Source organism: Squalius cephalus, assembly GCF_949319135.1.
Source record: "Squalius cephalus genome assembly, chromosome: 4".
Taxonomy (NCBI): domain Eukaryota; kingdom Metazoa; phylum Chordata; class Actinopteri; order Cypriniformes; family Leuciscidae; genus Squalius; species Squalius cephalus.
Window position 1 is genome coordinate 10875266 of NC_137125.1, and position 65261 is coordinate 10940526.

At 39.2% G+C, this 65261-nt stretch overlaps 3 protein-coding genes across 6 annotated transcripts; all 3 read left to right on the plus strand.

Annotated features, from left to right (window-relative positions):
- Nucleotides 1-11254: 11254 nt before the first annotated feature.
- On the plus strand, nt 11255-22080 carry LOC307157283 (uncharacterized protein). Of its 4 annotated transcripts, none has more exons than XR_013820912.1 (5): nt 11255-11334; nt 11586-11738; nt 11966-12108; nt 20444-21615; nt 21950-22080. XR_013820912.1 is itself a non-coding variant. In XM_079869161.1 (3 exons), exons 2-3 carry the CDS (start codon nt 12024-12026, stop codon nt 21487-21489), a joined length of 1131 nt encoding a protein of 376 aa, XP_079725287.1. In that variant the 5' UTR covers nt 11303-11738; nt 11966-12023; the 3' UTR covers nt 21490-21744. The 4 variants fall into 4 exon arrangements, 1 of the variants encoding a protein (XP_079725287.1); XR_013820914.1 differs by having other exon boundaries at nt 11268-11334; nt 11484-11738; XR_013820913.1 differs by lacking the exon at nt 11586-11738.
- A 6717-nt stretch (nt 22081-28797) lies between these two features.
- Nucleotides 28798-39183, plus strand: LOC307157285 (uncharacterized protein). The gene is made up of 3 exons (XM_079869165.1): nt 28798-28871; nt 29606-29755; nt 37860-39183. The coding sequence occupies exons 2-3, from the start codon at nt 29674-29676 to the stop codon at nt 38888-38890; spliced, it is 1113 nt and encodes a 370-aa protein (XP_079725291.1). The 5' UTR covers nt 28798-28871; nt 29606-29673; the 3' UTR covers nt 38891-39183.
- Nucleotides 39184-47018: 7835 nt separating this feature from the next.
- On the plus strand, nt 47019-60548 carry LOC307157269 (uncharacterized protein). The gene is made up of 3 exons (XM_079869140.1): nt 47019-47070; nt 47402-47607; nt 58905-60548. The coding sequence occupies exons 2-3, from the start codon at nt 47451-47453 to the stop codon at nt 60215-60217; spliced, it is 1470 nt and encodes a 489-aa protein (XP_079725266.1). The 5' UTR covers nt 47019-47070; nt 47402-47450; the 3' UTR covers nt 60218-60548.
- The last annotated feature ends 4713 nt before the right edge of the window (nt 60549-65261 follow it).

A 65261-nucleotide genomic window follows, 5' to 3' on the forward strand; every position in this document is an offset into this window, starting at 1 on the left:
GAGCCCTTACACAGATACAGACGATAGAAACCTGCTTGTGTTTTCAAATGCTCCCAGTCCTGTTTTTTTAAATGCTTTCAAACACTTCCGTGTGCTCTCAAACGCTCCCGTGCGTTGATCATTGTATCCAATCACAGACATATGCGATGAGCACATGAACACAATGGTCAATCAGAGGTGTGTCCGATTCTGCTCAACAGCACTCAAAGCATCACAATTTTTAAATTTCAGTACAAACTTGGTTCCAAAGTCCGTACTTTTTGACAACTCTACAAAACGATAAAATATCAATAAAAGTACAGGCTTATAAACATTTGCAAATCACTAAATCTTTCTCTAGTGCACACATAATTGTTTTAAAATTACTAAAAGACACGAAAAGATTTAGCCTCAATTTCTGCTTTTTGTTATATTAAGCCCTATTCGGATGGAATTAGTTTTACAAGGGTAGATGGAGTAATGTCATTTTACCACAGGACGTCTGTAATATTAATGGCCAATTCGCACGGGAAAAGAAATGTCAGTAAAGCTAACAGAAGTGGGAGGGGTAACTCGATTTATCCACTGCCGTCACCTCCCTGTCGTCATGTGCATATTAAGTTGCTTGCTGACACTGAACAAAATTATAAACGCAACACTTTTGTTTTTGCCCCCATTTTTCATGAGCTGAACTCAAAGATCTAAGACTTTTTCTAAGTACATAAAAGGCCCATTTTTCTCAAATATTGTTCACAAATCTGTCTAAATCTGTGTTAGTGAGCACTTCTCCTTTGCAGATATAATCCATCCACCTCACAGGTGTGGCATATCAAGATACTGATTAGACAGCATGATTATTGCACAGGTGTGCCTTAGGCTGGCCACAATAAAAGCCACTCAAGGAAAACCGCGTTCGTTTTTCAGATACCCAAAGTATTCCCAGATTTCCCACACTACAGATTTCTTTCCGGTCGTGATAGAATTCGCAGCCTCTGTCTCAGACATTTTCTCCGCTGCACATGTATGGGTGGAGTCTAAGCAGTCAAGTGGAAAGAAGTTGCATATGCGCAGATGAGATCTGGTTTAAATTTTTAAACCATACTGGTACACCATTACAACACTAGTTACAACTGTGACCCTTGTTTCCTGAGAAGGGAATGAGACACTGCACTGATGATGACACTTTGGGGAATGCCCCCAGCGTAACGCAGAAGTATGAATGAAACTAATCCAATCCTGATTGGTGCTGCGTCATGACGTAATGTGCGAAGGCATACACGGAAGCTATAAAGGGAAGCGGCACACAACAGAGTTAGCTTCTGTGATGAAGCAAGTCGCTCCCAGGCAGGGGGAGGCATGGCAAAGGGACTCAGTGTCTCGTTCCCTTCTCAGAGATCAAGGGTTAGTCTTAACCCGGAGACATTCCCTTTCGAGGGAACTCGCACTGCGTCGATGACGACACTTTGGGGAACGAATACCCTCTATGCCACAATGATCCCTGCCTGCCCTAATGTGAAACTATCTCAGGCACAACTTAGGAGGAGAGCACTCGTGCACCCGACATAGAAGGGGAGGTCCAGACTGTAAAATCTTGTGAATGTGTGCAGTGGCCTAGCCAGCTGCATCACAGACCTCTTGGATAGGTGTGGCAAAGGTGCCAAAGGTGAAGGCAGACTGCAAGAAACCTGAGAAATAGCTTGAACTATCCAATTGCTGATGCTATGCTTAGAAGCAGGGAACACCTTCCTAGGTGACCCGAAACACACCAACAACTGATCTGACTTCCTCCACTGAGATGACTTCTGAATGTAGATATTAAGTGCTCTGACAGGGCAGAGCTATCCTGGATGCCAGCCGAACTTAGCCCCGCCCACATAATTTTTAGGTCGGGAAGTTCGGTCTGGACTTGATCCGTTGAGGAGCTATTATGCCCGAACAAAAGCTGTTCGGACCAATCGAATTGTCAGGGTGGGCTTTATACGATGATGGACAGATGATCACCAGTAATGTAATCATCCACCTCACCAAAGAGTGCTTGGGTTGAATTTGTTTACAACAAAGGTGACTGCCGCTGGAGAACCCAAAGTAATCCCCCTGTATTCCTGGCTGTGGAAGAACAAGTCGAGAGTGAGTGGAGGGATGCTGAAAACTGTCAAGGAATGTTAGGTGAGTTGACAGAGTGAATAAATATATGCTTCCTCTCATGCTGATAGGGTAGACGGTAATTGTTTGATGACAAGTTGATTATTTGAACGTGCTCCTCCCCAACTTTGTTTATAAAACATTATGTGTAGATTCCACCATCGTATCTGTTATAGAAGATATTGATAGCGCATTAATTTAAAGAGGAAATTAAAAGAGGAACAGAGAACCTCAATCAAGGCATTTGTCGATCGGAAACATGAATGAAGAACATACGTCGCTTACTTTGTTGCTCTGGTTGTAGGTCTATCCAATTGAGTGCCATGGCATTTTCTTTCCTGGTTCGGTTGAAACGCGCCCCATAATCACAGCCCAATGGAGCAGTATCAGACTCATATTCTGACTAGAAGCTGAGTATGACGACGTCAGGCTAGGGCAGAGCAGCTGAAGTCTCTAATCTTTCACCGTCACATGAGGTGGAGGATGAAAAGCCTGCAGAACCATAGGCCGTGGCATGTTAGAAGGCACCTTAGGCACATAGTCCAGTCTGGGATGCAAGATAGCCTTAACTCTACCAGGAGCAAACTCCAAGCATTCAGGAGATATAGAGAGGAGCTGGAGATCTCCTACTCTTTTAAGCAAAGGGATGGCTAGGATAAATGCTAGCTTGAGTGTGAGGTTCTTGGCTGCAGCTGACTACAGAGGTTTGAAGGGGGCCAGAGCCAGCCCTTCGAGAACCACTGCCAGATCCCATGTGGGGACTCTGGTTGGAGTCGCAGACCTCATTCACCATGCACCATGGAAGAACCAATACAACCAGCTGGTGCATCCCCAAGGGTCTGTCACTTAAGAGTGTGGAAAGCCACAATGGCAGCCACGTACACCTTAAGAGTGGACGTGGTAAGACCAGCAGAGAAGTGATTCTGGGTCCACAGCACACTCTCTACACCAGTTGGTGAAAACCCTCCATTTCAGGCCATACAATTTCCTTGTGGATGGAGCTCTGGAGCTGAGTATGGTCTCAACCACTGCTGACAGACCAGCTTCTAGGTACTGGGCCCCCTCAGGGGCCAGACCCACAGCTCTGGAAAAGGGTGGAATATGAGCCCTCCGCCTGAGAAAGCAGGTCCCTCCTGATGGGCATCTCTCCCACCATCTCCCGCCCTCCAGGAGCAATACTATGTCTGTGAACCATACTCGGGCCAAATCTGGGCTACTAGAAGTAGACTGACCCCATCCTTTCAGACCCTTTTCAGGACTCCCGGGAGCAGAACAATCGGCAGAAATGCGTACAGGTGCCGCATCTGCTATGCCTGCACCAGTGGGGCTGGATGGGTTAAAGAGAACCACAGAGGACAGTGGGTCGTCTCTTGAGAAGCAAAAAGTTCCAGTTCCACTGGGCCGAACCTCTCGCATATTGACCTCACCACCTTGTGATGAAGTCTCCATTCCACGGGCCCCGATTCTGGTCCCCGGGGATGTACATTGCTCTTAGGCAATCGACGCGTTGTCTGTCCGTACAAGAACGTGATGGCCCCTGAGGCCTGGGATGAAGCTCTCCCTGAAAATAGCCAACATCTCTAGGCAATTTAATAATAATAATGCATTTTATTTAAAAGTGCCTTTCTGGACACTCAAGGTCGCTGTACAAAATAAAAACACAAGAATATATAAAAAAAACAAAAAAAACAAGCAAATAAAATAAAAATAAAACATGGCACAAATACAAGTAAACAGGACAATGTGTGTTTCACAATAAGTGAGATATTTTAAACAGGTGAGTTTTGAGTATGGATTTGAATTCTGTGAGCGAGTTAATGTTCCTGATGTGAGGCGGAAGAGAGTTCCAGAGTTTGGGTGCAGAGCAGCAGAAGGCTCTGCTCCCCATGGTACTGAGGCGGACAGAGGGAACAGAGAGATGGGTGGAGGAGGAGGATCTGAGAGAGCGGGATGGGGTGACAACATGGAGGAGATCTGACATGTAAGGAGGGGCGAGGTTATGGATGGCCTTGTAGGTGAGCAGGAGAATTTTAAACTCAATTCTGTATTGAACTGGTAGCCAGTGTAGTTGTTGAAGAATAGGCGAGATGTGGTGGGAAAAGGGAGTTTTGATTATAACACGTGCTGCTGAATTCTGAACCAACTGGAGCTTACGAGGGGTTTTGTGAGGGAGGCCAAAAAGGAGAGAATTACAGTAGTCAATGCGCGATGTAACCAGGCTGTGAACAAGGATGGAAGCAGAGTAAATGGTAAGGGAGGGGCGGAGACGGTTGATATTACGGAGATGGAAATAAGCTGACCGTGTGATGCTATTAATGTGAGATTGAAAAGATAGTGTACTGTCGAGGACGACACCCAGACACTTGACCTGAGGGGAGGGGGAATCTAAGGTATCATCAATGAGGAGAGAAAAACTGTCAAATTTAGGGAGGGTGTTTTTGGTGCCGATGACAAGAAGTTCTGTTTTATGTGTTTAATTTTAGGAAATTTGAACTGAACCAAGATTTTATTTCTTGTAGGCAGGTGGTGAGGGAGGAGGGGAGGAAGTGTGGAGTTTGGTTTGCTGGAAAGGTAAAGCTGGGTGTCATCCGCGAAACAGTGAAATTGAATGTTAAATTTGCGTAAAATATTGCCAAGGGGATGTATGTGATGAAGAGGAGGGGCCCCAGGACAGAGCCCTGGGGCACTCCAGAGGTGACTGGAGACGGCTGGGAGCGGAAGGATTTGATAGTGATGAACTGAGTGCGGCCTGATAGGTATGACTGAAACCAATGAAAAGGGGTGTTAATGCCGATGGAGGATAACCTATGGAGGAGGATGGAATGAGAAATTGTATCAAAGGCCGCATTTAGATCAAGGAGAACCAGGATGGATAATAAACCAGAATCAGCTGCAATGAGAAGATCGTTAGTTATTTTAAGGAGGGCAGTTTCTGTGCTATGGAGTGGACGGAAACCAGACTGGAAGGGTTCATAGAGGGAGTTGTGGGTGAGGTGAATGTGGAGCTGGGCAGCAACTATTTTTTCTAAAATTTTGGAGATGAAGGGTAGATTAGAAATGGGACGAAAATTATTAAAAATGTTTGGATCTGAACCAGGCTTTTTAAGTATTGGAGTGACTGCAGCAGTTTTGAAAAGGGAAGGAACAATACCGGTGGTAAGAGATGCATGTATGATGATGGAGATAAGGGGGAGCAGAGAGGGGAGGCAAGATTTAACCAGATTAGTGGGAAGGGGGTCTAACAGACAGGTAGAAGGCTTTGACTTACGGATTTAGTTTTCAGAGTCCGGAGTTGAGGGGTGAACCAGGGAGCAGACTGAGTGAAAGAGACAGAACGAGTTTTAACTGGAGCAAGGGAGTTTAGAATGAGAGCTAATTGATCATTATAGTGAACAACCAGGTCATCAGGTAGAGAGTTATTGTCCAGTAGGTGAATATTATCAATGCAGGAGGAGAGGGTATCAGGGTTAATGTCCTTAATATTCCTGAAGGAGATAGGCCTGGTTGGTTTGGTTGAGGAAAGCTGAAGTGTGACACTGAAAGAAATGAAGAAGTGATCGCTGATAAGGAGATCATCAACTGCACAATTAAGAGGGGTAAGTCCAGAGCAGCACAGTAAATCAAAGGCAGTGGCCTTTGGAATGAGTTGCACAGTTAATGTATTGATTAAATCCAAAGCTGTCCAGACAGGATGAGAAGTCTTTGGTGAGAAGAAGATTACTAATGTCCAAATGTATGTTAAAGTCCCCAAGCACTATTACATTTGATGAGAGTGTAGATAGGTGAGTGAGTAATGTTGAGAATTCAAGCAGAAAGTCCTTGTGTGGCTTAGGGGGACGGTAGACTGATGTGATGATCGCTGGGGGTGGTACGTGTAATTTAAAAACCAAATACTCAAATGAATTAAAATCAGGAACAGACACCGGCAAGACTTTCCACTTCTCGCGATGAATTATCGCGAGACCTCCTCCGCGAGAACCGCGTGGTTTGCAGAGGTAAACAAGCCCCGGAGGAGTAGCGTCATTAACTTGGGAGAAGTCATTTGGCTGTTGCCAAGTTTCAGATGAGCACATGAAGTCAAGGTCACGATCTTTGATAAGAGCGTGGATGAAATGACCCTTTCCAGTGAGAGAGCGGATATTGAGGAAGCCAAAGTTGACGGTAGTGTTGCCACATCCATTAGTGGTGTTAGCCGACCTGGCTAGGCTGGCCAACGAGGATTGATCAGCTGCCCGGCTGGAATTCCTGTGAGGACGACGGCGAGAGGTGGACCAAAAGGATTTAATTGCAGTGGAGTTTTCGTAGTGAAAGTTCCTACGTGACCGTGTATCTCCGGCGGAAAAGATGAGCGCTGTCCGGATCGAGGTGTAGTGAAGCCAGTCGAGATCCAGGTAGGTGGCGGATCCAGAGGAGCTCGGCGGCTGTGTACTGGTGCAGACCAGCAACAGGTTGGTGGAGGACTATTGATAGAGTCCAGATGAGTGCAGACCAAACGTGAATAGCGTTGGTCCACATAGTAAGCAGTTACAGAAGCAGAGCAGAGTAGAAGCCGGAGGTAAATACGTGTTCTCTCACGGTAGAGCAAAATAAACTAAGTATTAATGGTTGGATAAGTGAAAATCCACAGTCCAGTAATGCAAGTAGACAATCAAAACATTAAAACATTAAAACATTAAAAATTCACCGGTGAGTAGCGGCAACTAGGCGCGCCAGTGTGCACTCAAACCGGAAGCACGGAATCAATCAATCAATTTGTGTGCCAGGAACGATGATGGTCCTGCCAAAGGCCTCTCGCAAACATGCCTTCCGTTTTCGCACCACAGCCCGTGAGTGATGCATCTGTCAAAACGATTTTTTGGCAACATGGTGCTCCCAACACTGGGCCTTGGAACAGGAACCAAGGTATCTTCCATATAGGGCTTATTCGATCTACGTCATGAATGTTCGCGGCGGCCATTTTGTTGACACAGTAACCACGGCAACTATCAGTCTGTCAATTGAGAAGCAAAGCGTCGTCGGTATTATCGCTGTATTTATTTATTTTTTACCGGCGCGATGGTGTGTTGTGTAATACACGGCTGTTCTAACAGCAGTAATAAGAACCCAGGAGTGAGTTTTCATGCAATTCCAACTGTAAGAAAATTTGAAGGGAAGGAGACAGAGGAGTTAAGCCAGCGCAGGAGAGAATTGTGGCTAGCTAGAATAAATAGGCTAAACTTTCAGCCAACTGCCCACAGCAAAGTCTGTTCTCATCATTTTGCCACAGGTAATGTTAGGGATATATGCCTTACAGCAAAGTCTGTTGTTCCCATCAATTTATCACAGCTGTAAGTGTAAGCTGTGAGTGTAAACAGTGGCTGAAACTGCTCTTTCAAATAGAGGAAGCTGCCATAAATTGAGATGATTATTAAATTAGTACAAATACATTATATACAGATATATTAGTATTAATAAATTAATAAATTTGTATTAATATGATGTCCTTCGTGGGCTTAAGTTAGCTAGATCCCCAAAACAGTGGGTGTGAAGTGTATGCGGATACTGTATGCACGAGATAGTTATAAATATCCGGATAAGTTACGGATGGCAATAAGGACGGATCTTTACTTAAAGCTATTGGGTCTATTTGATATGGGTCCAGACCAATCAAGCTGATCTTATCTTTATATCGACGAGATGAAGCCATTAGGCTAGCTGCTACTGCTCTCCTCAACTCAAATCTGCGTGCGGCTAGCGGCAGGAGTCAGATGTCATGTCAACAATATGGCCGCGGCAAGCTACTTCCGGTGTTTGCGAATAAGCCCTATAGACAGGGAATTAAGGCATCTGCGCATAACTCTGATCATTGAAATGCAGCCTTCAAACAATATCTCCCTCGCCGCTCGAGATCTAAGAACGCTGACTCCAGTGGGCAGCCTCAGCCGTCAGCAAGCTCCTCATATCGGTAGGTACAAAAAGAGAGCGTCGCTTCTAGCACTCCCCCTATTAGAGCTTAGGGGCACAGGCAACTCTTTCACCCGAAGTCTTCTGAAAAGAAGGTCGATCTGAGGACCATCCTTCAAGCTAAGAGGGCTTCGGGAAAGGGACCTGTGGCCCTAAGCTCCTATAGGGGGAGCGCTAGAAGCGACGCTCTCTTTTTGTACCTGCTGATATGAGGAGCTTGCTGTCTCGAGACCGATTTCTGCTTTCTCGGACTCGACTCGGACTTGTTCTTACAAAGACTCGGTCTTGACTCGGACACGACCCTTCAAAGACTCGGTCTTGACTCGGACTCGGCATAGGCGGTCTCGTCCCATCACTAGTCCACTAGAATACATACCACTAGAAAATTTTAATTGACTGTTCGCAAAGACCCGCCCCCCTTAGTTACTGTCGCTATGTCCGACAAGCTACACCGTTCTCACGCCACACCATGTTCTCACGCAGTGAAAAAAACATCGCGGAGCAGAGAGGAGACTGACAACACGCTGACAGACAGGACAGACCAGGTTACTTTTCGGTTACTTTTGATATTAAACATATTAAACAAAGTCTCGCCTTTCAAATTTGGTCATTTTTTAAAAGAAATTTAAACAATAAATACCGTTTTGTGGCTCTTAAATGTGTAGTGACAGATCGCTGTAGAGCATCAGTTAAAGCTGCTCGTGAACCGATCATCTCTTCCTTCTAGTTAATTTATAGCCTCAAATAAACATGAACAAACATAAGAAGCCATGTTGTTTTAACCACGGCGTCAGTACACTCCGTGTTTCAAGTTCAAATCCTCCCATGTTAACCAACGGACTCGGTCTCGACTCGGACTCGACCCTTCAAAGACTCGGTCTTGACTCTGACTCGGCATAGGCGGTCTCGTCCCCATCACTAACAATCTGTATAGTGCTTTACATTGTCAGATTAATCTTACTATGTCTCAATTAAATTGAGTAAAAAATGCCCTCCCCCCCCCTCTTCTGCTTGAAATATTCACAGGAATCTATAGAAATTAAATATTCAATGTTTTATCCAATATTAGTTGTGCAGATGTATAGTCCATCTTATACACACCAATTGAACCAATAAAGAAAATGCAAAAATAGAGACTTTTGTGTAATTATTCCATATTTTGTGTAGTCATTCTATATCAGAACCCCTGACATACAATCCAAATAGTCTACAAGAAACTTCAGAGTGTTACCTCTCCTTTGAGACCAGGATTATGCTTCTACACCAAGAGGTTGCCACACAGTTAGCCTTTTATTGTCAGTATGCATTTTGGGTAACCAAAAGTCCTATGGGAGTTTCTATAGGGCATTTTACTAAACGCTTGAGCATACCTTGGCAAATAATGGTCTAAAGTACTCATACTTCATTCTATATTGATCTGCTTTTGCACACAGCTTCACAAGACCTGGTGCTAGGGCTCAGTTGTCTTTCTAAAGTCATATCAAGTGACCTAGAGGGCTGAAATGTGGTCAGTTCAGAGATGCTTGTTATCCGGGAGAAAGAAAAAACATTATTCTAGCCTCTATAACTCTGTACTTCACACAATTATGTGATTGTTTCCTAAGAAACTACAGGGTCTCAGCTTTCTAAAAAGGTCAGGCATTTGATGGTAGGCCAAAATAGGTGGGAACAGTGATCTCTGAAGTAGGCACAGTGCAATCTCGGGGGGAAAAGCCTAGAAATGGCCCAACCTTGAAGAAGTTAAAATAAACATGTAATAATTCAAATGATTTTATTATAATAGTAATATTCATATTTAGGGCTGTCAGTTAACGCGTTATTAACGGCGTTAACGCAAACCCATTTTAACGGCGTCAATTTTTTTATCGCGCGATTAACGCCTAGCAAACTTTGTAATTTTTTTTCACATACTTTTGCAACAACACCACCAGATCTAGCTAGACCGGAAACAAAACAACAGGGACGCCGCACACACTTGTTTGGGCTTGTGAGCCGGCCAAAGAGTGGACGAGAAGCCGTGTCTAGGACAACTTGTATCGCACATCGCCGCCGGTGTGTGTTCACTCATAGAGAATAATGATTTCGAATTTTAAATACGAGGCGCTGCGCTTCGCTTCTCATCCAGTGTGCGACCCCCTTTAACGTTACGTTTTGAGTGGATGAATGATGAGCGTGAGATGCCGAAATGGATGCCATTAAGATTCTGAATGGAAAGTTTAATTTTAAAAAAGTGGCCAAATGGTTCAATTGACAAGACCAAAGTGATCTGTGTGTTTTGTCGTTGTGAACTGAGCTAATCTAAAATATTAAAAATTTGGTCATTCTGTTGGCACTCAGGGCACTCAGCCCTCAGGGCACTCCAAATTCAACCCAAATAGGCTCGATCGTTTGTGCTTCGTCTGTGCTTCGTTTGTTATTGTTATACATTTATGTAGTCTTGATTTGGGTGTGTACAGTGGTTTTACATTTAAAAGGGTTGTAAATCTAGTTCAAGTAAATTTTAGCACGCCATAGTCAACTTTTATCAGGTTATTTCACAACAACAAAAATGTGGCTAGTAAAAATGCTGTGTGGCTAGTAACTTTGGAAAACCACTTGCCACATTGGCTAGTAAGCAAAAAAGTTAATGTCAAGCCCTGAATGTAACTAATAAAACCTTATTGTAAAGTGTTGCCAAAAAATAATATAAATGTTGTTCATGTGTGTAAAACAGTGAGAGATTTCCACCACACTCATCCACTATAAGGAAAATAAAGCAGACACACACAATCAATTTAATTAAAAATAAATTATTTTTGTTATGTAATTGTGCACAATTGCATTAATTTTGCACAATTGATAACGTTGATAACAATTGATAAAATGTTACCCAATGGTTGTTGCATTTTTTTTAGTCCGTGGCCCAGATTTTTTTTTTTTTAATTAGAGTTTTATCAAAAACAATAACGGTTTGTCAATCTTTAATTTACACACACACACAAAATGCATCAAGAAATAATTGGTTTGTTATTGAAAACAGTTGCCCACTCTTTGTAAATGTTTTCTGCTCTCAAACATTAGTGTTATTAGTGCCATTTACAGAATCTCACATAGTCGATGACTCGATGTAGTTTAGACTTTTTAAGTGGTAGTTATTAGTGATTAAGATTAATTTAAATGTGTATTTTACCAACGCCGCTTTTGTTTTCAGGACTTTTATTTTGGAGAGGAGATGTGACGTCATAAGGCCGCGCCGCGCCCCTGCATATGTTGTGATTCGGCTGAAGAAAGGTTTGTTTAAAGCATTTTAAAGTGTTAAAATGAATGCAAACTGGTGAATCAATTTAATATCTTTTACAGGTTATGTAAAATAGGTTAATTCATATTGAATGTAACATTAAAGTGAGTTATCTAACATTATTGAACGTTTTTTGTGCAAGTTAAGCAAATCCATACATGAGTAGCAGAAAAGGTGTGTCTCATTTCGCTCCCTACATCGTGAATTAATTTATCATAAACATGAATCCGCTACTTGCAAGTAGTGATGAGAGAAACGGAGCTTTTGAAACTCAAGGGTCAACTGAATCAATCAAAGCTACACAGAATGATTCACTGTGTCGACTCGCTCGAATCACCTCAAACACGGACGACTCCTGCTGGTCAAACAGTGTAAATACAACGAGAACAACAAACAAGTAATGACAAATTTTACTAACCAGCTGCAAATGTTTTAATCTATTAAATCTAATCTACAAAGATTTTTTTTATATATTATATTGTCTAAATATAAACCAACTGTGTAATTTGTGTTATTTAAAAAAAATGTAGTGCTAGTTTGGAGTGTTTTTTTTTTTCTTTCTTTTTTTTTCTAATCAGATCATATAAGTCCATTAACTCTCTGACTGACTGACTCTCTTACCAGAGAACTGAACTACTGAACAGAAAAACTCCTGGTGAAGCGACTGAGATCTATTATAAAGATGCCGTTTATTAAAGAGGAGAGTGAAGACTTCAAGATTGAAGAAACATTCAGTGTGAAACAAGAAGAAACTGAGGAACAAACAGGTCAGTTTCATTCTCAAAGCTGAACTCAGTCATTTGACCCTTATTAAAAAGTCCAGCTCTACAGAAATGAGTGATATCATTTTGAAGAGTGTCCTAATTAAAGTGGTTTTATTTGACACGGAGTGGGTCGCCTCATGTGGACAGACATGTTGAGATCACATGACCAGACAAATACTAATGCTATTTCATACTGAGAAGATCCGACTTCCATGTTGGACATTCGTTATTCCAACGCCAAACATTAAATTAGGCGAAATAATACATAAGTAGCCTAAAAACAATTATTTTGAGTAACATTCAACACAATATCTACCTATTTATCTCTGCGCCCAAGTAGCAGTGCTTCACCTGTGCTTCCCCCCCCAATATAGTCCCATGTCAATATCTGCCTAGGAAATCACCTAGTGTTAATCTGCATTGTTATTACTACTCGTTGTGAATACGCAGGCCACAAGAAGGAATTCATTTTTTTAATCACTTTTACTCAGGACATGCTAGCTGGCAACAAAGGATTCCATTCATTATGCTAAGCTAAGCTAGCGGTGGCACTTCCAAACTAAAACTATGTATACACTGAGACAAAAATGCGTTTGCCCCACTGATCTAGGCTATATAATGACTGGATAGCTCATGACGTTCTAAACTGCCACTAGGCAGTGAAGCCACCGGAAGTGTTCGAGCGGCCATCTTACGATTCCCTACCAGCAGAGGGCTCCAACGCCCGTTATACAGAGATTGGTCACTCCGACGGCACTTTTAAGATGACCCGCTGTGCAGTAAACAAGTGTAAAACGACGTTCACAAAAGGATGTAGAAAAACTGCCCACAGGTTGTAATTCAAGCCCTGTAAGTAGTAATTTATATGAAAAATTGTCGCTATGCCCGTGTTGTTTTCTCCGAGGCAAGAGTTGCTGCTTCTTCAAAAAACAACGATAAAACAGTCAACAGTAGCCTATAAGAAACCTCAGGGCAGCAATAATCACAATTAAGTGTCCAATAGCGACACCATTTGACAGCTTCAAAAGAGCTTCGTGCAGGCTCCGTTTACCGTTCCATTAACCCATACAATTTGTATTATGCATTTCCTGAACATGTACTTGCTAATCAAACACTTCATATGAACAAACTACTAATCTATAAAACACAATCGGTCTTCCGACCTTTTACTATTGTGTCAATTGATGTTGATATGCGCGAGGGAGAGAGAGAGAGCAAATATAGCGCTCGTGTTGTCTGAAGACGGTGAGAGTGCGCGCGCGGCCGGGTCTCTCTCTCTGCTTGTTCTTATGCGCCCTGTCCACTGATCTAAATAATTCGTTGTTACGACGACTTATTTGTTCCCTCGTTTTAATAAATCGTGGACACGTTGAACTAATTCCCTCCCTCATTTTGATTTAACGAATTACAACGTGGCCACAATATAGTAAAACGAGGGAACAAATGAACCTGCTGAGGTATTATTAATTCGTGGCCACGAAACAATATTCACCTGAATATTCACCAATTCACAAAAATATAGGTCTTTAGCATTCACTATTTAATTAATAGTATCAAACTGTTTTTCTTACCAGTGAAGATAGCTCTTCAGTGAAGGCCGACTAGTGTTCTCATACAGCTTTTTATTCCTTTTGCAAAGAAATTGCTGTTTTTTAATAAGCAGGAAAAATTTCCGACTTTAAACAAATACCCATTTAAATGCTTAGGATGTTTGCGTTGTGAGAATGTACAGGGAGATGTTAGATTTAAAAACTGTGTCTCGTTAGGCAATGTTTTTAAAGTCAAATCATAAAATTTCCTATTGATTCAATAGAACGCGTGAGCTCACTAGGGAATACCAATATGGCGGCGCGGTGGCTTCACTGTTAAAGACGTCATGAGCTATCCAGTCATTCTATATAGATCAGTGGTTTGCCCACCTATCTAAATGTAGGAAAGAAGGTGAATAAGCCCTATTTCAAAAAACGGTGGAGTGTTCCTTTAATCAAACAACAAAACTCAGAAATTGCTTGCTGCTTTTGACTGAACAACTTTAGTAACTTTAGTGTAGGCCTATATTTAATCCAAATAGTAAAGACAGTGCAGTACTGTTCAGTGATTTTTTGTCGACTAGAAAAATAAGCTGACCTTACAAGACAGAATAAGTTGCGCTGCATCTTAGTTTTGGAAATCAATTGAAATTAAATTGTTCAATCTGATGGTTTACTTTATATACAAGTCTTGACATTAACACACACCAACCTGCCAAATGCGGGTGGATTTCAGCAGTGACGTGTAACGCAGTCACTCCTATTTTACGGGTTGAATTTATATATAATATAGGCTATGCATTTTTTAATTGCAGTTGTTTGAAAGAAACTGTATTGCACTAATTACTACTACGATGCCAACCGTCTCAGAGGGTCGATTATAGGGGTTGGAATCTTTTGGTACCTCATGTAAGGCCCGATATATTGGTCCAACGTTTTTTTATTGAATGGTTGTTTTTTATTACCATTAATGAAACTTATGGCAACAGTTTATGAGGCAGCTGTCCCTTTAAGAATGAATGCACGGATTCGGTTACACAAGTCAAGTCAAGTATATATGTATATTGCTTTTCACAATACAGATTGTATCAAAGCAGCTTCACAGTATTAAATTAAAATAATACAACAAGGTTTGTTTCTTGATAAAATTAAATTAAATATTCCCAAAATATTGAGCAAGCCAAATGCAACAGTGGCAAGGAACCGAAAAACTCCATCAAGTGACCTAATGGTGACCTGAAACTCCATCAAGTGACCTAATGGAGAAAAAAAACCTTGGGAGAACCCAGGCTCAGTTGGGGGCCAGTTCTCCTCTGGCGTTTATGAACTAGAGGCCGGATTGTAGTTTGAACTGTAAGATTAAGAAAATTATATGAATGCCTGGCTGAAGAGATGCGTCTTTAATCTAGTTTTAAACTGGGAGAGCGAGTCCGAGCAACGAACAGTATCAGGAAGACTATTCCAGAGTTTTGGAGCTAAATGTGAAAATGCTCTCCCTCCTTTGGTGGATCTGGATATCCTAGGTATGACCAAAAGCCTCGAATTTAGTGATCTTAAAGAGCGCGATGGATTATAGGGCGATAGAAGATCCGTTAAATAAACTGGAGCTAAGCCGTTTAGGGCTTTATAAGTAAGTAGCAATACCTTGTAATTAATACGGAACTTTATAGGTAACCAATGTAGAGATGATAAAATCGGTGTTATATGATCATATTTTCTTGATCTAGTAAGAACTCTAGCGGCGGCATTTTGGACTAACTGTATCTTGTTTATTGAGGATGCAGGACAACCGGCTAATAAAGCATTACAGTAATCTAGTCTCGAGGTCATGAATGCATGAACTAACTTTTCTGCGTCAGAAACTGATAGCATGTTACGTAGCTTAGCAATGTTTCTAAGGTGGAAAAAGGCTGTTCTTGTATATGAAATATGATTTTCAAAAGACAGGTTGCAATCTAATATAACACCCAGGTCTTTTACTGATTGCCGAGTTCACGCGCGTGATCATAGGTAACTAAACCTATGCGTGTGAACTCGGCAATCGATTACTTTGGACTTCAACCGAAAAACAGGATGTAAACAGGTATTTGCGCTGGCTTAAATAACATCATTTTTATACATATCTTTCACATCTACTGCAGTCAGATCCACTCGTGTTCACTCAGAAGGAATCACTCACATTTTCTGTGCACTTGTAATGACACATCAAGGATGTTAAGAGGCTAAAAGCAGGTTTAGTACTTGCCCCATTGAAGTCAACAGGGTGCAAATTTTAAAAATAGAATAACTCGGTGTAGGCAACACCGATTTTTGTCGTTGTTCTCTGTATTGACAGCACTCCAAATGTACAAAAAAATGAGCTCAATGTTAAAATTGACCGGAGTTCTCCTTTAACAATGTAGATTGTTCCGAAGCAGCTTTACATTGATAATAGGAAATTAAAGTAAAGTGTTTTGGCTTTATAGTAGCTCTAGAATTGAGTTATTGTCCAGCTAAAGTTAGTTTGATTGATTCACTTCCGTCGAAACAATCATTAGTAATTAACTTAGCTAACACAACACCGTTTTAACAGAAAACTCTTAAGTTCTTTCTGCACAAACTTCAAAAACGTGAACCTGTGAGAACACCGATGGCGTGCACATGCGTATTACGAGTTCAGTCTACAGGCATGTGACCGTGAACACATGTGCGCAGGCGCACAGTTCCTCCCTACAAATCAACCCTCAACATACTACTTGTCTGGCCTTAAAATAAATAATACAGAATTTTTATCGCTTCCACGTAGCCACGCGAACCGGAATTATCCCGACAACGCTTTATCTGTAGAGAGGTGAGGGGAGGGAGACCTTCACAGGGAAGAGCCTAGTTGACATTTCAGGACTGCGCTGTTGTCGTGTCCAGGTGCAGGTCCTTCATCAGATCCGGATACAGCCTGGACCCTGCGGACTGCGGAGAGACTAATATTAGCGTAGATGCCATTCTTCTTATGATGTAACGAGTACATCAGGATTTATGGGAAGTATTCCCGGTTCCAGCTGACCTAATCTATGCAACCTAACATTGAATAATAAAAGTCTATAATGTGTTATGTGTATGCTAGGTCAAAGAGATGTGTTTTTAGTCTAGATTTGAACTGACAGAGTGTGTCTGCTTCCCGGACAATGGTAGGAAGACTGTTCCAAAGTTTTGGTGCTAAATAGGAAAAGGATCTACCGCCAGCAGGTCGATTTTGATATTCTAGGTATTATCAACTGGCCGGAATTTTGAGATCGCAATAGACGTGAAGGACTATAATGCGTTAAGAGCTCGCTCAAGTACTGCGGAGCTAAACCATTTAGTGCTTTGTTGAGTAATCAGCAATATTTTAAAGTTTATGCAATGTTTAATAGGGAGCCAATGCAGTGTTGACAGAACCGGGCTAATATGGTCATACTTCCTGGTTCTGGTAAGAACTCGAGCTGCTGCGTTTTGAACCAGCTGTAGTTTGTTTATTAAGCGTGCAGGGCAACCACCCAGTAGAGCATTACAATAATCTAGCCTTGAGGTCATGAACGCATGAACTAACTGTTCTGCATTTGTCAATGAGAGCATATGGCGTAATTTAGATATATTTTTAAGATGGAAAAATGTAATTTTACAGATACTAGACACGTGACTTTCAAATGAAAGATTGGTCTCAAAGAGCACACCCAGGTTCCTAACCGACGACGAAGACTTAACAGAGCAGCCATCAAGTGTTAGACAGTATTCTAGGTTATTACGTGAGGAAGTTTTTTGTCCAATAATTAGAATCTCTGTTTTTTCAGAATTGAGTAGTAGCAAATAGTCTAGTCATCATTACTAGTCATCCAATTTTTATATCACCTATACATTCCGTTAATTTTGTGAATTGGTAAGTTTCGTCAGGGCGTGAAGAAATATAGAGCTGAGTGTCATCAGCATAACAGTGAAAACTAATGCCATGCTTCCTAATGATATCTCCTAATGGTAGCATGTACAGGGTGAACAGCAGCGGTCCTAGTACTGAGCCTTGTGGTACGCCATACTGAACTTGTGATCGATGAGACATCTCTTCATTTACTGCTACAAACTGATAACGGTCAGATAAGTATGATTTAAACCATGCTAATGCAATTCCACTAATGCCAACATAATTTTCGAGTCTATTTAAAAGAATGTTGTGGTCAATGGTGTCAAATGCAGCACTAAGATCGAGTAACACTAATAGAGAGATACAACCACGATTGGATGATAAGAGCAAATCATTTGTGACTCTAATGAGAGCGGTCTCTGTACTATGGTATGGTCTAAATCCTGACTGAAAATCGTCGCAGATATCATTTCTTTCTAAAAAGGAACATAATTGTGAGGATACGGCCTTTTCTAGTATCTTTGACAGAAAAGGTAGATTCGAGATCACCCTGTAATTGACTAATTCTGTACGATCAAGTTGCGCTTTTTTAACAAGCGGTTTAATCATAGCCAGCTTAAAAGTTTTTGGTACGTATCCTAATGTAATGCTCCTGGTGAAATAGAATGAGAATCATACCTGCATTACTTTTATTTCGTGTAATTTACAACGTAACGGCGTTGCATGCTCGTAGTTTCTTTTGCACTTGATCAGTGAGGCGTGCAATTGAGTGTGCGCTACAAGAACAGGATAACGGCTGACAGGACAAGAAAGTCCGTTTTTCTGAGGTGAAAAACTTTATTTCAGCGTACACTTATGTCACTGCCTGGTAGTTCCTGTTGTGCTGGGTTTTCTGAAGTAGTCATGATTCGCCTCTCATAACATAACATGCTCTAAACATGCACGCAGAGTGGAATAGGAGGAGCGGGGGCGCGGGGAGCAAGGATCACAGCGCAAATTTGAACTATATCGATATATGCGATATGGTCTAATTCCATATCGCATTTCAAAAATATATCGATATATTTTTTATATCGATATATATCGCCCAGCCCTACCTGCATTATAAGTGTGTCACTGAAATATAGTTCTACCTCACCGCTCAGCTGTAGCCTGACATGCACTTTCCGTGAGCTGTAATTGAAAACCCGGAGTGGACCATGAGCGAAGTGATTACAGAGTGCTTAGAGTGGAGAGAGGAACGTGCTTTTGCTCCACTCCAGGCTTTGATCACATCCCCCTCAGCAGGGTGAATACACCTCGTCTTTCCTTAATTTAAGACCTATTCAAACTAAAATTAAGATATTTATTACACTATTTGAGAAATGAAAGCCTATTTACGGCCTTAAAGTCTTAAATTCACTTTTCATAATTTTAAGGACAGACTGGAACCCTGCAATTGATGGAAATCCGTCATAGACTTGCTGCAATTAAGAGAAATCCGTCGTAGCGACGGAGAACTTTAATCCCTGAGAGCAAATTAATGTGCCTGACATCGTACTTGCGAGTTCACACACCTCTTTAACATTCATTTTAGTGATCTCCGACTGGCTGAGTCGAACATCATTTGTGTCAACATGAATAATGATCTTAGAGAATTTACGATTAGCATTAGCCAGCCTTTTTAAATTTGCTTTGATGTCAGGTGCTCTGGCTCCCAGCAAACATGTGACTATGGTGGCTGGTGTCTCTATTTTCACATTCCGTGTAATAGAATGGCCAATAACTAGGGCACAATCAACAGGATTCACAGTGGGTGTTTCACTGAGAGGGGAGAATCTATTTGAAGTTGTAATCATAACGGAAGAGCGGTGTTTTGACCTGCGACTACAGCGTCTCACCGTCACCCAGTTGCCCTGCTGCACGGGCTCTATTTCAGCCGGAGTTCATGTGTAGAGCCCCTGGTGATACTTTGAGCAAAGTTTCATGTTGTATCAAGCCTCCTTAGTGTTTTAAAAATAGTGATTTTTGATGCTATCATAAAAGTGCCCAATTCACAAGGCATTTTATCCTCAAATAAAAATATGGTCAAACTTAAAAGTGGCGTTTCCATTCTAATTATTATTTTTAAATGAAAGTTTGCCTCGGGTAGATTAACAAAAAGACCCTAGGTTACATTTTGGCGAGAGTTACCCTTTAAATCTGCAGTTTTGATATTTACCCATTTATAAAGGCAATATTTTTAGGGATAATTGTTAAAGGGATAGATAAATTCTGTCAGTTATTACTCAACCTCATGTCGATCCAAACCTGTAAGATCTTCATCTTTGACACCATTTTTATTAACACTTTGAAGGTCTAGAAAGGCAGGAAATAAATCGTTAAAATAGTCCATTTGACTAGTGTTTCAACCTTAATTTTATGAAGCGACGAGAATAATTTTTGTGTGCCACAAAAAAATAAATAACGATTTTATTCAACAAGTTCTTCTCTTCCGTATCAGTCTCCGACGTGTGTTCAAGAGAGCACCATGTACAATACGTGTGTTGATGATGCGTTCTGATATATGACCTGGAAATGCAGGGCTGTGTTTTCAAGCAGAGGAAGATGCATGCGAGGTAACGCATGTGTCGTGGTGCTCTCGTGAATGCGCGTCGGAGACTGATATGGAAGAGAAGAAATTGTAGAATAAAGTCGTTATTTTGTTTTATTGACGCACAAACAGTATTCTCGTGAACACATAAAATCCAAACATGATGGAAAAAGATTTTGAAATTTGCCCTAAAGAAAGCAAAGAGTAACAAATATTGAGATTACAGGTAACACCTCTTTCAGTAGCCTAGTGGGTTTAGGATTTAGGATACATGTTTTTGGTTTTGATGCCTTAAATGTGTTAATGTCTTGATGTCTGTTGTTTTGTGGCATTAAACTCTGGTTAACTTGTATTTGTCTCTTTTAGATCTGACGGCATTTAAATTGGAGGGTCAAGAACTAAATGAAATGGAAGAGAAAGATCAGTATGGGAAACATCATGATTTCATAAATGGAGAAAACTCTTTTAGTTGCTCACAGACTGAAAAGATTTCCTCACAAAAAGTCCCTCAAAAGACTGGAAAGAGTTTCACTGAAAAACAACACAAAGTCCACATGAAAATTCATACTGGAGCAAAGCCATTCAAATGTAATCAGTGTGGAAAGAGTTTCACCAAAATAAACGGCCGTAACAGACATGTAAAAATTCACACTGGAGAGAAGCCTTACACCTGCCAACTGTGTGAAAAGAGCTTTACAGAAAAGGGACATCTTACAGTCCACATGAAAATTCACACTGGAGAGAAGCCTCACACCTGCCAACAGTGTGGAATGACCTTTGATGAAAAAGGACACCTTAGGACCCACATGAGTACTCACATTGGAGGGAAGCCTTTTGCCTGCAAATTGTGTGGAAAGGGCTTCACTGATAAAGGAAACATTAAAGTCCACATGAGAATTCACACTGGAGAAAAGGCGTTCATCTGCCAACAGTGTGGAAAGAGCTTCACTCAAAAAGAACATCTTAAAGGCCACATGAGAATTCACACTGGAGAGAAGCCTTTTAACTGCAAATTGTGTGGAAAGAGCTTCACTGATAAAGGAAACCTTAAAAAACACATGAGAATTCACACTGGAGAGAAGGCTTACACCTGCCAACAGTGTGGAAAGAGTTTCACTCAAAAAGGACATCTTAAAGGCCACATGAGAGTTCACACTGGAGGGAAGACTTTCTACTGTCAAGAGTGTGGAAAGAGTTTCACTCAAAAAGGAAACCTTAAAGTCCACATGAGAATTCACAACGGAGAGAGGCTTTTCACATGTGATCAGTGTGGAAAGAGCTTCACAACAGAAGTAAACCTTGAGTATCACATGAACATTCACACCGGAGAAAAGCCGTTCACATGTGATCAGTGTGGAAAGAGCTTCAAACATAAAGGAACCCTTAACTACCACTTGAGAATTCACTCATGAAATGTTGAAAAATTTTCAGTCTAAACTGACACCTAAAAGGACACTTGAATCCTTTGGGGTTGAATAACACGCCAGAGCATTCTGCTGGACTTTTTCACATAGCAGCAAAATCGACTTAAAGGAGAAGTTCACTTTTAAAATGAAAATTCTGTCATCATATACTCACCCTCATGTTGTTTCAAACCTGTATGAATTTCTTTCTTCTGCTGAACAGAAAAGAAGATATTTAGAAGATTATCAGTAACCAGACAGTTTTTGGGTCCCAATGACTTCCATAGTAGGAAAAAATATATACTATGGAAGTCAATGGGACCCAAAAACTGTCTGGTTACTGATACTCTTCTAAATATCTTCTTTTCTGTTCAGCAGAAGAAAGAAATTCATACAGGTTTGAAACAACATGAGGGGTGAGTATATGATGACAGAATTTTCATTTTAAAAGTGAACTTCTCCTTTAAAGTACTCTGGCATTTATGGTCATACAGATAAAAGCAATACTTCATGCGAAACTGTAAAGGGTCTTTTTTTATGTGTTCACCAACAATCAAAACAAAACATTGTGCTTTTGTAAAATAAACAAAACTGAGTGTGCTTTCTGCTGTCTCTGTGAACTTTTTTTCTGGTGCGTGTCACAAAAACTAAACAAAACTCAGCGAATACTTGTCACACAGACATGAACAATATATATATAGAAATATTCACGTCTACTTTAGAATTATCTAATTCAATTGAAAACAATTATTCTCTTTTTATGCAATCTGTATTAAAAAAGAGAGATTTCCAGTCATTCTTGTGTTAGCTCATTACTGCTAATGTGAACACCTTCGGACAGCGCACGCTATTCATATGGCAATGATGTGAGGTGATCCATAAAAATTGTCAACGCATATTTAATTTTATTTAGCCTTAATTTTATTAGAAGACCTCAATGAGATTAAAAATCTCTTTTACAGGTGTGTCCTGGCCTATGGATATGTGGCCCAGATATACAAATGCACATAGGCTATAAGAAATAAAACAAAAACACACTAGAGTTCTCAAAATGTATTGAATACTGTACTTTGGTTTCATGCAGAAACCACACTAGACCTTGCATGTTTCGACTGTTTTTACTGAACACTTCCTTGAACGTACATGCACATACATAATGACCAATGAGAAAACTTGTTACTAACTCAAATACTATTGTTTTTAACAAAAGCAAAATTAAAACACAAGTTCAGGCACACTGCTGTGAACATCATAAACTTAAAAAAAATTATGCAAACAATATTTTCCACATATAAAGTCTCTGTGATGCACTCATCAAACACTTTCTGTACTTTGATTCTGTATTATGACTGGTAATGCTAAGGCTTTCTTATCACACACCCACAGCGTGTCATCTAGGGCGACATAATGTGTTGTGGAGTACGGGGCATAGCAGCAGAAGGTTCTAAGGAAGGAACAGATGTTCCCTGATTTGCCTTGGATAATTGCTCACTTGGAACCACGGGCAGGTTACCTTCCTCAGCATCCGTTGTACAGTCGGTAGATCTTGTTCATGTTGAGTAGCTGTACTCCCTGGAATGGCTTGGAGATGTTTGCGATTCCTGCAAAGTTCTCCATGGTCAGTTGACACATAGTATGACCTCGGCTGTTCAGCTTGATGACTTACAATCCCTTTTGTTGTCCACTCCTTTTCACCATCCAACTTTAGGCGCACAGAGTCCCCAGGACGTAGTGGCGAAAAGGATCTAGCACCAAGTCATCGATTAAAGAAGTATCTGTAAGATTCCTTCACTCTGTGATCCTTAGCTTTCACTCTTTGCAAGTCAGGCCATTCTGGGGTCAAGCTACTTGCTGTCACTGGAACTGTAGTACTGAGGTGCCTACCCATGAGAAGTTACGATGGACTGCACCCTGTAGCTGCTATTGGAGTTGCCCTATATGCGAGAAGGGCCAAGAAAGGGTCATCCTGCTTCAGAATCTTCTTTGCTGTCTGAACAGCCCTCTCTCCAAGGTATCTTCATGGACCTGGGGGTAACTTTGTCACCAGCAATGACTCCTTTCGTTGAGTTGGCCTATTAATCTGACACAACTGACATTGACTCACATTGCATTTTAGATCAGTGCTAATGCCCAGCCACCATGCTGACAGACGAGCCCGCTCACAACACTTGCAAAGTCCTTAGTGGCCTTCATGAATGCGAGCGAGTACTTCATCTCTCATTTTTATTGGGATCATGATTCTTGACCCGTGCAAGAGAAGCCCTGTCGACTCGCTCAAAAAACCCTGTTGGCTAAGGTAGACTCGCAAATCGACAGGCACCACTTTTACATGTTTAGGCCACCCTTGCCGAACATATTTAAGCACACTTTGCAGCTCCTCATCTGCTTTCGTAGCATCAGCTATCTGCTGTAGCTTCTGAGAAGAAGCTGGCAAGTGCTTCTCAACTCCAGCTATGTAGGCCTCGACTTCCTCTTCGAGGTCTGAGGGTTCTGAGTTGGCCAGGGTTGTCTGGACAGCGTGTCTGCTAAAAGCAGAGACTTTCCCGGGGTATACACTGGCACTGGGTTGAAGCGCATCATCCTAATTAGGAGTCGCTGACAGCGAATGGGGACCTCGTCATGTTTTTTCTGGTTCATCAATGGAACTAGAGGTTTGTCATCAGTGAGTACTTTGAAGGAAGCCAAACCACAGAGATATCGTGACAGCTTTTCACATGTCCAAACCGAAGCCAAACACTCCTTTTTGATTTGGGCGTAGCGCTTCTCCACAGCTGTGAGAGTACGGGAGCAAAAGGCCACTGGAAGCATCTTCCCATCATGCTCTTGAAGCAGTGCGCCCCCTATTCCAGAACTGCTAGCATTGGCAGTCACAACTGTTGGCTTGTTCACGTTGTAATATGCCAGCACTGGGGCCACAACCAACATTTCTTTCACTTTTGCTAACGCCTCCTCTTGACTCTTATCCCATCTCCACACTGCATTGGCTCTTAGTAGGTCATTCAATGGCTGTAGCACAGTAGCGCTGTGTGGCAGGTAACAGCAAAGGTAATTAATCATACCCAGCATCCGCTTTAACTCTGTCAAATGTTGAGGTCCCGAATAGCCCAGTCCTTGTCCGGGTTGGGCCTGATGCCCTCTTGACAGAGACTATGTCCCACAAAACCCAGTTCCTTTTGACCAAAGATGCATTTTTCCTTCTTTAGCTTCAGCCCTGAGGCATGAATGGCCTTCAGTACTTCATCAAGTCTATAGTCATGTTCTTTATGCGCATGACCAATATACCAAGATGTCATCCATGTAGCAGCATACTCCCTTGACATTTCGAAGTAGCTCAATCATGTGATTCTGAATATCTCTGGAGCACTAGTTATGCCGAACGGCAAACGACAAAAGCAGTACCTCTTAAAGGGGGTAATGAAAGTAGTCAACCTCTTGCTGGCGTCATCTAGCAGAATCTGCCAGAAACCACTGGCCGCGTCCAGACTGGAAAAAAACTTTCCAGTTTAGAAGTGATGTCATCCAAGGTTGGCAGAACATACTTTTCGCGAATGACGGCTTCATTCAGTAGTTTGAGGTTGACGCATATCCTAATGTCTCCATTCCTTTTGGTGACTGGTACCATTGGGGCACACCATGGGGTGGGCTCGGAAACCTCTTCAATCAAGCCCAGCTGCTCCATTCTATCCAGTTGTTGTTTGATTTGGGGCATTGGGATTGGTACTCTACGAGCTACATGAACACTGTATGGCTCAGCTGAACTTTTGAGCATTATTTTAACTGGTTTGCAATGCATCAGTCCCAAAGACCTAAACAAACTCTCTCTTATTTCATCTATTCTTTTTATTAGCCCCATTTGAATTGCAGTATTGCGTCCCAGAAGATTTCCAACATTAGCTCCTCTCACCACAATAGCATTCATCAGATACATTTTTTTTTCACTCTTACTTTTGTTCTCAGTTGGCCCATACACTCCAGCTTGCCACCAGGACTGTGCAGTATGACGTTTGTTTTGCTCAGTGTCTGAGCAAACGCAGTGTCTCGTTCCCTTCTCAGAGATCAAGGGTTAGTCTTAATACGAGACCTTCCCTTTCGAGGGAACTCTGTCTCGATGACGACACTTTGGGAAACAAATACCCTCTATGCCACAATGATCCCTGCCTGCCCTAGTCTGAAACTGTCTCAGGCACAACTTAAGATGAGAGCACTTGTGCACCCGACGTAGAAGGGGAGGTCCAGACTGTAAAATCTTGTGAATGTGTGCAGTGGCCTAGCCAGCCACATCACAGACCTCTTGGATAGGTGTGGCAAAGGTGCCAAAGGTCAAGTCAAGTCACCTTTATTTATATAGCGCTTTTTACAATACAGATTGTATCAAAGCAGCTTCACATTGATGACATGAAAATAATACAACAAAGTTTGTTTCTAGAAGAAAATTGCATCATCGTCCACCCTAAATAAGTCAGATCAATAATATTGTTGAATATTAAATGTCCCCAACTAAGCAAGCCAAAAGCCAAGGCAACAGTGGCAAGGAACCAAAACTCCATCAGGTGACAGAATGGAGAAAAAAAACCTTGGGAGAAACCAGGCTCAGTCGCTCAGTTCTCCTTTGGCAACGAGCGAACAGTGTATGATTATGATCCAGGCAGCATTACAGGTCAGAAGTCACATTGGTCGTGTCGATGAGGCCTTCACAGGGCTGATGAGGCTGGCACTTAAGGATGCGTCATGGTTGGGTCCAGGTGCAGATCCAACATCTGATCTGGATACGGCCGGGGTCCACCTCACTTCAGTTCAGAGACTGGTTGACACTTCAGGACTGCGTTGTCGTCGCGTCCAGGCGCAGGTCCTTCATCGGATCTGGATACAGCCTGGATCCGGCGGACTGCGGTAAACCTCGGTATAAACAAAGACACTAATATTAGCGTAGACGCCATTCTTCTTATGATGTAACGAGTACATCAGGATTTATGGGAAGTGTTCCCGGTTCCAGCTGACCTAATCTATGCAGCCTAATATGGAATTATAGAAGTCTATAATGTGTTATGTGTATGCTAGGTCAAAGAGATGTGTTTTTAGTCTAGCTTTGAACTGACAGAGTGTGTCTGCTCCCCGGACAATGTTAGGAAGATTGTTCCAAAGTTTTGGTGCTAAATGCTAAATTTGGTGCTATCAACTGGCCGGAATTTTGAGATCGCAATAGACGTGAAGGACTATAATGCGTTATAGTGTGACAGCAGTCGTCCGTGAGGGGCTGCTGTCTTTTACTTTCGTTTTGTTGTTGATTTATTTTATGTCAAAGGTGAAGGCAGACTGCGCACCTGATAGGCCAGGGAGAAAAAAATATGATCCGATACCTATCCAACACAAACCATGGGGAAATCTAGCTTAAACCATCGCCTAAATGCTTGAATATTAGTGTGGCGAGCAGGACGAGCGTGATTACTGATGAGCGACACCTGCGCAATGCACCGGTCTCGTATCTCTCATGGAGGAGCAGAAGCATAAAGGAGTAGCGACGACAGTGAAGAGCGAGAGAGGACAGGCCTGGAGTTATGTTGTGTTTTTTTATGTTTTATTATGTGACAGCAGTTGTCCGTGAGGGGCTGCTGTCTTTTACTTTCGTTAAATGTTCGCCGGTTCCCGACTCCTTCTTTCCCGGGTTTCTGCACCAGTGTAATGCAGTTCGTTGTTATGGGAAGAAGGGGGCGGGAACCGGCGAACATTGAAAGACTTTAATAACATAAAATAAATGTGAGAGAGAGAGAGAGAGAGAGAGAGAGAGAGAAACCCTCATACCCCTGTATGGAATTTGGTGTGTGTGTGAGAGAGAGAGTACCTGTATTTTTTGTATTTTTGTATTTTTTTGTAGTGTTTGAATAAAGGGTGGCAGTCTTTCATAATCAACTGTTGTTGTGGACTATATACTGGAGAAGTATTTGTTCTCCATTTGAGTGAGATGTTTTTAGGTGGCTAATTGAGCAAAGTGCTTCCATATGTTTTATTATTATTATTATTAGTATTAGTTCAAGAATAAAATAAAAATATCGGATTGATATCGGTATCGGCAAATAGCCAAAGCTGCGCCATCGGTATCGGTATCGGAAGTGAAAAAGTGGTATCGGGACATCCCTAGCCCTAACAGCCTCTGAAACTGTTTTACAGTAATGGCACAGCCTAGCTTTATCCTGGTCACCATGGCCAGGGTGGACTCGATACGTGCAGGAGACATTTGTGCCCGCATCGTAATCGAGTCCCAAACCACCCCCAGGAATTGATGGGAGAGCGACAACACACTCTTCTTCGTTAGGCTGCAGAAACTATGTCAGCCATAACTGGGAATACTACCTTATATAACACAACAGCCATTGTATGCAGGCAAGCAGAATCAAACCAAAAGGACCAAACAAGCATACCGAGACCTCCTTGAAGAAGTGGTCGAACAGACCCAACGGCCTAAAGAACTGTGCATTTTTGGACTAAACCAGCTGCCATAGTAAGCTGCGCTGTGCATTATGGGATGTTTGTTGACAGTTTACACTTTAGCACCTGAGCCTCATGTCAGCTCGCAGACAAACTTGGAGTTGTGAGGAGGTGCAGAGCCTGTACAGTATTTATTAATCTTTGTTAATGTTGTTTATTAACAATACAGCTGTTCATTGTTTGTTCATGTTAGTTCACAGTGCATTAATGTTAAAAAATACAACATTTGATTCTAAGAATGTTGAAATTAATATTAACTAAGATTATTGTTCATTCTTAGTTCATGTTAACTAAAGTAGTTAACTAATGTAACAAATAAAACCTTATTGTAAAGTGTTATCAAAAAATAATATAATAATATTATAATAATATAAATGTTGTTCATGTGTTTAAAACAGTGAGAGATTTCCACCACACTCATCCAGGGCACACACAATCAATTTAATTAAAAATAAATAATTTTTATCAATTAATTTATCACATTTGCATTAATTTTGCACAATTGATAACATATTGCAAAATGTTACCCAATGGTTGTTAGTTGTCAATGTTGTTAGTCCGTGGCCCAGAAGTTTTTTTTATTTTTATTAGAGTTTTATCAAAAACAATAACGGTTTGTCAATCTTTCCACATAAACAAAAAAATGCATCAAGAAATAATTGGTTTGTTATTGAAAACAGTTGCCCACTTCTGCACACAAACATTAGTGTTACAGTGGCATTTACAGAATCTCACATATTCTATGTAGTTTAGACTTTTTAAGTGGTAGTTATTAGTGATTAAGATTAATTTAAATGTGTATTTTACCAACGCCGCTTTTGTTTTCAGGACTTTTATTTTGGAGAGGAGATGTGACGTCATAAGGCTGCGCCGCGCTCCTGCATATGCTGTGATTCGGCTGAAGAAAGGTTTGTTTAAAGCATTTTAGAGTGTTAAAATGAATGCAAACTGTTGAATCAATTTAATATCTTTTACAGGTTATGTAAAATAAGGTAATTCATATTGAATGTAACATTATAATGAGTTATCTAACATTATTGAACGTTTTTTTGTGCAATTAAAGCAAATCCATACATGAGTAGCAGAAAAGGTGTGTCTCATTTCGCTCCCTACATCGTGAATTAATTTATTATAAACATGAATCCCGCTACTTGCAAGTAGTGATGAGAGAAACGGAGCTTTTGAAACTCAAGGGTCAACTGAATCAATCAAAGCTACACAGAATGATTCACTGTGTCGACTCGCTCGAATCACCTCAAACACGGACGACTCCTGCTGGTCAAACAGTGTAAATACAACGAGAACAACAAACAAGTAATGACAAATTTTACTAACCAGCTGCAAATGTTTTAATCTATTAAATGTAATCTACAAAGAAATAAATATTTTAAAAATTATATTGTCTAAATATAAAACAACTATGTATTTTTTGTTATTATTTTTTTAGTGCTAGTTTGGAGTGTTTTTTCTTCTTCTTTTTCTTCTTCTTCTTCTAATCAGGTCATTTAAGTCCATTAACTCTCTCTCTGACTGACTCTCTTACCAGTGAACTGAACTACTGAACTAGATCTGATTGAGACGCACTCAGAGATTTAGTTTGCAATTATTTTTCTTTCTGTTAATTGTTTCTCATATTAAACAGGACAGACTGTCCAAACACACAGAAAAACTCCTGGTGAAGCGACTGAGATCCACCTAACTATTATAAAGATGCCGTTTATTAAAGAGGAGAGTGAAGACTTCAAGATTGAAGACACATTCTGTGTGAAACAAGAAACTGAGGAACAAACAGGTCAGTTTCATTCTCAAAGCTGAACTCAGTCATTTGATCCTTATTAAAAAGTCCAGTTCTACAGAAATGAGTGATATATTTTTGAAGAGTGTCCTAATTAAAGTGGTTTTATTTGACACTGAGTGGGTCACCACATATTGAGATCACATGACCAGACAAATACTAATGCTATTTCAACCTGAGAAGATCCGACTTCCATGTTGGACATTCGTTGTTGGACATTTCGACGTCACACATAAAATTAGGCAAAATAATACAGAGGTAGCCTAAACATATATTATTTTGAGTAACATTCAACACAATATCTACTTAATTTTTATGTTAAGATATATTTATTGGGAATATACATACAAGTGTGAAATATGTAAATGCACTAGGAGCGTCAGCACATTCCCTTTATATAAAATATTGAAACCAGAGCATTGCATTGTCTAGAGTGCAGGAAAAAGAGGTTAAAGTAAAACAATAACAAGAGGGTGGGATTAAGAATAATACACAAATTAATATGCCAGTATCGAGTAGTAATGCACCGATCATGATTTTTCATGGCCGATTCGTGTTTTTACAAGCATACTGGCCGATACCGATTTCTGTGTTGTTGTTTTTCAACAAACAAGAAAGAATATAAGTATACATAAACAAGATGTTAACTTGGTATTTAACAGGCCAAACTGGCTTTTGTCTGTTAAAACCATCTGAAATTAACGGCAACAACTGCACAGTTCACTACACAATCAACACACATTCATCAATCCAAACAAAGATGTTTGGCTATTTAATCAGCATTCGGCATTTGTTTTTGTTTTTAAATTCATTGTAAAGAAAAAAAGTATTTACCAGTGAAACTAAACAAAACCAAAAAATAATAATTATTCTAAAATGTTAAATCAAATAACAGGGTTTTTCCTAGCTCTAAGCGAGGCAGAGGTGGTCAATTCTTGATCATGTGTTTTAATAGTAAGATAATTAAATTAGTATTTTTCATAGACCATCGTATAGCCTACTATGTTTCCCACAGTATTTTTGTGGGTGGACCTTGATACCTCTCAAATGATCAGTGTTAAGCATGATAATATGGCAACATATCACTCTGAAATAGGCTGGTTTAAAATGAACATTTATTTTAAATAAAAGTTCTTCTTTTGGCAAAATTACATTTCCTTAATAGCCTCAACAGAGGCTTTACTCCCTTCAAACTTAAATTGTCAATGTTTCAGTACATCACTGTTGGAAAACACTCTTATCAGAATACATTTTTGTTACCTTTATAAAGGGCATTTTTTTCCCTAATTTTATTAAATGTATGCTCCATCTTTCATTTCAAATTCTTCAATTTGATCAATACATTCAATTAGAATAAGACACTAGGCTGTTAACAATCAAAACGTTGGGAAACACGGTAAGACATTTATATTATTATCAACTGTAGGCTATCAATCACCACTTACATTAAATTAAATAAAATCAGAGTCATCCTCGCGTTTTCTGTGATTCCCTTGTTATTTTTATTTTTTATTTTTTGATATTGGCATTTTAATCAGGGCATTTGTCCCGTTCGGCAAGTACAATTCTCTCTCACTTGTCCCTTAAAAAAAAAAAAAAACGTGTGTCCCGGACAAGCGTTAATGTCGAGCCCTGATATGTTTTCTTTGATTGGTTTCCCTGAAGTGAATTACGTTGTTGAAAACGAAAGTAAAAAAGTGACGCACGTTCATTGCGTTTTACCGTGATGAGAGTTCTGTGGTATTTATTAAACTCAACACATTATAATGATTTATCTGTCATCCACTCTTGATTCATTGGAATGTTATGTTTTTATTACTTGGTCACATGTTAGTCTGTTTCGTTTCTGATCAACACGTGAGAAGCTGAGCTGAACACACAAACGTTCACTGTCTACGCTAGTGCAGGGCGCGCACAGGTATTCTCGCGCAACTTCAGCGAGCGCAGGAAAGCGGCTACTGCACTAATGGCTGCACACCATAGACTGTATATGTACATGTACTCATAGACTGAGTCTGCGCAGTAGTGAGCAGGAAGTAAAGCCACGAAATCAACGCCCCGCCCTCACTCTCGCAGAATCAATCGCAAGCACATGCTCCTGCACTTTTTTAAATTAATTATAGAAATTTAGATATTAAATTTAAAGCTCCAATCTCCTCAGTCCTCCGAAGATCCTGAAAAGAAATCTGTTGGTGCTTCAGTGACTACTTCGCTCAGAGAATCTGTCAATCACAGCTGTCAATCAAGACGTCACACCACCGCATCAAATAACTAACTAAAAACAAAATTACATCAGTGTGATTTAAAAACTACAGTAAATGACAGAAATCTTTGAAAAATCGATCGATACTCTTTGGATTCACGTTTCAGGGCTTGTGCGGCAGATCGCGAAGGATTCCAAAGTAGTCTGTGCATGAGGCCGCACTTCCGGTATAAAAAAAAATATTAAAAAAACGATTGCGCGTTAGAAGCAAAAACCAACCGGTTTCCGATTTATGACCGCTCAATCGGTGCATCCCTTGTATCGAGTTCTCTTTCGAGTTTGAACAAACAATAACACACAGAATTATGCCAAAATGCCCTTTTGTCGAGTATCCTCTTGAAGAGCCGTCTTAAATGAGTTCAAAAAAATTCTTAAATGAACTTAGATGGGTGTGACAAAATGAGATGCGCCTCAGATCTGCGTCATGTACGGCAGCGGCAGCTCTTAAAGTAACAGCAGCCTAATATACCAGTTTTTGTGATGTCATTAATGTTAATCAAAGAACAAAGGTAACAGAGAAAATTTTAACTTTAATAAGGATTAATCTATATTTCATTTATAATTTATGCAGTGAAGACTGTAAAGTGTTTGATAACTTTATTCAATTTCTGTATAGTTCCTTCCTGTTAGACAGGTAGGAAGGCCACAGGTAAATGTGACATTTATTATAATGGGTTTATGTTTAGGTTGTTTTTAGTTAAAGAGGCTACATGCAATTTTCTGAAATTTAAACTCGCGACTGACACCTGTGGCCAGAAAACGGAACTGCTCTTCCTTTCTGCTCGCTCTCGCAGTGCGCGCTCGTACGTGCACACTTCACAAGTCATCCGCTGCAAAGAAGTCAACATTATGTTTACAGAGGTAAGAACAGTCAAATACATATATTGTTTGAGAAACTAAGTTTGTTTGCTGACTAGCGGTGGTGGCAGAGTGATCTGAAACCTTTAACATGAACGCGCTTGACGTCACATCCGGAGACAGCGCGCGAAAAATCCAACCCGACAGAAAATAGGAAAAATAGGATACAGGCTTATAGGTGCACCCACTGTGAGCTGACAAGGTGTCAGTATGCTCATCAGGAGATGTTTGAGTCATAAATGGTCAAATAAAAAGGCTATTGTTACGTTTATTTTGGGGAAAAAGTTGCATGTAGCCTCTTTAAATTAAATAAAAATTAGTTATTTTTTCAAAGCCTAATAAATGAAGTTGATAACTTTCAATTATACTGTAATGTTGAATGTCTGTCATTTAATGTTTAAAAAAAAAATCTATTACATAGAAACATCAGTATGAGTATTAGTATCAGAGATGCTGGCCTTCATTCATAAAAAGGTACCATTAAACAAATATTTAAAATATACTATTTTTAAGTTGTTTCTACATTAATTTGGAGAGTAACTGTGAAATTATTACAATATAAAAAAATAAACTATGTTTTTAATTGCGATTTAATCATAGTCTAAAGCGCGATTAATTAGAAAATATATCAAAAGCTGACATCACCCAGTATCCAAACTTTAGGATCAAAATCAATGTGATTTTTTTTTCATTTATTTCATACAATAGCTACTTCTGAATTGAAAACAGTGAAAACCATTCCTATCAATTATGCATCAGTATCTGACAAAAACTTTAATTTGCAAGCTGTGAAATGTGAGTGATCAATATTAGATGGGTTAGTGACAATATGGTTGTATTGTCTCATTCGTGTGTTTACTGTCATCTCTATTCAGTCAAAATGTTTCTATCTGCTTTTTATTCAGCTGCTGTGAAAGCTGGATGCCTTTGTCCATATAAGAGACTTCCTGAGATGTCACAAGTTGTATGACTTCTATGAGTCTCACTTGTGGACTTTCTGCACAAGGGCGCCCTCTAGCTTTGTTTATGAATGAAACCCATTACTTGTGTGTTCTGCGCTACATAATGCTCACAACACCCCAATTTGGGTAAAAATAGAAATAAAAAAAAAACTCCTTTCTAGAAAAATGTGATATTAACATGAGAATCCATACGTTTTTCTCCAAATGAGCACAGTTGTGGACTTAAAGCCCTGAGGTACAGAGTTTAGTAAGGGACTCTAATAAGTGAATTGTGAAGTGAAGTGTGCATGAGTTTTTTTTCTCAGTAGATTGTCACTCTCTCTCTCGCTCCCTCGCGCATATTAATCAAAATCAATTGAGAATTGACACGATGGTAAAAGATCGGAACACCGAAGTTTCATGTGGAGCATTTGGATATTTTTATCCTGAATTACCGCCGGGTGTGAATTGTGCTAAAAAAAAAAAAAAAACACTTTTTCACGTTGCCTTATCTTCTCTGAAAAGCGTTCCACCCATTCAGCTGACATAAAAAACACTTTCAATAAACAAAACAAAACCTATCCAATGATGAAATGTTTTCTGTGTTGACAAATCTTGTGCGATGTCCTAAAACTGCCGGGTTAATCGCATAACGCGTACAAGTCCGCTAATGACACGTCCGATTCGTGAACTAATGACTCCTTTGAACCGATTCCATTTAATGAATGGTTAAAACAACTGATCTGTCCAACACTGAATCGGTGTAACAAATCGGTAACACTTTACAATAAGGTTCCATTTAATAAACTCTAGTTAACTACATTAGTTAACATTAACTATTAATAAACTGCACTTCTACAGCATTTATTAATCTTAATTAATGTTAATTTCACCCTTTTCTAGGCTAGCCTACATTATGTAAATCAAAAGTTGTATTTGTTAACATTAGTTTGCTGCACTGTGTGAAGTAACAATAAAAATACAGCTGTTAACACCTCTTAAAATGAGTGTAAGTGTGCTTACCCCATTTTTTTTAGTAAGAATGGTTAGCAAGATTTAACCTTAATAAACTACTGTATTTTCAGGTTATCGAGGCTATATGACAATGTGTAGAACAATTACCAAAATAATCTTTTAGTTTAGACTGTTTGCGGTAAATGCAGTTGGGTTGTCGAGGTCAAAACTCTAAATAAGCTGTGAATCAAATAAACTTACTGTAAATAATGTTATGTCATTTTTTTAATCTTACACTGAATGTTTGGATTTTGTGAAGGTGTGAATCATTTTTGATTAATATTTTAATATAATAAAGTTCTGTGTAACGAATTATTAACGAAGGGATAATATATATAGTCACCTACGGGTGACATCACGGACACTACGTCCATATTTTTTTACAGTCTATGGTGTATATATATATAATATGTGTGTGTTATGTCAATTCTTGGAGACATTTGCATGGTAATGAATATGGCAATTTTAATGTATTTGGTCTTGGTGGAATAGATCTATGCTGCTGCTTCTGCAGAGCAGGTACAGAGACTTGGCTACTGCCAGTACATTCACAGACATGCTGCTGCACATTTAACATACATGAAAAACTTTGTATATATTAGGGCTGCCAACATTAATGCATGCGATTAATTCAAAATGCTTAAAAAATGTGATGCAAATAACATAAATATATTACTGAAGCATGTGAATTTCCACATTCCGTTCCTTTCATTTCAAGCAGTGCGCTTTAGGTCCCCCTTAAATCTTTTCCCGCCAGCGTCTTTGATGAGTTTCACAAAACCTTTATGGCCCTCAGAACATTTTGATGAATGAATATCTGAATATATGTCAAAATAATATACGGACCCTCTGCTTTTTTTTCTTTTTTTTTTTGACATTTTATTTGAGCTTCATGCATTCTTTTTATCGACACATGAATCTGGGTAAGTTTCATTTTAAAAAAAATCTACATTTTTTGTGGAAATTGTGTTTTTAACAAAGGCTATGTCTGGATCAGATTCAGAACAGTGATCAAAACACAGTTTGAGTAGTTTGTTTCTATCAACAATACCAAAGCGTGCACTGTCTTAACTCTTCTTGGTTTCGAGATCTCATTCAGTAATGTTAAAAAGCTTTGATTTATATGCTTATTAATGCTTGATTATCACGTAGGCTAAAATTATACTTGATCACTGCGTGACAGTACCCTACCTCCCGGAAAGGCGCGAGCTCGCGCCAACAGAGGAAATAGGAGGTTCTGGTGGAGGACGTAAAACCAGATGAGGTGACAACTGAAGAAACCTGGGTGGTGTAGAAGGTGGGAGGAGTCAGGGAGTGGGGGAAGCCAGGTGCAATCCCAGAGTCCTGCCAGGATGTAAACACAGTGGTGAAGAAGGAGGGAGAAGCCATGGCGGAGATTTCTTTGATGTGTTCATGGTGACGATTGATGGTGACAGTACTGATGGTGGTAGCGCCCCAGGTGCAGATGGAGAGCCAATGGAATCGGGCGACTCCGAAGGCTTCTGAGGTTGCGACAGAGTTGCAGTACCGACCCCCTAAGGTGGTACTGGAGGGCTGAGGTGTAGGCGTAATGGAGCCGTAGGGGTGGAGAGACGGTTCATAGGTCCGTGGCGCATGATGGGCGATGTCCGACTGAGGTGGAGCCGTAAGCCCAATGGTCCCTGGTGGAGTCGAGAGAGGGAGGGGCCAAGGCGAAGCAACAGGATCAGCGGCCGGAGGCGGAGCCATGAGATCCACATGCCCAGGAGTATCTGGCTCACGAAAGGCCAGGGGTGTATCCATGTCAGTATGAGGAGGAGGAGGAGGAACAACAGAGGGGCTGACGGGGGACAGCTGAGACTTGTTGATCAAAAAACTCCCATGGCGATGGACGATGTTGTCGGTGTGGTGAAGAGATGAGTCCCACCATAGATATAAATCCCACCTTAGGATCATCTAATCATTTTCTTGTTCATCACTGTACAGCTGTTTTAAAGCTATATGTATAAAGCGCAATTTAAATCAACGTGACTTGACTATCTGTTAATGTCTTGTTCTCTGTCAGGATAGAAATGCAAAAATTGCATTGAGACCGGTATTACTGGTGTTGACAAACAGCGATTAACCGGTGGGAACATTTCTTCATAGTCAAATCCTATTCTGTTATTATCCTAATGGAATGACTGGAGACTCAGAACGGGGAGTGTCTCTTGAAAGGGTACATTTATCCCCATCCGATGAGGAGGATTACAGTTTGGTGCTTTTCACTTCCAGTGCTGTGATTGGCTGTTGACAGCAAAGGTGGCACACACAGTTTGGTCCACCCTTCTTTCTCCTTGTAGAATTCATTTTCATAGTCTAAAGGACATGGTTAGAACAGTGACTTAAACATTTTACCAGTGCATTACTCACATTCCAAACCACTTCCAAAATACCTTTGGCAGTGGAAAAAGATTTTGGAATGTGTCCTAAAGGTAGCAAAGGGTTATAAATAATGAGAAAAAATTAATTCTGAGATTACTGGTAACAACTCCTTACAGTAGCTTAGTGGGTATAAAATCTAGCATACATGTTTTTGGTATTTATGCTTTATATGTGTCAATGTCTTTGTTTGTTGTTTGGTGCCATTAAACTGGGGTTAACTTGTATTTGTCTCTTGAGAGTCAAGAATTAAATGAAATGGAAGACTGGATTTTCTCCTTGTAGAACTTCATAGTCTAAAGCACATGATTAGAATAATGACTTTAACGTTTTACCAGTGCATTACTCACATTCCAAACCACTTCCATAATACCTTTGGCAGTTTCCTGAACACATAGAATCCAAACATCATTGAAAAAAAAAAGAGTTTGGAATGTGTCCTAAAGTAAGAAAAGGGTTACGAATATTTAGAGAATTTTCTGAACCACCTCTTTCAGTAGCTTAGTGGGTATAGGATCTAGCATACATGCGTTTAGTTTTAATGCCTTAAATGTGTAAATGTATTGATGTATGTTGTTGTTGTTGTGCCATTAATCTGGGGTTAACTTGTATTTGTCTATTTTAGATCTGATGGCACTGAAAGTGGAGAGTCAAGAACTAAATAAAATGGAAGAGAAAGATCAGTATTGGAAACATCATGATTTCATAAATGGAGAAAACTCTTTTAGTTGCTCACAGACTGAAAAGATTTCCTCACAAAAAACGAGTTTCACCGAAAAACGACACCTTAAATTCCACATGAAAATTCATACTGGAGCAAAGCGATACAAATGTAATCAGTGTGGAAAGAGTTTCACCAAAAAAAATGGCCTTAACAGGCATGTAAACATTCACACTGGAGAGAAGCCTTACAGCTGCCAACTGTGTGGAAAGAGCTTCAATGATAGATATCACCTTAAAGGCCACATGAGAATTCACACTGGAGAGAAGCCTCACACCTGCCAACAGTGTGGAAAGAGCTTTACTGAAAAGGGACACCTTAAAACCCACATGAATATTCACACTGGAGAGAAGCCTCACACCTGCCAACAGTGTGGAAAGAGCTTTGCTGAAAAAGGACACCTTAAAACCCACATGAATATTCACACCGGAGAGAAGCCTTTTACCTGCAAATTGTGTGGAAAGAGCTTCACTGATAAAGGAAATGTTACAAAACACATGAGAATTCACACTGGAGAGAAGGCGTTCACCTGCCAACAGTGTGGAAAGAGCTTCACTCAAAAAGAACATCTTAAAAGCCACATGAGAATTCACACTGGAGAGAAGCCTTTTCCCTGCAAATTGTGTGGAAAGAGCTTCACTGATAAAGGAAACCTTAAAAAACACATGAGAATTCACAATGGGGAGAAGGCGTTCACCTGCCAACAGTGTGGAAAGAGTTTCACTCAAAAGGGACATCTTAAAGGCCACATGAGAATTCACACTGGAGAGAAGCCTTTTACCTGCATATTGTGTGGAAAGAGCTTCACTGATAAAGGAAACCTTAAAGTCCACATAAGAATTCACAATGGAGAGAAGCCTTTCACATGTGATCAGTGTGGAAAGAGTTTCAAACATAAAGTAACCCTTAATTGCCACTTGAGAATTCACTCATGATGTGTGGAAATTTTTTCTAAATGGACACCAAAAAGGCATTCTGCTGTTTTTCTTTTTCTTTTTCACGTAGTAGCAAAATCTACTTACAGTACTCTGGCATTTATGGTCTTTCAGATAAAAATGGTCTTCTTTTATTCTTTTAGTGTCCACTTACAGTCAAAACATAACATTGTGCTTTTGTAAAATAAAGAAAACAAACTGTCTCTGTGAACTTTTTTCTGTAGCGCTTCACAAAAACTTAACAAAACTCAGTGAATACTTGTCACACAGACATGAACAATAAATCTATAGAAACATTTAAGTGCCTGCTTTTAAATTTAATACAAAACAAAAACAATTATTCTGTTTATGTATTCTGTATGAAAAGAGAAAGATATCCAGTCGTTCTTGTGTTAGCTCATTACTGCTAATGTGAACACGCCTACGGACAGCGCATACTATTCTTATGGTTTTGATCTGAGGCAATCCATGCAAACAGAGTCAACGCTAGGGGTGGAACGGATCACAGTTGATCCGTGATCCGTACGGACCAGGCCCCACGGTTTGCCACGCATGTGATTTGCAGATTCACTTCTAAATTTAACCATCATAGAGTGAAAGTTCTTAATTTGGACTTGTTTTGACTTGCCAATTTACAGAAGAAGAGGCGAAAATCCGGACTGTGCGTGCAAACGTAGAGAGAGAGAGAGAGAGAAGAGAAATCGGCACGTTTCCTTGCCCTTGGACGGACACATAAACACAAAATTATGTCAAAATACCCATCTTGCTATTCTCTCGTTTATGTCATAAGTGAACAGTTGAGAAAGAAACTGGATGTTTGTCAGTTTTTTTCGGTCTGTGCAGTCAGCCTTAAATTGACAGCTGACACCTAATATTCCTACTGTTGTCTGTGTCATTAATGTTAATAAAACAACAAAATACAGCTTTAACAAAGATAAAACTATATTTAATTTTTACTGTGATCAAAGTCTTATTTACATTTAGGCTTAATTATAATTTTTTTTGCCTAAATACTACTGTTATACTTTGTAAATTTGATATTTAGTATTAATCTCTGCTTGTAATTTGTGTATTTGTTCTTATTTTATTAAGTGTGCTTGCTGAAAGCGCACACTTATTGTTCTTCTTAAGTTTTCTTCTTATTATTATTAAGTGTGCTTGCTGAAAGCGCACACTTATTGTTCTTCTTAAGTTTTCTTCTTATTATTATTAAGTGTGCTTGCTGAAAGCGCACACTTATTGTTCTTCTTAAGTTTTCTTCTTATTATTATTAAGTGTGCTTGCTGAAAGCGCACACTTATTGTTCTTCTTAAGTTTTCTTATTGTTATTATTATTATTATTATTATTCCCGGGAGAAAAATTTTGGCCAGCTCCTGCGCCTAGGTCCTTTGAGACAGAGACACCGTTCCAACTTTAAAACGTACGGTCAGTACCGGTGTAAGTTGCTCGCGAAGATGACATCACGAGTCCATGTCGTTTGTCCGCCACACTGGATTGAACAGAAAGCGAAACTAAATTTTCACAGGTCACAAATTTGGTCCAAACTTCACGAAACTGGACGTACATGATCCTTGGACCAAGCCTCACAAAAGTTACTAGAAGGATTTTTGATTTTCGGAAGCGTTTGCCCGTCACAGCCAAACGAAATCGGTGGCGTAGTCGCCAAAACAGGAAGTCGTCCATATCTCAGGAACTCTGACACGTATCGAAACCAAACTTTGTACATTAACTCAAGACTCCAATGTGAGGATGTACAAGATAAAAAAAAATAAAAAAAAATCCTAAATTTTACATCATTTGGCAACCCCCCCCCCCCCCCCCAGCTATTTGGTCAGCTCCTGCGCCTAGGCCCTTTGAGACAGAGACACCGTTCCAACTTTAAAACGTCCGGTCAGTACCGGTGTAAGTTGCTCGCGAAGATGACATCACGAGTCCATGTCGTTTGTCCGCCATAGTGGATTGAACAGAAAGCCAAACTAAAGTTTCACAGGTCACAAATTTGGTCCGAACTTCACGAAACTGGACGTGCATGATCCTTGGACCAAGCCTCACAAAAGTTACTAGAAGGATTTTTGATTTTCGGAAGCGTTTGCCCGTCACAGCCAAACGAAATCAGCGGCGTAGTCGCCAAACAGGAAGTCGTCCATATCTCAGGAACTCTGTCACGTATCGAAACCAAACTTTATACATGAACTCGGGACTCCAATGTGAGGAAGCACAAGATCTGAATTGTAAAAATTTTTTTTTTATTTCAGGCTAATTGACAAACCCATTTACCTATGTCTATGCAAGAGTTTCCTCACACTTTTAATGTTAATGCATTTAGACAGTAGGTGGCACTGTTGTATTACATTTCACAGAGCTGCCAAGTCAGTGTATAGACTGTATTCGTTTTTACTAGGTTTGTCTTAATAAATGCAGGCACGAATTTCGTTTTTTGCATTGGTCTAATTTAATCATCATCTGTATTTATTAATATATACAGATTTGTATGCATGAATTGTGCATTTCCAGTTCTCAAAGCAGTTAATAACAAAAAAACAAAACACTTTATACAAAATACATCATGCTCTTCTTCGCTAACAGAACAAACAATTCATTGTCTGTGGCTGTGTTTGTGCGCACGGGAAATATGCTGCGCATAACAATAGAAAACAAGGAGAAACGCGCAGTCACATGCTCAAACAATCAACAACGTCGCTCTAGAGGTGCGTTGTGGACTGCGAAGTGGACTTCACAGGGTTTTCCGCCATCTTAAGTGAGATTCTAATCCAAAGGGAGCGAACTAGATGTTCAGTTCGAAGGGCACTGCGCACGGCATAGGGAATAAGGGAACATCGATACATCACTTCACAGGAAGTGGAGAGCGATGATCACGCAACTGTCATTTCGCGCACCACGTCATCACCAGTCAGAACGGTCATAACAAACGATGGAGGAGTTTACGTGTGTGCAAGTATTCATACATTTCGCCATTGTTATACAAATGACAGTATTTTAAAGGTTATTGTTGTGAATATTACATATACTATTTTTGATGATTATAATTGACCTCAGTGAATGCAGCCAGCTTAGCTAGTTTGTGAAGTAAAGTGATTTTATTTTAGGTAGTTGTAAAATAGTGCAATATAATTGTAAATATATAATATAATAATAAAAATTTAAATATGAATGTAGTCCTATATATATTTGTTATTTCATAATCTGCGCGACTCCGTCGTTGACTTTCTTTGATGACATTTGCAGGGCGTTTCAAATGAGCGGGTATTGTCAGTGAAGTCCACTTCAACTGATATACCGTGCTCGGGGAGTAGGGGAGCAGTGAACATTGCGTATGGACCCTGTCAAATGGAACGCACATTAGATGTGTAAAAACAAGTGGAAAGCGCGAGCGCGCCGCTGTCTCCTTTCCACAAGCGCTTGTTCTCCTGTGGCGTCTGTCGTTGCTATGCAACCGTGAACTGCGCTCTCCATGATGACAAGAGCTGTGTCTGAAATCGCTCCCTATCCACTATATAGTGCACTATTTAGGGTGTCGGCCATTTTGTAGTGGTGTCCGAATTCTGAGTGAACGACATCATTCCCTACATTCTTCACTACTTTTACCCACAATCCTCTCTGAATTCGAGTGTACATGTACACTTGCTGAGACACTACTATTTCCCACAATCCAACACGATAAGGCGATAGAGCGCGAATGAAAAATAAACAAAAATGTCACCATGGCAACGGTGTACGCGAGTTAGAAAACAATCATTTATAAGACCAGATGCCTGGTTATTTATTTATATATACCGTTATATCTATATTTGAATAAAAAAAATGTGTTGTGTAGTGTTTTGTTCTCTTTTATTTTCACATATAAATGTAAAAAGTAAATAAATATGACAAGCAAGTGTTTTTATTATCTTTTTTAAAAATCAAATAACGCAATAAATGTGAAAAATACATACATACAATTTACATCTTTTTTCTCGCATACTCGCATTTTTTCTCGCATCTATCCACTACCTAACGTTAGTGCACTGCACCCGAGCAAGCACACTTTGCAGTTCCTCCGGAAATGCATTTTTCTAGTTACTGATTGTTCACTTGTTTTTAATGTTTGAACTTTATCAGTTAAGCTAGTAGTTTTTGCTGTAGTATCGAGGAACTTCAAGTGAGCTTTAAGTAATAAGGGAAAAGCTAAGTTGCACCCCCCCATCCATATATATTTGTTATTATTATTATTTATTAAAAAAAAAATTTGCCGATCCGAAAAAAATATGCGATCCGTGGCTCAAAAAATGTAAATGATCCGAAACGTGAATTTTGTGATCCGTTCCACCATTAGTCAACGCCCACATCAACTCAATAAGATGCATCAAGTTTCATCAAATTAATTCTCTGAAATATGTTGAAATCTAAAATGTATTTTGCTATATGCTTTATAACGTATGCAATATATTATAAAAGTAAATGAGTGTTTAGACAAGATTTCATTGGTCTGTTTTGGACAGTTTATTAACTGTTTATTAACTGGACAGTTTATTAACTGGAAAGCTAAATATAAAATGTACAAATTTGTTCATGTACTGTGTAATAAGGCATTCATCATCCAGCCTCACCTCGCACCCATCACCCGGCCAAGCCAAGCTAGCCTTCACCCCGCAGCACGGATTCGACCCCAGAGCCCACCGCAGACAGGGAGCTCAAATCTGCCCTTCAGCCCTTCGACTTCTATTACACCACTCTTTTGTGTGGATAAAGCTTTGGGTCTGCCGGTCTCCAGCTCCGTTCAGTCAAGAGGGTTGACTCCACCTCCAGCTTCTGTGTCCATCACTCCACCTCTGCCTTTCGGCTCTGTCTGGGCGCTTCCCTCCCTTTGCTCCACCAGAGACCATTGTCCTCACGGCTCCACCAGATTCCCTCGTCCCTTCGGCTCCTCCTTGGTCAGACGTCACCATGCCTATGCCACAGACTTACGGGCCTTCAGCTACGCTTCTTCCCTCCACCCCTTCGGCTCCGCCTTGGTCATCAGTCACACTAGCTCCACCTTAGTTCCCTGGCTCCACCTCGGATGCTCGTCGTGGTGGCTCCGCCTTGGTCATCAGTCACACTGGCTCCACCTCAGTCCCCTGGCTCCACCTCGGATGTTTGTCGCGGTGGCTCCGCCTTGGTCTCCAAAGCCATCTGTGTCGTTCGTTCCATCAGCTCTCCGTCTGCACCCTGGATACATCACTGGCAGTTGCCCCCCCCGGTGTCATCAGTCAAGACTCTACCATGCTCATCTCTCCATCGACTCCGTCATTGGCTATCGTCTTGGGTGGTGTCTGGGTCACCATCTTGCTACACCTGCTACCGCACCTCCTTGGCTCCTCACCATCTTTGCCACTTTGGTTTCACCCGCCACCAACGCCTCTAGTCTCCAGCCCTTCACTTGCCCCTCATCTTCCTTCAGAGCCCCTGCCATCTCTCCTCAGTTGGACTTTGTTTACGGCATATGGACGCACCTTCCGGGAGGGGGTGTAAAGTCACAGTTATGCTCAGTTTTGGATTAGTTTTCTCCAAGCGGCAACATTTCCTGTCTCTCTCTTGAAACCAACACTAAAGTGACTTAAACTGTAATTCATTGACTGGCCACAAAAGTGAGTCAATCCCATAATACCCCCCATGTTAAAATGCCCAACTTTACAGCAGAAAAACTATTTACTGCCTGGTGCAAAAAGTGGTTTTGGTCCATATAGCTGATTTTGCCCTTCATGACAATTGTGAGGGGGGTGAATTTTTTCTATATCTCATCCATTTAAATGATATTAATTCGTAAAGTTCTGCATAATTAAGGGCGTGGCCACTTGAGTGACAGGTGGATTGCCGCTGCTGTCACTACTAGCCGTTTGTCTGCTGTCTGTTAGCGTCACGTCACTTCAGCTAATCCCGCCTTTTTGCCCATTTTCGTTTATCCGGGAGGCACGCGCGGTGATGCGCTACCAAGATGGCTTAAAAATTGCTCTTCAGAAACCTACGGGTGACGTCACGGACACTAAGCAAACTGGGAGAAACCCATAGACTGGAAAAAAATATGGATGCAGTTACCCGTTTCCTATGTTCCTTTGTTGTAGTTTCCCGCCAGGCTTTAGTTGCCATGGACACTCATGCTATGAATACCCCTGTTTGTCATTTTAGTTATTATCATTGTATACTTAAGTTGCTCCTTGCAGCCTTTACCTGTGTTTGATTTATTTAATAAATACTACAGTTATTTGAGCCTTTTGGGATCTTCATTATCTTCATCGGACTACAACGTTACAGCTGACAGATGTTAGCTTTATTTTTTATTTTTTTTACAGACATGATGATGACAGTGACCAGAAACTGGCCTGCAAGTGAACCTGAACCACAAACTCTCCCCATGCTCTCCTCAAACTGTTTTGTTTCCTAGAGTATTGTCTCAGTTTTGTCAAATAGACAAACGTGAGCATCGGTGAGCTGCTACATTGGACATTTGACCGGAGTCCGGGGAGTGAATTTCGACGGGGGATGGACTTCCAGTTTTGGTTCGATTTTTTTAGGGAAATGAAAGGGATTTGAACTTCTTGCTTTTATTGTCTCAAAAGCCTAAGAAAGCGATACGATTACAGCACAAAAACATTGTGCAATAAAATTGCAGGATTGATCATTAAAAGATTGTGATCTTGTGATCACCCATCCAATCTTACTCATAAATTCGCGATTCGGCTCTGTCGATTAAACATTTGAAAATCACAGCTAACATTCAGATCTCCGTTCTGAGCCAGATAGAGCAGTTTATGTGTGAAACACACAGTCTTTTCAACCACACAGTATCATATTTTTGGCTTTGTGGTCAACCTTCTTTGGAAAAAAGTGGACGGGGCTGTGTAAGTCCTTACAGCTTCACAAAAGTCTTTTCAACAACATTGTTATTTGGGTTACAAATATTCATATTGTCACAGAGGTACTGGGATAAATGTTTATAGTTTGGATATAAACACTGAAGTGATCAAAATAGAGTAAATCACATTTTGAAAATAACATGATCCTTCATATTGTATCAATTACAACCTACACCACCAGGTGGTGACAAGTGACTGTTAAAAATGTGTTTAGACTAAAATAAACGGTAACACTTTATTTCGATAGTCCACTTTAGACATTCTACCAACTATAATAGCAGCAACTAACATTTTATAGAAATAGAATCAGCCATTCAAATTATTTCAGATAATTATTATATTAGAACTTTATGTTTAGGCAGCGACGTGTTTAAAAAAACGATGTCTATCGGTTTCATGTTTTTATATTGTCTAAAAAAATGTCTATGGTAACATCCTCAAAACAAAAAGTTTTATAAAATGATAAAACTTCACATTTTAACCGTTGTTATGAAAGGATGAATCAATATTATTATATATATTCTGAATACATTATTATCCAAATTATTTAGATTTTTAGAATGCACATTGCATTCCCTTTCCCTTAAAACTAGATTCACCTTTAAATGTGTTTAATAGTACTAGATTTTCAAAGCACTAAACTGAGATAGCTCTGCATGAACATGCGGATTTATAAATGATAACTCGTTTTAAAGCCGTCCTGGTAAACTGACATCTCTTATGACATCCGCTTCAAACATTGCAATGCTCATGTTGAAGAATAAGTGGAAATGAGGGTATGTCAGAAAACTAAGAGACAGAAACTTTCATTGAAAAAATAATATTCAGTTTTCCACCACACTTACCTATTATTATGTATGATTGCATGCTTTTTTTGTTGTTTTTTGAGTCATACAAAAGGTTTATTATATTGGCAAACATTTTTTGTTTTTGTTAAAGCTCTTTCTAGAAGAAAACTGAATTTGTTTTGTTATTGAAAAAAGTTCCTGACCCCTTGTATAAACGGTTTCTGCACACAAACATTAGTGTTTAGCCATTAACAGAATCACACATATTAGATGTGGTTCAAACTCTTTCTTGGCAGTTATTTTTAGCACCTCATTCACCAACATTTAAATATGTATTTCACCAAGAATTCATCGCCGAATAAAAGGTTTTATATTTGCATGTCAATTTCTATGCACTTCTGTGATTTCAGCGTGTGAACAGGACTTTTATTTTGGTCTGTGTGTATGACGTCATAAGGCTGCGCTTCATCTCTGTTGTGATTCGGCTGAAGAAGAAAGGTTTGTGTGCAAACTATTCACGCAATTTCATAGGTTTAACGGTTAAATGAATGTTTGATTGTTGAATGTAACAATTTAAAGCTTTATCTAACAATAATGATAACTTCTACTAATCTTCTAATGTTAGTTTTGAGTGTTTTTAGTCTAATCAGGTCATTTAAGTCCACTAACTCTCTCTCTCTGACTGACTCTCTTACCAGTGAACTGAACTACTGAACTAGGTCTGATTGAGACATACTCAGAGATTTAGTTTTGAATGTTTTTCTTTCTGTTAATTATTCTCATCTTAAATAGGACGAATTGTATTGTATTGTTTATTGTTCATAAACAGGAAAAACTTCTGGTGAAGCAACTGAGATCCATGTGACACTATTATAAAGATGGCTTTTATAAAAGAGGAGAGTGAAGATATAAAGATGGTGTATATTAAAGAGGAGAGTGAAGACATAAAGATGGTGTATATTAAAGAGGAGAGTGAAGACTTCAAGATTGAAGAAACATTCAGTGTGAAACAAGAAGAAACTGAGGAACAAACAGGTCAGTTTCATTCTCAAAGCTGAACTCAGTCATTTGATCCTCATTAAAATGTCCAGCTCTACAGAAATTAGTGATATATTTTTGAAATGAGTCATGACCAGACAAATTTATTTTTCCAGATTTTTTTTGTATAAAATTATAGTACTTTTATTATAATTTATTAATTTCCTTAACATGCTTGACATTTTTTTTGACAAGTTTTTAGTAATTAAAGTGTTCAGCAATGAAGTATTTGCATTTCTTTTGAACTTTTGTAAATGATCTCATTTTTTTGTTCTATAATTTCAGAGTTTCCTTCTTAAATCTAGTTAACAGATTTATTTTTTCCTGTAAATCACATAAAACTGATAAAAATGTTTTAAAAATATCATTCACTTAAGCATACTGTATTAGTGATTCATATTTCAGCCACAGAAATAAGATATTTTATTTTAAATTTAATACAGTGATTGCTTTTATTGGTCGCACCACATGAGTGGTCGCTCCAAATGACAACGAAGACCTTATATAGTTAAAAATCTATTTAAAGAGATCAATGAACAATACATTTTATACAAAAAATTGATTTAAGCCAAATTTTATAAATAAAAATCACATCGCAAACATAAGTGCACCATTTCATTTAACTCGACTTAGAATTTATTTCTAATAAATAATAATGTTATAGAAATACAAGTATTGTATAGGTAACATTTGGGGTCAATAGTTTTTTTTTTTTTTTAAATTAACACTTTTATTAATCAAGGACACATTAAATTGATAAAAAGTGACAGAAGATATTTAGGCTATAATGTTACAAAAGATTATATTTAAAATAAATGCTGTTTTTTTAAACTTTCTATTCATCAAATAATCCTGACATATAAAATGTATCACTGTTTCCACATAGTAACAAAAATAGTATAACTAAAATCGTTAGATCTAGATCAGCATCGATAATAATCATAAATGTTTCTTGAGCAGCAAATCATCATATTAGAATGATTTCTGAAGGATCATGTGACACTGAAGACTGGAGTAATGATGCTGAAAATTCAGCTTTGATCACAGGAATAAATTACACTTTACTATATATTCACATAGAAAACAGCTGCTTTAAACTGTATTAATATTTCACTCTTCTCCTAGCAAGGTACTCCGCTCTTGCTGTAGGGTCAGAATTTTTATTTTGCTTGGCAGTGGCATCTGGTAAAATAGATTAAAATAGTTTTAAATAAATAAAGAGGCAATAATAAATACATTACTAATAAATGCATAATTACTAAACTAAAATTACATGCTCTAATTTTTTTTTTTTTTTTTTTTTTTTGCATTTTTCTCATATTTTTTCTCATATTAAGAGTAAACATAAACCGTCTGAAATATAAATAAAAAAATCCCAAATTGCATAAAAATCTATTCCAAATGATACTAAATTAAAGTACTTTTTGTATTTAAGTCAATTGAATATAAAAGCACAAAACCTGCCACTCTAGGACACATATATCTATCATGGAAAACAGTCTGCAGTGGTCGCACCACATGATATTTTCAAATTCAGTAAAAATTTACAGGCACAGAATTGGCCACCTAAACAAAACAAGCTAGCTTCCCACAAAAGGTCACTATGAAATTTAAAATAAAAATATATATTTTTAGAAATAATTTTAATATTAATTATTTTTTGGGGGGTCATACTACATGACATCCAAATGTGGTAACTACATACCAACCATTACAAAGGTTTCTTTTTATTTTTCCAATTTGAGAGAATTACAAACCTGCTTGCTGCTTCCATGGGTCCTTGGTAAATTGGTATATGATGTAACTTCCTGTGTTTGAACATAAAAGTCCCAAAATGGTAGTTCCTTGATGAATCGGACAGAAAATGTAGGCGTCACGTCATTGACCCATTTATTTACAAGTGTCAAATGTGTGATTTTTATTTTTAATGATGTTTTATTAACAAAGTTCGGGAGGAGCACGTTCAAATAATCAAGCAATCAATCAATCAATCAACTCATCAAACAATTACCATGTCTACCCTATCAGCATGAGAGGAAGCATATATATATATTCACTCTGTCAACTCACCTAACTTCCTTGACAGTTTTCAGCATCCCTCCACCACCCCGACTCCTCACTCTTGGCTTGTTCTTTCACAGCCAGGAATACGGGGGGAGTACTCTGGGTTCGGGCCAAATACCGAGCCCGGAGCCCTCTCCTCGGACAGCACGCCAAATACGCATTTATTCTATCTGACTTATTTGTAAGTGTGAACTCGTGAAATGTTGGTTAATGCTGGATTTTTCTGCAGGTTTGTATTTATACAAAATAATTGTACACTGTAAAGGATTGTGCTAGGGCTGGGCGATAAAAAGATAACGCTAATTATCGCAATATTATTTTTCTCGATAAAACGATATCAAGAGTTCGATAAATGTTCGGACCATTTATCCGCTCGGCTCAAACTCAAGAGGCATTTACTCTGATCGGCCTCGGTCATGAGATCCAGTGAGAAGTGCTTGAATCCAGTGAAGAACACAATGTCTCCGTGACTTAAACCAGTTTAAAGGCAGATGAAACAGCGCTGACAAACAGGAGAAACACTGTGCCCAACGATACAGTCAGAAGGCTTTTCCGTCTACAAATTCCCATCATTTACCATGGATTTACTGTAACATTAGCCTAATAATATTAACTGCACCATGAAATGTGGGATACACATATTGATGTAGACAATGTATTAAAGGACTAATGGAATATAATTACAGTATTTAAAAATGTATTTAGGCTACTGTTTTTCATACAAATACCATAGAAGCCATAAAGTTACATTTTGCCATGGTAGTGAGGTGCTATGGGCTATGCCTGGTTTCATCTGTGGTTATCATGATCTAAATGCATGATACTGGATGACCAATGGTTAATTTTAATAAAACTCAAACAGTCAGAATATTACATTTTACAACAACAACAACAACAACAAAAAATTAGCACATGCAGAAACTAAGAAATTAATTTTTCTATTGAGATATTTATTTTGTTAAGGAAAAATGACAAATGTTTCTTGTTCTACCTCAGATTTGTGAAATGTTCACCAGTTTGGCAAGTGTTTGTCCTGATATGTTCTGACAATAAAGAGTAGTTTAAAACCACAATTAACACTCTGGTTTCTACTACTTTCACTTAGGAGCAAAAATCTGCCTTTAAACTTGAAAGAAATAAAGATTTGACATTTATCGCGATAATTATCGATATTGACTGATATAAAAAAATTATCGTGATTTGTCGATCGAAAAATTATCGATATTTGTCCATATCGCCCAGCCCCTAGATTGTGCTGTAAAATACCAGGAAATACTGGCAGCTGTGGTCCCCAGTAGTTTACAGCTCTCCTACAGTAATCTACTTCACAGGTTTTGATTTTTTATCTGTTGGTATTTGATAGTCCATGATGCCATGTATCTGAACAAGATGTCCAGGACCTCCAGCAGAAAAATAGGCCCACAACATTAAAGATCCAGTGGTATATTAAATTGTACACATGGGGTACTTTTTATCCTTGTGTGCACCAAATCCATCTAGCGTGTTTGCTGCCAAAAAGCTCTTTTTTTAGTTTGATCTGACCACAGATCCCTGTGCCGTCTGAAGTTCCAGTCGTGTCTGACAACTGAATATGCTGGAGTTTGTTTTTGGAGGAGCGAGGAGCATTTTTCTTGAAACCCTCCCAAACAACATGTGGGGATGTAGGTTTTTTTTTTTTTTAATAGGCTTTCTGACCCCAAGACTCAACTAATCTCTGCAATTCTCCATCTGTGATTATTGAAGAGTCTTTGGCCACTAAAACTTTCCTCCTCACCATCCATTAAGACAATATAGACACACGTCCTCTTCCTGGCAGATTTGTAACATCTTTAGTTGATTATAACTTCTTAATTATTGCCCTGATGGTCAAAATGGGGATTTTCAGTTCTTTAGCTACTTTCTTACAGCCACTCTCTATTTTGTGATGCTCAACAATCTTTGATCATGAATACATGATCACAAGTTTGGATGCCAAATGGCCTGGCTCAGTGCATGACTCACAAATTTTCCATGAGTCTATTTTGTGTCGGCGCTTTGAGAAGGGCAAGTTAAATTTGGTACAGTACACTTTTAAAGTTTTAATTTTAATATCAAAACTTACACAATTTTCCCCTTTTCTGTTCTATGACAGGGCTTTTTGATGGCCTGTTGGTAGGAGATAGAGGTTATGCATGCCAGAGGTTTTTGCTAACCTCCTATCCTGAATCAAATCTCGATATGGACTAGTGTCTATGAATATTAAAGCTCAAAGAGACTGCAGTTGTTCTACGCGTCTCTGGGAATGAGCGCTCAATGTGTGCTCCACTACACACACAAGCACGCGTGACTCACGCTCGTGGTGTTTTCAGCGTTTCACTGTATTGAGACATGATGTAGGGTAAGGCTACACATGTGCACTTCATCGCAGAGCTGCTATGAGAGTCACTAAACGAGAATTTCACCATTTCATTTGATAAAACTATCGTCATTCATTCGTTTCATACACAGAGAGAAACTGTAATATCTTTACGACAACCTGTCAAAATAGAAGTTCGTAATAACTTCAAGAAATTATAACAGAAATATATTACTATTGCACAGTAGAGTATACTCAAAGTAGACCTAATAATAATAATAATAATAATAATAGTTTATTAAAACACACAGAAACTCAAATGTCTACAACCCACCAAAATAAAAGTTCGGTCTAACTCAAAGAAATTAGAAAGAAATTGCACAGTAAAATGTATTTTAAAATAATAATAATAATAATAAAATCTATTAAAACGTTATTTTAAGGGAATATCACACAAGTTTTCATACATGTTTTAATTTAAACAGTAAACTTGCCAAAACAATAACACCATTTTTTTTTTCCAAAAACACCATTTCTAAAAGTAAATTTGTATTTGTGCCTATAATGTTTAATTTTTTTATTTTTATTTTTTTTTTATTGTCAGCTGATAAAACCTGTGCTTCAGGGACCATATTCATATAACATCTAAGGCTAAATGTAGCTCTTAACTGGCTGAGTTAGATGGTGATTAACACTAAACAGTAGAAAATCAGTCCAGTCTCCCCAGCTGTAAATGTCATTGGCTGTTAAAGTCTTGTGTTGCTTATAATAAATTGACATGTTGATAACACTTAGTATTTCATAATGCTCTCAATTACATGTCGATGCATACTGTATGCATTAGTGAGTCTGGTGGTGCTTATGGGTTGATGCTCTGGGATTGGTGAGTATGAGGCGCGCGGGGGGGGGGGGGGTGTATTACAGTATACTCACTACAAAAAACTAGACTACACCACTGGTTCACCCTAATAAATAAAAGGCCAATGTAAAGCATAACTGTTGTTGTAAAGCAGGTTATGTTCATTGTGTTCTGTCTGCTGCATACTGACCTCTGTGCAGGAGACTGTGTGCATGTGTGCTGGCTTCAACAGGGACACTGTATTTCCCTCTACTGCAGAACAGAGTCAGCCATATTTAACTTTTTTTAAAACATTAGTAATGCATTGCACACTAGGGTGGTCCTTATTTTTAAAGTCTCCAATTTTCATACTCTTAACCCTTCAAATTGTTCCTTTATATAAGAAAATACAGCATGCCAATTTTTATGGCAGTAACATAATAATTACTGGTAGCTCAATAGCTTTAAACTTTCTGAGATTTTGATGATTTTCATAAAAACAGATAATTTGAATTGGTATTGTACCTGGCTAGTAAAATTCCAAAAAAATCTCCATAAAAGCATCTAATGCACCATATATTCCTAAATATGTATTTTAGATACATATCTCAGTTTACTTATTGTAGAAACTAAATCCAAATTAATCCATCCATGACCCAGTTTAGCAGATTTACCTTTCCTGGTGGAATCAATACATATTTCTATTGATGATCATCACCTTGGTTATTGTTTGGGTTTAGAACACATTTTTTGGTTTAAAAAATTACATTACGTTCCTTGACATTGACCCGGAACTTTGGCCGAATCAAGCAGATTATCAGGAGGCACAGGCATCCATACATGCAATGAAAGTAGTCAATGATCACGCCGAGAGAGGAGTGGCTCTGATTCAAGAATACAATGGCTATCTCACACACACTGAAGAACAACGGCAGTTTCTCCTTCATGTGGTGGAAGATCACCGACGGATCTATCCAGACTGCAAAAAGTCAACACTGGCTGCTGAGCATCAGAAATGAGGGATTGTTGAAAACTGTGTGCTTTTTTTGAGATTGTTGTTACGTCAGTGTTGCTCTGATTTCAATAAAATGTAGTTCATTTGCAGAAACTTTTAATATTACTTGCATATCACAATAACACCACACAGCTTAACATAGGCAATCTTCCACGTGATTGAGCTACCTCTAAATATATATTTTTTTTGTCAACATTTTTGCATATTTCTAATTTTGAAGTTAAAAGGAACAGTTTAAGAGGTTGACACACTAACATTTTGCAAAAAAAAGAAAGAAAATGGACTTGATAAGGACCACCCTATTGCACACACATATACCCAGTGTCACTTGCTTAGAGGAGCCAGCACCAGGGTCAGACTGTACAGCACTTGCAATCCCATCCATAATCGGCCGCCCCTTATCGCCTCAGCGCCAAATCCTCCGCCACAGTGTAATCTTGAGGAGGTGGCCCTCCGCCAGTTTTCCTTATTTCACACTTTTTTCTGTTTGCTGCAAACAAGTGTTTGTGATTAAATGTTCACAAAAACAATAAAAGGTTGTGGTAAATACTCAACACTTTGAATTATATTTTTATATTTTGTCTTGATCTGCTGCCAAGACCGTTTGGAGTTGGGGTTGCATCTAAAAATAAATGAATATCAATCTTTCTTAGGATGTAATAGCCTATACATTCACATTTTACATACATCTACACACACACGTATGTATAAATCAACACGAATACACACATTTTCATTTTAGCATTTAATACATTTTTAATATGATTAGCCTACATAAATTTACATGAATTGTTTAACTTAGCCTACGCATTAACGCAATCAGCAATCTTCCTCCAAGATTGTTCTCTTGCTTTGGCAGCAGATACAGTGTTACTGCGAGCTTCAAAAACACTTCTATATTCTTCGTATTTCTGAAGAATAATCTCTTGCTCCTGCGTGAAAAAATATATAGCGCTCAGGTTCAGGTTTATTAATATAGCCCATTTCATACACAGAACGGTAGCCCAATGTGCTTTACATAATCATAACAATTAAGTAACAAATAAATAACAATTACTTCACAGGGAACATAATACACAGAAAAGCAAAATAAATAATTACAAAAAAACACAGCACAGATAAAAACATAAGAGCTTACAGACCACAGGTACAAAGGAGGGTTAGTGGAAGGCATTATATAAGAGCTTTGTTTTTAGTCTGGATTTAAAAATGGAGATAGTGGGAGAGGTCTTAATGTCTATAGGAAGACGGTTCCAGAGACGTCCGCATAGCAGCTAAAGGCTGCCTCTCCCTGCTTGTTACGGGCGCTGGGTTGTACCAGTTGGAATTTTCCTGCTGATCTAAGTGATCTTGAGGGGCTATATGTTTCAAACATCTCTGCTATATAGAGAGGTCCTTGGCCATTTAGTGATATAAAAACAAGAAAAAGGACTTTAAAATCTATAAATCACTGGTAACCAGTGTAGGGATTTTAAAATTGGTGTGATATGATCTTTTCTTTTGGTTCTGGTCAATAGCCTTGCTGCTGCATTTTGGATCATTTGAAGAGGTTTTATTGTTTTTTTAGGGAGACCAGTGAAAAGACCATTACAATAATCCACCCTACTGGTGATAAAAGCATGAATAAGCTTTTCTAAGTCTACCGATAATATTACGTTTTTAACCTTCGCAATGTTTTTTAAGTGATAAAAAGCCGATTTTGTGACTGCCTTCATATGGCTATTAAAGCTTAGGTCGCTGTCAATAATGACCCCGAGGTTCTTCACGGTTTCCGCTACCTCAAAACCTTCCATTCCCAATAGTGTGGCAGTCTTTAGTCTCTGATCCTTTTTCCCAAAGATAATTACTTCAGTTTTGTCTGTATTTAATTTAAGAAGATTTTTAGCCATCCAGTCATGAACTTGATTAAGGCAATGATAAAGGGATTCAAGGGGAGCAAGGGGAGCAAACTCATTGGGAGACAAGGATAGGTATAACTGTGTGTCATCTGCGTAACTATGGTAACTAATGGAATGGTTCTTCATAAGTTGGCCAAGCGGGAGCATGTACAAATTAAACAAAAGAGGGCCAAGGATTGAACCCTGAGGGACACCACATGTTAGGGACATAGGAGCTGAGGCATGATGACCAATAGACACATAAAAACTCCTGTACTCTAAACTCCTGTGCTGAGACCCACACAGCATTCAAGTCTTTCTACTAGTATGCTGTGGTCAACAGTGTCGAACGCCGCACTGAGGTCTAACAGCATAAGAACAGTGTTTTTTCCAGCGTCATTATTTAGCCGAATGTCGTTGACTACTTTAACCAGGGCTGTTTCAGTGCTATGGTATTCTCTAAAACCTGACTGGTAGAGATCAAGACAGGAAGTTGAGGTCAGAAAAGCAGATATTTGATTAAAAACAATTTTTTCAATTATTTTGCCAATGAAAGGTAGATTTGATATGGGTCTGTAGTTGTTAAAGACAGACCCATCCAGGTTGTTCTTTTTAAGTAAAGGCTTTACAACGTCTGTTTTAAGAGACTTGGGAAATACGCCACTCAGTAGAGAAGTATTAATTATTAAAAGCACATCAGTTGCTATTAGATGAAGCACAGATTTAAAAAAGCTAGTGGGTAAAATGTCCAACTCAGATGTCGAGGAACTTAGACTTTGTACAGTCTTTTCAAGAGTGTCAAGGTCAACAGAGCTGAAATTTGAAAAAGTGCTGAACTCATCTCTCAGACTAGTTGGTTATTCAAAGTGAGAGATGCTATACGACATATATGAAATATAATGCCTTATGTTCTCTACTTTGCTCTTAAAAAAAAGTAGCAAATTCATTGCACTTATACACTGAGAGTAATTCAGGAGCCAGATGAGGGGAGGGATTTGTTAGCTTCTCAATAGTGGAGAATAGCGCACGGGTGTTATTTGCTTTACTGTTGATGATAGTGGAGAAATAAGATTGTCTTGCTCTACAAATTACAGAATTGTATTCGTAAAGTGTCCCTTTATGGATCAGATAGTCTGAATTAAGTTTGGATTTACGCCATTTCCTTTCTGTTCTCCTACATTCTTTCTTTTGCAGTTTAACTGACGGGTCATTCATCCATGGAGCTTTTTGTTTGCCAGTGGATTTTTTCAGTTTTAAAGGAGCAATGTCATCCATTATATTTGTCATTCTTAAGTTAAAATCTTCCAGCAAGTTATCAGCAGTCTTTGGGAATGGACTTTTGGACTCAAAGAGTGCTTGCTCAAAAAGAACACAAGTTTTGTCATTTATAGCTCTCTTTCTGATCATAATGGAGTTATTCTGACGATAGGGGGACAAGCAGACTTCAATATACAAGATACAACAGTGATCAGATAAAGCTAAATCCACAACAGATGTAGAGGCAGTTACACCTTTTGTGATGACAAGATCGAGTGTATGGCCCTGAAAGTGAGTGGGGCCCTGTATGTGTTGTGTCAGATTGAAGGCATCGATCAGCGCCAGAAAGTCTCTTGCATGAGGGTTTTCAGGGTTATCTACATGGATGTTAAAATCACCTAATATAACAATGCTGTCAAAGTGAACACAGATTTCAGAGAGCAATTCACAAAAATCTTCAAGGAAGACTGCAACTGGTAAAATAGGAGGTCTATATACAGTTAGCAGCAGGATTTTTGGACAACTTTTAAGAACAGCACAAAGATATTCAAAAGAAGCGTAGTCACCAAAGGATGACTGTTGACACTGAAAAGAAGCTTTAAAGATTTTAGCTATTCCTCCCCCACGTCTATTTTCACGGTTGACACTCATAAAGTTGTAATCGGGGGGAGAAGATTCAATTAGGGTAGTATTATAGTTTACTGAGTCAAGCCAGGTTTCAGTTAAAAGTAAAAAGTCAAGTTTATATGTGGAGATAAGATCGTTAATTAAAAAATACTTTTTTATGAGTGACCTGATATTTAGCAGAGCAAGTTTTACTGTAAGAAAAATGTTTTTTTCCACAGGGACAGGTGGTTTCTTAGGAATAGAAAGTAGATTAGATGGGTTAAGTCTGCGAGCCAGGGTGCATTTAGGTCTATTCCTCTTTGCTGTTGTGGAACCAATTTGCACAGTGATAGGAGCCTGTAAGGACATGATAGGAGTATGCAGGTATGCCGCGGTCATGCATAGATCTATGCAGGGGGACAGTTCAGCAGGACCCTCATAATTACTATGCTGGGTAGAGCGAGGGCGGGCTGGAGGAGGGTCAGGCTGAGCATTATATCAGTCAATACCAAAGGCTATATAGTTCACTAGGTTGGAGGTGAGCAGCTTGGTTCCCCCCCTATTTAGGTGAGATCTGTCAGCATTAAAGGTCATGCCTAGTCCAAAAGGAGTCAAAGTTAAGAAGCTCTCGCTCTATCCATATCGAACAGGATTGGTTGTTCAGTGTCGACGTCACTCTTTTATGTGCACGCGTGTGTGGAGTAATCATAGCTTAAGGATCAAAGCCTGAGTTGACAGAAAGTTGATGAGCTGCGTCATGGTACCAATAAAGCCTGATTGCATCGGTTTGGTTTTGTCGACTCAAAACCAATCCTGTAACCCCGAGTTTGTTCAACTACCATCATGGTACAGGCCCCAGGTGTGCTAAAAAAGGTCAATATTAATGGGAATATACTTCAGAGATATTTTATTCATAAAAAATTCTAGGGGTAACAATAATTGTGGCCAATGTGTTTTGGAGAAAAACATTTATTTCATAATGTGATTTTATCAGGATTCTTTGATGAACAGAAATTGTAGAACAGCATTTATTTAAAACATATAGTTTTTATAATGGTATAAATGTCTTTACTCTCTATTTTGACCAATTGAATGCATGATTTTCAATTTAAAATAGAGTAATAATCCACATTAATATAAACAATTAGACTACATTTTATTTCATTGGGTTGGTGAGGGACCTGGATAATGAGTGGGGGAAGTATGGGACCACTTTGTGAAACATAGGTATAAATGTTGCTATATGTGTCGTGTAATGCTATTAAACTGGAGTTAACTTGTATTTGTCTCTGTTCACCTTAGGCCTGATGCTGCTGAAAATGGAAAGTCAAGTATTGAATGAAAAGGAAGATAAAGATCATGAAGACCTAAATGAAGAAAAATCTTTTAGTTGCTCACAGACTAAAAAGACTTCCACACTAAAAAGAGGTCAGAAGACAGGAACTAGAACTTTCACCTGCTCTCAGTGTGGAAAGAGATTCAATCTACATGAAGACCTTAAAAGACACATGAGAGTTCACACTGGAGAGAAGCCTTTCACTTGTCAACAGTGTGGAAAGAGTTTCACTCATAAAGGAAACCTTAAAGTCCACATGAGAACACACACTGGAGAGAAGCCTTACACCTGCCAACAGTGTGAAAAGAGTTTCACTGAAAAATGGAATCTTAAAGTCCACATGAGAATTCACACTGGAGAGAAGCCTCACACCTGCCAACAGTGTGGAAAGAGTTTCACTGAACATGAAAGATATAAAGTCCACATGAGAATTCATACTGGAGAAAAGCCTTTTACCTGCCAACAGTGTGGAAAGAGTTTCTCTGGAAAAGGACCCCTTAAAGGCCACATGAAAATTCACACTGGAGAGAAGCCTTTTACCTGCCAACAGTGTGGTAAAGGTTTCCCAGGAAAGGGAAACCTTAATAGACACATGAGAGTTCACACTGGAGAGAAGCCGTTCACCTGCCAACAGTGTGGAAAAACATTCACTCAAAACGAAAGCCTTCAAGTCCACATGAGAATTCACACTGGAGAGACCCCCTTCATCTGCCAACAGTGTGGAAAAACATTCACTCAAAACGAAAGCCTTAAAGTCCACATGAGAATTCACACCGGAGAGAAGCCTTTTACCTGCAAATTGTGTGGAAAGGGCTTCACTGATAAAAGAAACATTAAAGTCCACATGAGAATTCACACTGGAGAGAAGCCTTTTACCTGCCAACAGTGTGGAAAGAGTTTCTCTGGAAAAGGACCCCTTAAAGGCCACATGAAAATTCACACTGGAGAGAAGCCTTTTACCTGCCAACAGTGTGGTAAAGGTTTCCCAGGAAAGGGAAACCTTAATAGACACATGAGAGTTCACACTGGAGAGACCCCCTTCATCTGCCAACAGTGTGGAAAAACATTCACTCAAAACGAAAGCCTTCAAGTCCACATGAGAATCCACACTGGAGAGAAGCCTTTTACCTGCAAATTGTGTGGAAAGGGCTTCACTGATAAAAGAAACATTAAAGTCCACATGAGAATTCACACTGGAGAGAAGCCTTTTATCTGCCAACAGTGTGGAAAGAGTTTCACATTTAAAGTAAGCCTTAATTGCCACATGAGAATTCACTAAAGAAAGGACTGTTATATATATGTCATCAGTCATCATATGTCATCATACCTCTGAGTTCACACTGGAGAGATCCCTTAACCATGTCTTCAGTGTTTCAGATAAATCAAAGAGACTTGAAACGTCCTCAGTGAGAAAAAAAAAAAAAAAAAAAAATGCAAAGTTATGCAGATTTGGGGCCCTATTTCTTTCCTTTTTGTGTGTGTTTAGAAAATGCTCTAAAGCTTAACTGGCTCAGCAATTTAAGATGGCATTAGAAAATATGTATCTGCTTCTACCTTTTTGTTGCTTCGAAAAGTTCATAAAGAGATCATTAAACAAATCTGTTTGAATCAAGTGGTTTAGTATGTATTTTCTAAAGAGACTCAATTGCTTTTATGTGATGAACAGATTGAACTTTCTTGATTAAGCTCAAAAGTGTAGCGTAACAAATAAACCTCATTGGTTCTTGCTGAAGCTCAAAAGTGTAGCGTAACACGAGAATGAACCTCACTGGTTCTTGCTGAAGCTCAAACGTGCTGCGTAACAAGAATTAATCTCATTGGTTCTTGCTGAAGCTCAAACGTGTTGTGTAACACGAATAAACCTCATTGGTTCTTGAAGAAACTCAAACGTGCTGCATAACATAAGAATGAACCTCACTGGATCTTGCAGAAGCTCAAACGTGGTGCGTAACAAGAATGAACCTCATTGTTTTTTGCGGAAGCTCAAATGTGCTGCGTAACATGAGAATGAACCTCACTGGATCTTGATGAAGCTCAAACGTGCTGCGTAACACGAGAATGAACCTCACTGGTTCTTGCTGAAGCTCAAACGTCTTGCGTAACATGAATAAACCATGAGAATGAACCTCATTGGTTCTTGCTAAAGCGCAAACGTGCTGCGTAACACGAGAATGAACCTCATTGGTTCTTGCTGAAGCTCAAACGTGTTGCGTAACACGAGAATGAACCTCATTGGTTCTTCCAGAAGCTCAAACGTGTTGTGTAACACGAATAAACCTCATTGGTTCTTGCTGAAGCTCAAACGTGCTGCGTAACACGAGAATGAACCTCATTGGTTCTTGCGGAAGCTCAAACGTGCTGCATAACATAAGAATGAACCTCACTGGATCTTGATGAAGCTCAAACGTGTTGTGTAACATAAATAAACCTCATTGGTTCTTGCAGAAGTTCAAACGTGCTGCGTAACTTGAGAATGAATCTCATTGGTTCTTGCTTGGTTATGGTTTAAATCATACTTATCTGACCGTTATCTGTTTGTAGCAGTAAATGAAGAGATGTCTTATTGATCACAAGTTCAGTATGGCGTACCACAAGGCTCAGTACTAGGACCGCTGCTGTTCACTCTGTACATGCTACCATTAGGAGATATCATAAGGAAACATGGAATTAGCTTTCACTGTTATGCCGGCGATACTCAGCTGTATATTTCTTCAAAACCTAACGAAACTTACCAATTTACAAAATTAATGCATAGCTGATATAAAAAATTGGATGACTCGTAATTTCCTACTTCTAAATTCTGAAAAAACAGAGATTCTAATTATTGGACAAAAAACTTCCTCACGTAATAACCTAGAATACTGTCTAACACTTGATTGCTGCTCTGTCAAGTCTTCGTCGTCGGTTAGGAACCTGGGTGTGCTCTTTGATACCAACCTTTCATTTGAAAGTCACGTGTCTAGTATCTGTAAAACCGCATTTTTCCATCTTAAAAATTGTGGCAAGCAGGACGAGGCCGAGGGCCGTGAGAGGAGTGTAACGCAGTTCAGATGTTATGGGAAGAAGTAGGCGGGAACCGGCGGACATTCAAAATACATTTTAATAAATAAATAAACAAATACAAAAATGAAAGTATAAGCCAGCAGCCCCTCGAGGACGACTGCTGGCAACACAGAACAGAAACAAAACATCAAATAAAACTCAGGCCTGTTCCTCTCTCCCTCTTCACTGTCGTCGCTCCTCCTTTATGCTTCTGCTTATTGTAAGATTATTGTAATGCTCTATTGGGTGGTTAACCTGCACGCTTAATAAACAAATTACAGCTGGTTCAAAACGCAGCAGCTCGAGTTCTTACCAGAACCAGGAAGTATGACCATATTAGCCCGGTTCTGTCAACACTGCATTGGCTCCCTATTAAACATTGTATAAATTTTAAAATATTGCTGATTACTTACAAAGCACTAAATGGTTTAGCTCCGCAGTACTTGAGCGAGCTCTTAACGCATTATACTCCTTCACGTCTATTGCGATCTCAAAATTCCGGCCAGTTGATAATACCTAGAATATCAAAATCGACTGCTGGCGGTAGATCCTTTTCCTATTTAGCACCAAAACTTTGGAACAGTCTTCCTACCATTGTCCGGGAAACAGACACACTCTGTCAGTTCAAAGCCAGATTAAAGACACATCTCCTTGACCTAGCATACACATAATACATTATAGACTTCTATAATCCAATGTTAGGCTGCATAGATTAGGTCAGCTGGAACCGGGAACACTTCCCATAAATCCTGATGTACTCGTTACATCATAGAAGAATGGCATCTACGCTAATTTTAGTGTCTTTGTTTATCCCGAGGTTTTCCCGCAGCCTGCCGGATCCAGGCCGTATCCGGATCTGATGAAGGACCTGCACCTGGACCCGATGTCAACGCAGTGCTGCAGTGCCAACTAGTCTCTCCCTATGGAGGATCCCTTTACCACTCTACAGATAAAGCATTTTTGGGAAATTCGTGTCGCGTACCTACCCCGAAGTGATAAAATAAAATTCTGTATCAAAATTTATAAGGAAAGACCAGTACTTTGTTTAGGCTTGGTCTGTAGGGAATTCCAAACCTGCGCACATATATTCAAATGCACATAACTATTGAACCAATTCTTAATGCGCATGTGAACGCCATCACCGTTTATCCCAGGTTCGCGTTTAAAGTCTGTGTAGAGAGAATGGTGTCGTCTTAGCGGCCCCTAATTTAATAACAAAGCTGGAAAATAACTTTATTAAAGAACCGCTATAAAGCCAAAACAATCTCTGTTACCATAAATTATACGTTTATCTCTGTAAAGCTGCTTTGAAACAATCTACATTGTTAAAAGTGCTATATAAATGAAGATGACTTGACTTGACTTGCTGAAGCTCAAACGTGCAGCGTAACACGAGGATGAACCCCATTGGTTCTTGATAAAGCTCAAAAGTATAACGTAACACAAATAAACCTCATTAGTTCTTGCAGGATGGGCATCCCAAGATAAAACAGAGAAGCAAATAATTAGCATAGCTGCTGTTCATAACATTAATCAAGGATAATCATGTGCATTTGATCTGAAATAACTCTGTAAGGTTATGAGATGAATTATGTGAATGCTTAGCTAAAGAGATCTTTAATCTAGATTTAAACTGGGAGAGTGAGTCTGAGCCCCGAACATTATCAGGAAGGCTATTCCAGAGTTTAGGAGCCAAATGGGAAAACACTCTCCCTCCTTTGTGGACTTTGATATTCTAGGTACTACCAGAAGCCCAGAGTTTTGTGACCTTAAAGAGTGTGATGGATTGTAGGGGGACAGAATATCAGTTAAATACACAGGAGCTAAACCGTTTAGTGCCTTATAGGTCAGTAGCAATACTTTGTAATCAATATGGAACTTAATAGGTAACCAGTGTAGAGATGATAAAATTGGTATAATATGATCTCATTTTCTTGACCTGGTAAGAACTCTAGCAGCTGCATTTTGGACTAACTGTAGCTTGTTTATTGAGGATGCAGGATACATCCTTCTAAATGCAAATTGCATTCTAAGAGATTCTATGAACAGGTTTTTGGTGAGTTTAGGTGAGTGAGGCTTTTCGCCGGGGTAATCTGGAGTGTGGCCCAGGCTTGCTAATAGCCTACTGCTTCAGTCCTGTGCTTGAGAAGGGCCTGGTCTTACGGAGGATGTCTGGAAATGTAAATTGATATTAACTGATTCCTACTGACACACTACAGCAAAAGATAAAAATAACTGGCTTAAAAATGTTTTTTGGGTGAAAATACTAACGTGCCTAAGACTTTTGCACAGTAGTGTATATATGCGTCCTCTCGCACTAATTGGTTAGTTTATCTGAATGAGCTCCTCCCGAAACTGGTTAATATAACACAATATTGTGCTACCGATCATGTGATGATATAGAGTGATATCCAGCAGTGTTGTGACAATCAATATTCTGAAAACTTATGAAAAAAGAAGTGAGCAGATATTTTCCATCACAACAGCTGCTTTTGTTAGATACATATTTTATTCATTAGTGCCTCAACTACCTCTGGTCTTTTGCAACCGGGATGTAATTTACTTCTAGGGGTGCAATTGATCGTAGTTGATCTGTGATCCGTACGAACCAGACCTCACCATTCGCAACGCGTCTGTGCACGCTCGCAGAGACGCCTATCAGATGGCGTGCGAACATGTAATTGAGCTCTGTTTCACAACTCCTTGAGCTTAAACAGACTTAATTGATTAAACACAAAATTATCTCAAAATACCCATCTCGACAAGTATTTTTGTATACTGTCAGTTATAAAGTCTTGAGTGAACCTAAACAGTTGAGATAACTTGAGAAAGAAATCGGATGCGTTTCATTGGTTTGTGCATTCGTACATTGGTTCTGTACATTTAGTGACAGCAGCCTTAAAATATCTGCTATGTCATTAATTATCAAAAAACAAAACAACTTTAACAATGATTAATTTCTTTTAAAGGGCCCCTATTATGCTATTTTAAAGTTTCCTAATGTTGTTGTGGAGTCTCCTACAACATGTTTACATGCATCAAAGGTAAAAAAAAAAAGTTTAAAATCCTCATAATATACATTTGCACATCATCACATTTTCAATAACTCTCAAACGACTAGTCAAATGAATCAATCTCTCTAAATCCCATCTTTCCGCGATATACTCTGCTCTGATTGGCCAGACAGCTCAGTCTGTTGTGATTGGCCTACCATGTACAGCGCGTCGAAAACAAAACCGTCCATTGCCATAACAAATGTCAGCTCTGCTTGTCCTGAGGCT

Excerpts from the sequence above, each read along its gene's own strand:
- LOC307157283 (XM_079869161.1), top strand. The coding sequence starts at position 12,024 with ATGCCGTTTATTAAAGAGGAGAGTGAAGACTTCAAGATTGAAGAAACA. Across the intron at positions 12,109-20,443 it reads AGAAACTGAGGAACAAACAG|ATCTGACGGCATTTAAATTG; the intron begins GTCAGTTTCATT and ends TGTCTCTTTTAG.
- LOC307157285 (XM_079869165.1), top strand. The coding sequence starts at position 29,674 with ATGCCGTTTATTAAAGAGGAGAGTGAAGACTTCAAGATTGAAGACACA. Across the intron at positions 29,756-37,859 it reads AGAAACTGAGGAACAAACAG|ATCTGATGGCACTGAAAGTG; the intron begins GTCAGTTTCATT and ends TGTCTATTTTAG.
- LOC307157269 (XM_079869140.1), top strand. The coding sequence starts at position 47,451 with ATGGCTTTTATAAAAGAGGAGAGTGAAGATATAAAGATGGTGTATATT. Across the intron at positions 47,608-58,904 it reads AGAAACTGAGGAACAAACAG|GCCTGATGCTGCTGAAAATG; the intron begins GTCAGTTTCATT and ends TGTTCACCTTAG.